We start from the raw sequence: 72,089 nt of genomic DNA on the forward strand, positions 1-72,089 counted from the left end.
AGAAAGCAGGATGCACGCCAGTCGACAGAACTTTCTTTTGTGGTGAGTTTGACCATTTCCCCGGAAAATGATCTTCCTTAACCCTATGTACATGATCTAGGCCGGAGCATATTGGGATATCATATGGCCCGGATGGGAACTTGGAGCCCCCCCCCAAAAAAAAAAAAATGGCACACAGGTTGTGTGTGACATAATGTACAAAAGGAATAATAATTTATTTCATCCAAATTGCTATTACTGATTATGCTAATTTATGCAAAATTAGTGTGCAAAGTCGTACTTTTTCTCCATAAATAAAGCTCAAAATGATGTAGCTGTTGGTATAGAATACTCTGTGTCGTTCTTAGCGATTATATGTGGACAAAAATTGATGTAGATCAATTTCGTATGTATTATATGCTTTTTTGCAATTTTTCATGTATTTGTTTGTTGTTGTAATTTTTTCAATGAGCTTTGTCGAGGACTAATTAGAGATCGTAAACAACATTATTAAATCAATTTACACCATCGTTCGTGTTTACTTCTTTTCTGACTTTATTTCGACACCCTTGATTCTAATTTGCTTACAAATTTGTAATGAAAATCATAAATCAGACTTATAAGTCTGATTTATGATTTTCATCAGAGATCAAGCATACCGATCTGAAACAAATAGGAGTAATGTCGAAAATTTGTAAATAAATTATAATTTCCTCCTATTAGAACCTCTTCATTTGCTATCGTTGATTCTGTAATTTAGGAGATCGGGATTTCAATTTTTATTCTAATCGCATTGATTTGTATCTCCAGTACCTGATCAACCCATATCAAATCAGGAGTTACAATACTTTACCTCAAAGCTGACTCGCAGGCATTGTCAAATTTTGGCAAGTGCTCTTGAACTTACCCATGAGAAGATCGACACCATCAGCGATGAAAACAATGAACACATATTTGACACTCAGTCTATGATCGGTGATTGGCTGAGACATGAGGAAACCGAGCAGGAGAGGAGTAAAGAAGATTTAACTGAAGAAACGAGTAGTCTGGAAACTAGCCATCATATTAGCAGGAGATGTCAACTCGATCACGCAGTCATTACTATCGGACGCTCTGACCTAAAAGGTATATTACATTGAGGTTTTAATAATAATAATAATAATCCGCTTTCATATAGCGCTTAATACATCGGAACGACATATCTAAGCGCTTTTCAAGAGCTTGGCTTGATAATTGATACACATCAGCTACACACATGCTACTTAATTTGTATGAAATACAGTAAAATACAAATATACAATAATGTACTGATTTTGTGCTTCTTTATTCTGTAGGTTATTTAGTCGGATATAGCCCTTACTTAATGCCGGAGCGCGAGGAAGAAATTAAACAGGCATGCGATAGTGAAAGTACCAAAGGTATGTATTCAATTTTGTAAGAAATTCATTTGTTTATCTGCAGTTGTCGAAAAACGAAGATTCAGATGATTTACATGAGCATTTGATATTTTCATTTTTGTAATATTATTTCAAAATTTATAATTCGCAATTATACTGAAAGCACAATCTACAACTCACAATACAATCCATTAGTTTTGTCCAACTCCTTACATTCGCCTACATGCATTATGTACAGCTTATGATTTTTTTTCATTTGGTTTTTCTTAGTATTGCATTCCATACTAATTCTTTACAGATGCCCTGCCTGCTGACAGTATTAGTGATGGCGAAATACAAAGTATCACGAAGTATCTTGATCGAGAAGAAATGACAAAATTATTCTGCGATCTTGACGGACAAGACTGTTTCTCTGCAATCAAAATTTGGATGGAGAAAGAACGAGCTACAGATCGACAAGCAAATTGCAGAGAAAGGCTTCGAGTAAAGTTGAAACCAATTGGAAAGGAAGGTAAGGCAAAGACAAGTTAAAATGTAACATCATATTGGCTGGGAACATGGACCTGGCCACCGAGGATTATCTATTGTTTTTCTCGGGGTGTTGTGACAATGCTCAGCACCCCCAGTAACAATATACTATTAAATTCTTTGTGGATACGTCCCTGGCTGGGAAAAGAGAAAATTATGGAGGTCTTTCAACAAAGTCTCATACTTAAATTTATATGAAACAAATACATTTAAATGGTTCAATTTATTCTTTATAAATCATTACACGTATTCATAACACTTTTAATGCATCGTAATTCCATCATGGAAAGTCGGGGTTGACTTTGAATTTTTTTAATTGTTTGGGTATTATTTTTATCTTTTATGTCTTGTAGGTCTTGTCCCATCGGAAAATAAGGAAGATTTATATTTTGCTGAAGTGGCTGATATAGCATTTCGTCTCTTGATGACAGACGTGTATCCACTAGCTAGTGCCATCGGTATATCCGAAGATAAACTAAGATCATACAAAAAACTATATCTGACTCCTTCTAACATGTCAAAAGGAACAGTAGGAGTCATGAGAAATATGTGTGCAAATAGAAAGATGAGCAGAAGACTGTTGTGTGATATTCTCAAACAAAACTTCCCTGAAATTGGTCATCTTCTGAAATACGGTAATAATTTTTTGTCATTTGTTTTAGGTAACCGGACACATTTTATTCCATGAAACGATAAAGACTCCAACTTCGCAGCTTTATAAGAGAACTACCAGCATCCTCAGTGCCATATGCCACTGAGCAAAGCACACATATCCTGCACCCACTATACCCCGTGCATCAATCATCTTTTCAAAAACTGTATCTTACAATATTTATGTTTATGAGAAATAAGACATTTCAAACTAAGTTATTTGTACATGTATGCATATATTGACCAATAATATAATCTTGAATCTATTTCTCGAAAAAGATTGAAAGTCTTCAGATCTTTAAATTCAATACAAAGCATTATTTCTTGAAACTTGAAAATGCACTTCGATTGCATTTTTGGAAAGTAGTCGGAAATTCATAACACACACCCTAAAATTATGAAAATCTATAATTCCTCTATGCAAGAGGACGTTGAACATAAAGCGTGAATGTGGCAAGCTCTCAAAATGTAGTGCACATCAGATATGGTAACCTTATGAAAGTATCAGCTGGTATTAGTTTTGTAGCATGCATATAAAAAATATGTGACTAGCCAACCCAAAACCAATAAGTCGCCCAAACTGAATTTTGATATTTTTATTGAGTTTGAAAAAGCACATCCTAAGCTTTAGAAAAATATACAGTGCGTATCAAAAAAAAAAGTTTACACTTTGAAAAAGCCCTGGGATTTAAAAAATATACATCAAGTGGGTAATTTTTTCACATATAATCTTGGGTTTGGGTCTGATCTATCCAATGAAAGTAAAGGTTTTGTCAGAATGTTACACTTGAGTGAGCACTGTCCATTTTTGTAAAGCTCGCAGAAATCTGTTTGCGCAGAAATGCTAGTTTTCACGCTGTGTTAAGGGGAAACGGCGAAATCAAACTTACCCTGCGAAACATTTTTCATACATTACCCTTGCACTTTTAGTCAGTTGAAATAAGACGGATATATTCAAGCATTTTGTAACAATTTTGCCACCCAAATTGAAATTTTAACACTTAGTAAGCACAACCTTTTCCCTTTTTGGACCAGCTGGATCTGAGGACATAAATGAATCTGAGCAAAAGTTTATATCAGACATCTCCAGCATTATTTCACTAAGTTTTTTTATCATTGAAAGTAGGTTTACATTTCATTTTCCATTTAATACTTGTTTCTCCACACTTTTCCCAAGCTTGGCAATGATTAACAAAATGAAAATCAAGCTTAAGCCATTCCATGTAAATCGCAGCTCAGTGTAAAGTCAATATCGTCACGGTAGCCTCGGTGTGTGGGGGAGAGGGGTGGAGTGAAATGCTCTCTTCGAAGTGTTTTGGGCAAGGAAACAAGTCAGAAAAGGTAAAAGATATCTTCGAATCAATTTTAACTGCTAAATTCTACGTGTTCTTCATGATTAAGGTCTACTTTTATTCGCATAACTATTTCAAAGTTCTGCGCAAATCATTTTTCACTAAGTTTTCAAAAGTAAGTGGTGCTCACTCAAGCGGAAATATTTTTCGACAGTTATATCGTCATTTGATCTAATGGATCTGTACCAATGTTAAAATGTGGAAAAATCTTCAGGATATTACAAATCTATAATTCTACAGGATTTTTTCAAAGTGTAAACTTTTTTTTGATACGCACTGTATATCATTTGACAAATTTGATCAACATTAACTCACTCAAATACTTTATTGAATGCGAAGAAAAAAAGTGTCAGCTTCAGAATGCAAGGAGAAAACAACATTTGAAGTTCACTCAGGCATAAGATGTGCACACTGTGTAGTTTTAAAGAAACTTCCAAGCAGTCCGCAAAAAAACTTGTGTCAAAAAGTCAAAGAAACTCTAGTATCTATATTCTATTTGATTTTACAACTCGATTTTTACAGTATAAAGATGAAGAATTATTCCCTTCAGACAGTTTTGAATTTTGAGAAAGTTTACTATTTTGGATATTAACAGAGAACCTTCCCTGGCGACTTATTGGTGGTTTGGGGGTAGTTGGTCACATATTCCTCATCTACTTTATGGTCAAAAGGTAATTTTCCTTTATTCGAAGGGGAACTTCTTTGTATAATATATTATATACCGTGCGAGTAAAGAAATGACACCTCAAATATCCCCAATTTAAGGAATGAATATGTCATGAACACATAAATGTTCTGTATGGCTGTAATCTTCACTCATATTATTTTATACCATATTAATGTGGTATGTCTTTACGCTTGGATATTTCGTAGATATTCTTTGCAGTGGTGTAAGTTTGGGATTTTCGCCAAAGTAAGGCACGACTGCAACAGTGGTGTCATAATCCTATATGGGTTGCATTGAAATGCATTTGAAATCACTTTTATAGTAATTTACATTAAAACTGTTTAATAAACACTCTTTAGAATCAACTATCATGTTAATTTTATTGAAAGGAGTTGTAAATAATACATTTACTAACTCATGTAGGACTGTGATATCATTGGCATCTGAATTCATTTATTGCAGCCATACCCTACTTTGACGCAAATCAAAATTTTCATCACTACAGAGAATACATCCTGATTATCCAAGTGTTGTACGTACCACATAAAATACGGCATTTAATTATTTGGGAGAGGATTCTCTTTTCAATCATAAATAATGATTTTGCTTTCATGCCATACATTTTTCTTAAATTAGGGATTTGTGAAGTGTCATTTTCTTATAACTCAAACGTTATGTGTGCGCGTGGGGTTGTGTGTGTCTGAGGTGCGTGTGTCTGTGTGTAATATTATTTTGTATTACCATATTTACATGACATGAAAGTCTTTGAACCCCACCTTTACCATGTTTACGTAAAACTGATTTCTGAGTTCCCATTTGTGGACTGTGGTCTATTTCGCATAACATAATAAAGCCTGTAAGTGGCAATGTAAGCATTTAGCTCTTGTGCTCTAGCGCGTTCTCCAAGCCTGTAATCATGCTGATGTTGTCTTAATGCGCTTACTCCATCCCCCTATTCATTAAAGGAATATTTCATTTGAAAAAATCTTTCAGATTATATAAACTTGAAATTTTGGAATAGTCATGAAATGTTAAGATATCGGAGGGGGGGGGGCTTTGATAAAGACTGGTGCCTTTCTTGCAGTATATTATATGGCTGTACCTGAACTTTAGGCTCCCATTTGTAGCTTCCAAAAAAGATTCACCACTCGTAAGTAAAACAATGTATAGCATACAATCTGATTTTGAAACGACCCCATGCTATATGCATATGTTTGTTTTATATATATATATTTTCCTGTTTGTACTTGTTTTAGGATACGAAGTCTCACACGCTGATATGTGTGACGTCAGCTATGGAGAAGGTTCTAAAGAGGCGAACCGCATCAAAATTCATAAGAATCTGGGAATAATCAGCGAAGTAACAGACACCATGAACATGCTCAAGTATTGGAGGTCCTTGGTGAAGTGCCCAACATACAATTGGAGAAAAGCCTTGGCTGAAGCTGTCTATCCAGTTCTAGGGAATGAAAAGGCACTTAGCATTCTTGCAGGTGATATTTCCCATTTTTAACCAAAACAGAATTATTATCATTTTCTTTGGCATTGTCCAGATTAACTTCACTTCAGCAGCCAGCTTCAAGGCTGAGGTGCAAAAAATCCAATTGTGCTAAGACTGCACTGATTCTTTTAACCGCACGTAGAATAGATCTTCCACAGCACTGTACCATGGAGGTACCTTCATGACTGTACGAAAATCAACAAGTACGATGATACACGGCCCGCGGAACGGTTTTCAAAGTGGGTTGGGGGGCTGAGCCAAAAGTGGGGTGCTGACCGTGCAAAAAAATCACATTCATACTGTCGTTTGTACGTTTTTGTACACGCCGGTGTACACAGTTTTTGAGAAGAAAAAAAAACAGTTTCCGCGGCCCCTGTGATACACCAACCAGGTGGACTGTACTTTCACAGATGATAACGATTAGAAGAATTAGGAAAGCTATCGACCGATCTTAATTTAACAAACAATTAACGCTGATCTCGCACTTTGAAACAAAATTTTCGCCTTCTTAGGGCCTTTTCACACGTGAATCTTGAATCATCATTGTTATGGTGATTGCAGGCGTTCGTGATTTTAATCAAGTCCTAGTTTGGTTTCAAACGTGCTCAAAACTCGTCATTAGCCTTATTTTTGACTGGAATCATCATTTAAATTATGATTTTCTACACTCTAAAAAATGAAGTTGAACTAGACAAATCAGCACTCCGAAGTGCAGTCACTATACACGCTCTTTAAGAGCTGAATTAGCACTTCATTTTTTAGAGTGTACAGTGTGAAATGGCGGCTAGACTGTTAGAAATTTTATGATAATTGTCATTGTTTATTTTATAGGCAAATTTGATCGTGATCTTCTTTATATTAATTTCTAAAAGAGAATCTTAGATATCAAATATATCTCTCTATATCACTCTAAAAAATGAAGTGCTAATTCAGCTCTTAAAGAGAGTGTATAGTGACTGCACTTCGGAGTGCTGCTTTTTCTCGTTCAAATTTGAACTAGACAAATCAGCACTCCGAAGTGCAGTCACTATACACGCTTTTTAAGAGCTAAATTAGCACTTCATTTAGAGTATATATATTTATATATATACATATATATATATATGTGTGTGTGTGTGTGTGTGTGTATATATATATACGATACAAACACACACACACACACATACATATATATATATATATATATATATATATATATATATATATATATATATATATATATATATAATATATATATATATATATATATATGTGTGTGTGTGTGTGTGTTTGTATTGTATATATACACATATATATATATATACATACATACATACGTACACACATACACACATACATACATACATACATACATATCATCTTCAGGTGACATTCGTCGCAGTGGAATGCAGTCTGGTAATGTCATCAAATATCTTGAAGACAATACTATGCCTCGACAAGCACTGAGCATTGCCCACATTCTTGGGGTCGGGAACGTCGGGCAATTGACTTACAGGCATGTCATCAACGCCTTTATGGGATCCCTGAAAAGCCAAGCAATGGACGAGATGCAACGTCAGCACTTGCGCAAACGTCTCGAAGATGAAGGATTCAGGGCCTTTCCGGAAAAACTGATCAAGATCGGTGGTATATATAAAACATAATTATGTATTCAACATTATAAAAGACTTAAAATGTATTCGATAGTAAGGGTATATGTAATAAGTTTATGTATAATTCCCGATTAAATGCAATGATGTAACTTACAGACACTTTTTTTTTGCTTTAGAGCCTAGTGATATTTACAATTCTTACAATACTTACGATATGGGAATTCATAATTGTGATATCGATTCTCATAGATTATTGTAGTGTACGAAATGCCACGATTAATAATTTCTGATCGTTAACTAAAGAATTCCAATTCTTAACGTAGTAATTTGTAGAAGCGTTGAACATGAGTTGTAGCCCTGTACTTAACGTAGATCTTCTTCTCTTACATGGCTTAGCCGGGTAGTCACCGTAATGGAAAGGGAACTACATGAAGTAGACAGTGACAGTATAGTTGTGTTATTGTTTGTTGTCGTTATTTTTCTTAGATTCGGACACATTGTCCATTCTTGCTACATCATTGTGTTTACCAGTGGACCGTATTTCCCATGTTGCTATTTAAATGACATCTTGACATAAATTAGATGAATAATTTTTATCCTCCTGAACCTATAGACTTTGACAATAAAAGTATCGCCCCTGAGGACATCGAAAAGGAAATAAGGAAAGATGTTACCACTAAGTTATCTGAGACCCTAAAGGTTCGAGTCAAGTTTTCCGAAGCAACGTCTAATCTGAAGCAAGTCCTGGAAGAGTGGATTGACCCACCAAGGCGTAAAGCATTACAGCAGCAGGAACGCATTCACATCAGCGATCGACTTCTGAAAGAGGGTTTCATTGATTTCTCACTTGAAGTTATGTTGGGTGAGCTACTTTTACATACTTAATTTAATATAGTATAATTTCCCAGCTGTTCCGAAACGATGGAATCTCGATGTACCATCAGCATTATGGGTTTGCTTTCCACATATCCACGAAACTGTTATATCAGTGAAACTTACTCCAAGTATGATAATACATAAGAAAAAAAAAAGAAATAGAATGATAACATGCAAGATTTATATAGCTCTTTAGAAATGTCTCCAAGCATTGCATACTATATTACCCGGGTGCGGGGGAGGACTTCGTCCTTTGTTCCGTCTTACAAAGAGTTACGATCGATCCAACAAATCTCATCTGTATGGAAATTCATCCGTACCATTTTTTTCTAGAAATTTGCACATAAACCTTGAATCACACTGAACTCTAGAGAGAACGATGAATCTATAATGATACATTATATCTAGAAAATATTTTGAACAAATTTGCATAGTAGATGTTGGTGTTGCTGGCCACCCATATTTGTGGTTCATCGGATCAATCGTAGTTACCATGCCTGGTTAAGGCTATTGTAAACGGAACAATCAACCGGAATGCCGTGGCCAGGATCCTCTACTCAACAATACGTGTAATGCTGTTACCAATAACAATCAATTGGTCAGTTTGGAGTCGGAGTTTCGTTGATGTGACTGTAGTATGATCACATGCAGCAATAAAAATCCAGAATCTGCCGAACAGTCATTAAAGGAAAGTTAAATGAGGATATATGGTCATAATATATATTAAGGGATTCAGTGTTTCAGGGTCATATGCGTTTACAAATCTATTACATTTTTCTCATTACAAATTTCCTTGCAGGTCTTAAGCCAAGGGAGCCCCTCAATGCTACGCAGATTAACTCAAAATCTTCCACTCCTGGTTTCAGTCAAGGTTCTTCAAAAATCGAAAGATTCATGCAAGGTCAGGAGATGATAGGTCCTAGAGGAGATGAATCATTCATTTGATTTCTACAAGCAATTAGTAGAAATCAAATGATAAGATGGTAAATCCCAAGGTGTGTGACATAATATCAAGATAGACTGATTAACGAGTATGGATTTTCAATATCACGTGGGTCACGGCATTGTGGGGGCACCAGCAAATTTTTTTAATCACTGAGTGAGCGCGCGAAGCGCGAGCTGATTTTTATAGTCACACCTAAAAAGGGACCATATAATCAAATTTATGTAATCATGATAGGTACCTGTATTGCTAAACAATGCGAACGCGAAGCGCGAGCTGAAATTTTCGTATATTTTGACCACAAACAGCGAGATTTTAAGGAATATACTGTATTTAAGGAATCCATTAAGAGTATGCATATCTCACCATAGTCATCTAATGCGAGTGCCAAGCTCTTGCTGATTTTATTAGAATTACATCTGAACACATGAAACACTCTTTGTATTCATTGCAATCATGATTATCATACGCATCTCACCAATCAAATATTGCGAGCGCGAAGCGCGAGCTGAAAATTTAGATAATTCAGACCTGAAGTGGGGCATTCTAAGGTTTCTTTTTAGGAATTAACTAGGACCATATAGGTATTTCATTAACCAAATGATGCGAGCGCGAAGCGAGAGCTGAAAATTTTTCATATTCAGATCAGAAGAAGGGACATTTTAAGAACAATGCTCTATCAGTCCCAATTTATCTTCTTTACGCTCATCTACACAAGACGATTTGATGTCGGAAGTTACAACGACTACTGACCGAAGGTTTGACATTTCGAATGATATATTTGCTACTAAACTTCCCAAATCATCGTCTGTAAAGAAGTCTGGAATTAGTATTGCCCATCTTAATGTCAGGACTCTATATCCAAACTTAGATCAAGTGAAAATTTTAGTAAATGAACATAACTTCGATGTCTTAGGACTGAATGAGACCCGGTTGTGTGACACGATTGAAAACAGACAAATACATATTAATGATTATGTGGTATATAGAAAAGACAGAAATAGGCAGGGTGGAGGCGTACTTTTATATATAAATGAAAAACGCCTCGAACATACATTAAGATCTGATTTAATGTCAGAAGAACTTGAAATGATTGCTGTTGAAGTGAGACAACCAAAGTCTGCTGCGATGATTATACTAGCCTGGTATCGCCCACCTGGCTCCAGCATGAATTTGTTTGATGTTATTGAAAATGTGTTATCCAAGTTGGATGATGAATCTAAGGATATTATCTTAATAGGAGACTTAAATTGTGATCATTAGCTCTCCCTCCCAGCTGCTATTCAAAGAGACTAATTGAATTGTCGAATTGTTATTCCTTACGTCAAATAATTGACACACCAACCAGAGTTGATCAAAAGTCTCAAACTCTCTTTGATGTTATTTATACTTCCAATACTTCTAAAATAGAAGAGAGTGGCGTTATACACACCGGGATTAGTGACCATTCACTTGTTTTTGCCTTATTTGGTAAAAGGCGGTTTGATAAATGTCATCATGCGTACAAGGTGTACATAAATTATAAAAGATTCAATGGCGACGCATTTCGTGAAGAAGTAGGTAATACTAATTACAACGATGTGTACACTTCTTCAACGGTTGATGAGTCTGCCAATGCTTTTATAAATTCTTTTTCATTATCATGTGATAAATTTGCCCCATTAAGAAAAAAGAAGATAAAAAAGGACAGCCTTCCATGGATTGATGCAGATATTCTGGCAATGATTCGTAAAAGAGACATCATGAAAAGAAAAGCAGTTAAAGATAATCAGGATGAAGATTGGAAAGCATATAAGAAAATAAGGAATTTTGTAACAACAAAATTGAAGTACAAGAAAAAGATTTACTTTCAAACAAAAATCGAGTCTTCGAAAGGCAATGTAAAAGAAACATGGCAAAATCTGAATATGATATTGAATAGAAACAATAAATCAAATGAAATACCGTTTATAAAATGTGATGATATTGATATTTATGATCCTATTCTGATTGCCGAAAAATTAAACGAATATTTTGTTAATATAGGACCCCAGTTAGCAAATTCAATTATAGAGCCCACAGTTAATTCCGATCTTACGTATTCTTTCGATTATTTGCCTCAAAATACACAGTTTCATTTCACACTAGTAAATGAAAGAGAGGTGTATAGGCATATCTTGAATTTACCAAATGATAAGGCTATGGGGTGCGATTTGTTACCCGCTAAATTGATCAAATTCGTTGCCGAATATATCACTCAGCCCTTAACACACATAATAAACTTGTCTCTTATATTCGGTGAAGTTCCTGAAAAGTGAAAAAATGCCATCGTGACTGCATTACACAAAGGAGGCTCTAATGAACTTAATAATTTCAGACCGATTTCTATTTTACCGATCTTATCAAAGATCTTAGAAAGAATAGTTTTTAACCAATTGTACAATTACTTTAATTCTAATCATCTCTTTAATGCTTCCCAATCATGCTTTAGGCCCCTTCATTCAACCATGACAACACTGCTTTCAATCACCGATGATTGGTTTAATGAATTTGATAACGGGAATATTGTATGTGCTGTAATGCTTGATCTGCGTAAAGCGTTTGACACTGTAAATCACAAATTGTTAATCGATAAATTATGTCAGTATGGTATGGATAGAGTGTCAATAAACTGGTTCACGAGTTATTTAAAAGGAAGAGGGCAGGTTACTAGGGTCAGTGGCCATATATCACAAAATCGCCCTATCCTGGGTGGCATTCCCCAAGGGTCAATATTGGGACCCCTACTTTTCATCATATTTGTTAATGATCTACCATCCATTTTAAAACATTGTAGAGGTAGCTTGTATGCAGATGATACGATGATTTACTGCTCAGGCAAAAGCCCCACTGAAATATGATGTAAGATTAATGAAGACCTAGAAAACATAAGAAAATGGCTGATTAAAAATAAACTACATTTAAATATCGATAAAACCGAGTACAAACAAAGGCTTTGCAAAAATTGAAAATGCTATGTTACAGATACATATTGATAATACTCCATTACGTAAGGTAGATGAATGTAAATATTTAGGTGTTATTCTTGATTCTAATTTAACATGGCAAAACCATATTAATTATATTCAGAAGAAAGTAAATGGTGGTTTATTCATGTTAAAGTCTATAAAGAACTTCGTCGACGAAAATGAACTGATTATTGTTTATAATTCCCTGATAATGTCACATTTTAACTATTGTGATGGTGTATGGGGTAACTGCGGGTTGATTAATCAGAAAGTTCTTCAAAAGCTAAAAAATAGGGCTGCCCGAATAATAAATCGATCTCCATGGTATACATCTTCCAAAGAAAATCTAAATAAATTAAAATGGGTAACGCTGCAAGAAAACAGAAGTGACAACATTGCTGTAATGATGTTTAAGATAATGACAGGACAGGCACCGATATATTTAATTGAAAGATTTTCATTTTATACACATACATATAATACACGGTCAGGTCCACTAACTTTAAATATCCACCAAGCAAAAACCGAATCTGGTAAGAAAACATTTTCGTTCAGGGGGGCTCAATGCTGGAACTCACTACCAATTCAAATGCAACAATCTAATACCATTTCCAGTTTCAAAAAGGCTTTAGCTAGTTCAAGGAAATGAATCACAAAGGGATGGGTTGTTGGGGGTGGGGTATGTCGTCTTTTTTATGTTTTGCATGATGTTTACCCACTTTGCCTGTATGCATTATATCATATGGATGAAACTTAATGATGACTGGTGTTTGGAAGGGTGTATGGTGTGTATCTGTTTGTGAGTATGTGTGAGTGTGTAGTGTTGTTAGAGTTTTTTTCTCAATAATTCAAATTAACCCATTTATAATCATGTATCTGAGTAATATTTCACCCTATAATAATTTTGTTCTGTATTATGTATTCATATTGAAGATATTTCTGTATATCACCAACTTATCATTTGATTACAATTCGTTATTATTTTCATAAACTTAACTTTTTTGTATTATCACCTGGTAATAATTAGGATTATCATGTTTTATGTATTTATTCATGTAAGTTTGAGTGCCTTTTACTTTGTACATTTTATCAATGGCACGGCCCCAATGTAAATCAGACTTTGTATCTGTTTGGGTTTTTTACCGTGTGAAAATAAAATTTATCTATCTATCTAAGGACTGATTTTAGGAATTCACGAAGAGCAGACATATCTCACTAATCTACTAATGCGAACGTAATCACGGACAGGAATTTTTTATATACGGAGACCTAAACATGGGGCAATCACTTTTTGAGTCATGTAAAAGAAGCATATGTCAATATATGATAACTCAAGTGCTAGAAAATATATTTTGTTTATCATGTTTATATTGACTTGAAAACGTGATGTTTTAGTACAACAGGATTATATATCTTGTTAAACAGACGATGCGAGCACCAAAAACAATGAAGAAGTAGGCCCTGGGCAAATTATGTTTCATAAAGTTATTTTTAAAATGTTTCTTATGTTATGTAACATAAATAATTATAAAATAACATTATAATGAATTATATTTTCTTCTTTCGCACTACGTTTCTCTTCCTTTCTCCCTCATTTCTCCTTTCCCCGTTTTTTTTTTGGTGGGGGGTGGTCAGCCGATAGGGGGGCATTTGCCCCCATGCCCCCCCTCCTCCCCGGTAGTTACGCCACTGTATGTCCATATGGCAAATACCCCTCCGATATTGTTATCTTTTTTACCCCATGATGATTTAATGGTTTTATTAAAGATTACATTCAATTTTTTTTTACATTCCATCTTAATCCCCCCCCCAAAAAAAACCAACAATGATGAATTGGAAGAAACGGGGGTTTCTCTTCAATGTTATAATAAGGACAAAAGTATTTCGTTTGCAAATGGTGAACTGGCTCTTTATTTGCACTTTATGATCCAATGATATTGTTTTATTTGTTAAGCGGTATTTTAGGAAGAATTTTCACCAACAAAACAATTATCTCTTGTGATTTTTTTTTCATTTCTTCCGTAAAAAGTGGGGGGATGTTTGTACAGGCCATCCCCCCTCCTCGAAAAGTGGGGGGATATATCCCCCATCCCCCCCCCCCCCGGGATTAACGCCAGTGGTCATATTTAAGTCGTCTTTCCCTCCCTCTATCAATATGATTTATACTGGTGCCAGTCCCATTTTCACTCGTGATAAAAGTGGGCTAAACATCCTACTCAGGGTGACCAGACGTCCCATATTTCCCGGGATCGTCCCGTATTTTGCTCCTTTGTCCCGGCTTCCCGACAAACCTTCTCGGGACGCCTATTTGTCCCGTATTTCAGAATATTGAACAAAATACAGTCAATACATTTACGTGACAAATTTGCATCAAATAACCAACATAATTATGACGAAGCAGAGACTACAATAAAATCGAGAACTGTAAACTTTTGGGAAGTTCTGCGGTAATTTTTTTGTTAACCCAATGCAGGGGGTGGACAAACTAGAAAGAGAGAGAGAGGGGGGGAAGGGAGGAAGTGCGTGGAAGATGGGGTGGAAAAAAGCGGAATACGGTGTGCCAAATGCACGTTTGTGCGTATTATACTTTGTCAGCACATTGTGCGAAAATCATTTTATACTTATATGTTTTATCATACCAATAAGAGGCAATGAACACTTGAACTTGATACCCACGCCGTAGCACGTGATAGGCGTAAATGATTGACAATATTAGGAGACTAACGCGTTGTTGAAAATACGAACATCGTAAACTGTATGATATCATTTTGACAAATGAACTAATATTCATGACTCATGTGAGAGTCAATGTTTACATACATCATAATAATAATTTAAATGTACGGATTGATTTCATCATAGCATATTTATGTTTTTTTTTTGTTCTTTTCTTTTGTTTATATCTCTTATATTATTATTTTTATAATTCTTCTCCTTTATTCCCGTTCATATAGTTATCAACTCTAATATCATCGATCTTATAATTCTCATTACTATTAACATTATTATCATCATCATTATTTGTATGATTATTACATACATATCTACAGAAAGACTCCAGGGCCGGTATTCAATTTAAAGTATTTATTTTGTAAGATGTTTTAACTCATAATCAGATTACACTTTATGAAACCAAATTTAAACACAATACTTACTGATAACCATTGGACGTCATTAAGCAATATTATGCGGATGTAGGCCTATGGTATATATCCAAGTGTGCGCAGTATGTAACCTTACGACTGTTTGCGATCCGATTTTGAAACAGATCGCATTTTGCTCATTTTCTGAAAATGTGAATGGAACATAGAACATATCATTTTATTTGAGGTTAAAACTAATTGAACGAATATAAATATAACCATTTTGCAAGATTGTAAGCCTTTATTTCGGAGTAAAGCCCAAATTAGTTTTAAATCGTAGCCGATCGTACGACTGCTATAAAATCATTACGACTAGATATTAAATTTGCTTTTATTCTAGGAAGGATGATAGCATAGTCACAGATTTAAACAAAGGCATTCGGACGATGACTTTGAACATTACACAGTAAGATATTCCAAGTCTCAATAATAGCATCAAAATCTACTTCGTTTTATTCCAAAATTGAGTCGCAGACCAATCGTAAGGTGTGCGGTCGCCTTAAGACTGCGTTTACATACATGTGTAGGTTAAGAACTGTGAGCAAGCTATTCTGGCTTACGTGTACGTATCAAATTGAATACCTGCATGGTTTCTTACTTAATGGATGACAGTTCAAAATATTTACATGGCTTATGCAACAAAATAACTAGAAATTGTAGTAGTACATGTATAACTACCTGGAATATCACAAAAGCTGAAGGTTAGCCGTTTTTAACATCACACTAAAACAATTTCCATCAATATTTTCTAAATAATGAGAGGATTTGAACAGTATATGCTGAATGTTACACTTGTCTAGTTCCTTCCATATTTTATCACCTTATTTCGATCACAATATTAAAAACGAAATAAATTTACTGTTAACTACACAGATATACAAAACATAACAGATATAAGTAAGTCTATTATGGTAACTTTGCCATTCAATGGTAACTATCATGGTTACATGACCCATCAGCCAACCAAAATCAAGGATTCCATTGTTTTTTTTTATTGTTTATTGTTTATTCAACAAGGGGTAGCCCATTCAACATCAGTTGATCTCCCATGGGGCCCCTACACATAAGAATGTAAAAAAAATTACAGATAAAAACTTTCAAAATAACATAATATATGCAAAAAAAAAATGCAATACAAGCAGAATTGCGAATACATCAATAATGAACATTGTAAAATTAGAGAGATTATTTCAAACATTCAAATACATAGATTTTACAAAGTAGCGGGTGCCATCGAAAACCTTAATTATCAATCGACCTGAGATGCTTTTTAAGATTGTATTTAAATGAATGTAAAGATGACGATTCACGTATGATGACCGGCAGGATATTCCACAATTTTGGACAGGCGTAAAATAAGGAATGTTTGCAATAATCAGATCGACACCTTGGAATAATAAGATCGTGTCTGACGGACTGCCTCGTATTATTCGAATGGGTTTTGTTAAGATCCTGAAAATGATTTGAGTAGTATTCAGGTGCAAATCCATGAACACATTTATAAACAAATATATATCGACAATACATGATTCTACACTTGAAGGCCGTCCAATCAAGTTTTGAAAACATTTCTTTAGATGGGGTATATATGTGACATCTAAGGATCAAACGGGCTGCTCTTTTTTGGAGCTTGGTAATTCGATCCACATGAAATTGAAAACGATTTCCCCATATCTCACAACAATAATTCCATGCAAGATACTATTGCATGGCAAAGTTACCATGATGTTTACTTGTATGGAACGGGGCCCTTGTCGTGAATTACTACTATCATTCCTGGGCAGTAGTATAAATGTATAGTTCTGATGGAATCCCATTTCGACCCGGCAACCTTCAATCTACACTCTGCAACTATCCACCCAAGTTATAACCCCAATAATAAATCTCCACCGTGAAATTTTGACCTCGCCGATCGCTTACTTATCACTTTAAAAGTCTCGCGCAACTTTTGAGACCAAATTTGCAACACCCGGTATGCGGTACCAAAATTACGCAACATTTCGTAAGTGGACACCCGAAATTGCTCAAAACGAGAATTTGTGAACAAAATATGATTATGATTCTTTGCATGGTGAGCCCCACTCATTTCAAAACCGTTCTGCCGTCCCTGCAAAAACAAAAGGGGAGGAGGACGAAAGCGAATCCACCTCACTTCCTTCACCCATGTGAAAAAAGAAAAAACAAGTATCAGAACTTAAAAGAAGAGAGAAAATATCACCACTTAATAACTGCAAACCAAATCTACGGATTCACCAACAATATTTACATGAACACCCATATCCAAAAACAATCTAAAAATCTAAAATTGTCACAAACAGGCATTTCACACTTGCTACAAGACAAACTTCACAATAAATACTGAAGAGCGAGACAATTCTTTTTTACTTTGATTAGTTCAATTCTTCTTCCAACTGTAAAGACATTCATAAACATTTTAATACGACTATCATTTAATATTGTTAAGAATGATATTGCCATATTGCATTATTTCAATTTTGGGGAGTCTAAGCCTCCAACATAAAATGATCTACTTCAAGAAAATTGAAAAAAAGGCGTAATAACACTACTGTTTCGATTTCATATACATGTAGGTCTAGATCAAAGCTTGGAATAAAAAAAATAGATAAGAGTGTAGATCTCGTTTCTAGTTCTGTACATGATAAACATATATATAAGCAAAATTGCATCGAAAAAAAGGTATTTGACATTGTAAATACTGAGGTGATATGCATATACATGTTCTCATCTCTTAACAACATTGTTTATACTGTTAGGCTACCCTAGCAATTTTATGATTTTTGAAGAAGAGCATAAAAATAGATTCGTAAATATTGTTCCCTGAGACTAGCATTTTAAAGCTCATAGGAAGATCTAAATTATGTAACAAAGTCCTATCAAATCAGTTAATCTGTAATTCTTGAGTTATGAAAATAGAAATCACCACATTTATAAGGCGTATGAATACAAGATGAAATAAGTCATGAGTCACATTATTCATCGACTCAATTAAGATATCTAGATCTAGACCTATACAAAATAATCAAAGTTTGCACTGTTTCACTTTTGCAGAGAATGAAATGGAAAAAGATCGCTGTCACAAAGATCATCATCTTCAAAATAAAATCATCCTCTGAATCTTTTTTCACCTTCGATCGCTTGATTGCTGATGATACGAACGATGTTTGACCTGGCTCTGGGCAAGATGTAACGTTAGTTTGATCCATTCGGATCTTGCTGGTCGGGCTGGGCTCCCGGGGCGCGAAATTATTTTTCACACCGCAGTTCTGGAACAAAATATGAATATTCATGACTTGCGTCTTCGGAATAGGAGTACGCATACGGGTGGACTTCATCATTACAAAATTAATTCACTCATGTGTGATCGACCGTAAACTAGCGTTCACGTTAACACGAATGAATCAGCACATTCAAATTACCGGTACCCTTACATTAGTTACATAGTCTTAGATCTATCAAATAGTAATTTCATGTAGAAATTCCATGAATGGTCAATTTGACCTGGGGTCTCTCAGCTTCAATGCTTGTAATAAACAAATGTCTTCATTTGTGAAGGATTTTGACTGACATCAGGCAAGGAAGATTGGGAAGGTTTTGTCATGGTGTGTGTTTGTTTGTTTGCTTGAAATTTATTTCTGCGTTCCACATGTTCAACATAATACAACATAATCAATTATTACATAGATTTTACATATATATACATTTTAGACACACGTATCATTTACAATCTCTTTCTGAATATAAAAAAATTATATGAAAAATATTAGTTAACTAAATTTCAGAACGCAGGAGACCGTCGTCATGAGCGTGTGTAACATCGAAAGGCTTCCTTGCTTCGAGACCTGCAAGCAAATTTGAATAAGAACAAAAATAAATGTTACACTTTTGTTCACGCATGTGACCCCGACTTTTTTAATTCAGTGATCATACAAAATCATTTTTAGCTTTCTATTGTGGCTCAGTGGATAAGTCTCCAGACTTTGAACAATGACCGGGGTTTGAATTCCACAGTGGTACTCGCGTCCTTTGCAAGGAATTCATCTGCATTTGCCACTCTCCAACCAAGTGGCTGTTTCATAAAGCTGTTTGTAAGATACGAATGACTTTGCGCACGACTTGTGATCCTTTTTTGGGTTATGTGACATCCCTGTATAATTGATATGTGACCTAAGAACATGTTCCAGTTGTGCGTAACTTTAAGAACAGCTTTATGAAACACCCACCGGGTGTATTACAACTCTATCATGTCGGTAGGAAGGAATTCCTTGATATTTATTATTAATATCATGATGCTGCCTATCTGGGGTAGGTTTCACTGATGTGACAGCATCATGAGTCTGCGGAAGCAAAGAGAGAAAATACAGATGTATCGAGGTTCCATCTTTTCTGAACTTAAAAAAAATATTTACATTAAGACCGTCTCACACTACGCGATCCGCTGGGACGCAATTGTTTTTAAGAAAACGCATTTTGCATATTTTGCATATTTTGCATATGAAAGTTCCAAGAAGAAAAATAATTTTATTCAAAGTTTGTCATATTGGTAGGATAACTAAAACCATATTTTTTTGCAGCAAGCCTATGATAGGAATAAAATCTAAATCGGCTTCAAGTCGCAGCCGATGATGACGTCTTTACGATTTGGAATTGAATTTGACTTTATATTTCAGGGAGGATCAAACATGACTGAATTTCGATTTCAGTAGTCTTACAATTTTCCTCAACTATGATACGTAATATTTTATTTGTCGGAATATCCATATAAAATTTTATTACAATTAATTTGAATTTCGGATCGCAACGAATCGCATTGTGGGAGACTGGATTTAAGCACAATAAGCTCACCCTTCATGACGGTACCTAACATGACTTCAAGTGAGAAATCAACGAAACCTTCATTCAAAAGTCGATCACTGAGAAGAATGCGGTTCTGCGACTGTAATGGCTTACGGCTTAGTGTACCAACCCACTCCTCCAAGACTTGCTTGAGATACGATGCTGCTTCGGAGAGTTTGACATCAACTTCTAGGATTTCAGATAACTTAGTGGCAACATCTTTCTTTATCGCTATTTCAATTTCTTTAGGAATGCCCTTTCTTTTAGAGTATGCATGTTCTGGATGATGAAAATTAAAGAATTGAGATAATTTACATAATTATAGACATCATGTTGTCATTTCGATGAGCAAATGAAATCTCAAGTTGCTACCTTTCTAAGTTGCTCTGATAAAGCAACAGAGTGCAACAGGATAAGCATCAGAGAGCCCTATAGTAAACACAGTGAACTAGCAAGCACTACAAATTCCTGAAAAAATACATGTTTATCGTGCATAAAATGATGTCATGAAATTAATGAACACATAAATATCATAATAAGAAACAAACCGCAACTTCCATTCCTACATGGCCATGTTCTACATCACTCCGAGAGGAAGACTTCGTGTACTACAGAACATTACTGTCAAATGATCAATACATAAATTGCACCCCTACGAATATTTCAATGATTAACTAAAATTAATGACAAAATATTGTAATCCCCCAAAAAGTTTTGTAAATTTTAGTAAAAGATCTACACACTTGAAGACCCCCACCCCAGTTTCAACATGTATACGCACAAAACATTGCATGTTATCTGAAATTATATATAAACTTATTTCCTGACTGTCGTGTGTAATATTATTTCTTTTGTGACGTTGAATGCATAATCTGTGTACCATCGAAATGGGTCAGTTCAGCCGAAAAGTTCCGGAATCCTTCGTCATGGAGGCGTTTGCGCAAGAATAGACGCTGTTTCTCATTCGGTGGTTGGCTTTTCAGTGATTCATTTAACACGTTGAGAACATCCCCGTAAGTCAATTTGTCCGAAGAGATGTTCTCAACCCCAAGAATAATGGCGATATTTAGTGCTTGTAGATGTATGAAGGTGTCTTGAAGATATTTTTTGACATTTCCACCCTGCTTTCCACTGCGACGAATGTCACCTGAAGATGAAATATAAAACCGGATTAAAAAAATATATATATATTTCGAAAGATATTAGCGTTGTGCATAGTTCAGGTAGGTCTTTAACTTTTCCTAATTTTTCAAATGTGGCCAATTCCAAAGATTAATATCAATGATGCAGGTGTGTTTTGATTAAAGAATAATAATGATAATAGCTAGTTTTTTTTATACAGCGCTTTTCCCAAAATGGCTCAAAGCGTTTTACAGTACATTATTACCCCGGTTATGGAATAAATTTCAATCCCGCACGAAAGGGGCACAATTTCTACTCCCTGGGGTGCATTTCCCCGCAGTCATCAGAGCCTCATAATGGCGCTGGCAAATTCAAACATACAATAACCTTTGCATCCTACCGGGTACCGATTTAGCACCTAGATCGAGAGTGACAAAGTGTGGATTAACACCTTGCTAGATGACGCCACCGCGGTGGGATTCGAACACACGACCCTCTGTTTATTTATTATTTCGTTTTGTTTACCCGGGGTAACCCCATCAGTGGACTAAGCACTTTTTTTCTTTGGGGCCCTGCATACAAGTAACAAATACAATAAATACAAACAATGAGAAGTATTAAACAAGGAAGAAAATATGTTCAAAGAAACAAGCAACCTGCAGGACATACACACAGACATATTGAGGTATATTGAAATATTGACTTTTGTTCTACATTTACACATGTATTTCAATATGTTTATTGATTAATTTTGTGTTTACTTGATTGCTCGTCTCTGGAACCAGTCAGATAGGGGTTGTTATTTTGAATTAAAAGGTTAGAGATATATACACCACGGCTTTTCCAGAAAGGGAAATATCACCTGTAAGAATGCCAAGAGCCACTTCTTTCTCTAGAACAGGATAAACCGCCTCGGCCAGGGCTTTTCTCCAGTTGTATGTTGGACATTTCACTAAAGACCTCCAATACTTCAGCATATCCATGGTGTTTGTTACTTTGCTGTTTATTTCCAACTTCTCACGAATTTTGGTGCGGTTCGCCTCCTTGGACCCTTCTCCAAAGCTGACGTCATACAAATCAGCCTGAGACAATTCATATCCTATAAAGAATAAACAGAAATGACATAATTATCATACTGCCACACACATTTTATACGGCCAGTTTGTAAGTCACAGAATTTAATATGATGAAACTTCTATGTGAACCTGGGCTCCAGAATTAACTACAGCATGTACAGGAAGAATCCACAATCATGACAATTGATCGGAAAATCAAGTTAACTTACGGCAGCTCTATGAAACGGCCCGTGATATATCTTCATAATATTCACGATTCTTAACAAAAATATCAAAATAACACATTAAAAAACGATTGGTGATAAAAAACGTTATTTTATTGGCTTGATAAAAAAGGGGGGGAATGACACGAGTTTCTGAAGATTGATGAAACCCTAAACAAAACATAATTCCTCCGAAAAAAAATCAGATATGAAAAAGTTCAAGTTCATAAGACCAATATGAACAAAATAAAACAATTACAAAATATAACAATCAATAACATGGTTTGGGCCAAAGTGAAGATGATGCTTGTGAAGATTACCCCTTTAAATGAAATTGATAACACAATGCATATAAAACAATGAAAATAAAGAATTATACACAACTAATATATAAGGGAAAACATAAACAAACATAAAAAAATTCCACATACGCACACGTAGAAATATACAAAATATATATATATATAAAAAGAAAATCACCGATATCTGATCTGCAAAACGACATTTTTCGATAGTTACCTGCATGATTCATGTTTTTTTCTACCATCCTCATGCATAGACGAATTGTGGAATTTGTATTTTTAGGATGTGTGTTATGACTTAATTGTTAATAATGATTCAAATGAGCAAATGACTCGAAATGAAGAAAAAAAAAGAATTGTTTGCATCTAATTTGGAAGTTGTTAATGTATTTTTTTCTCTTGAAGCATATTCAAAAAGAAGGAAATAAGTTTTTAAATAATTATATTAAAAGGGCAAGTACAACCTCTCAAAATAAAGAAAAGTCAAACAAGCATAACACTGAAAATTTCATCGAAATCGGAGATAAAATAAGTAATGACTAAGTAATAAGTAAAAAATTTCGCTTGTTTTCTACAAAACAGTATTATGCACAACTCAGTGACAGGCAAACGAGACACTCGATGATGCCCCTCAACCACTGTTTCTTTCGCTTTTAAATGTTTTAATCACATCTTAATTCCCCTTTTCCAATAGGGCCAGGACAGCGTCAGGACAAGGCGCGGAATGTAATAATTACAATGCGCGACCCTTCCGCAACCTATCCGGACATTCCTGGGAGTATCCGCACGCTGTCCTAAACCCTTCCTGCTGTTCGGGAAATCAAAATTTGTCCGCATCCAAATTTTGGTCGAGACCAAAATTTGGACGCGGATATTGAGTTCCTGACACCTTCGGGACCCTGTCCTGACGATGTCCTGGTGATGTCCTGCCCTTCCTAAACCCTTCCGCGTCTTCCGGAAACCATCCGCAATCAGGTCAGCTTCAAGAAGGTAAGAAGAACCCATGCGGAATGTTTCAGGAACATGCGAATTGGAATAAGAAGGAAAGCGGACAGTTTCAGGAACGTGCGGACAGGAATAAGAAGGCAAGCGGACTGTTTCAAGAACGTTCGGACTGGAATAGGAAGGCAAGCGGAGTGATTCAGGAATGTGTGGATCCAATGCTAATATGTATGGAACGAGCACACAAGTAGCAAAAGCCATTTGTGGTCAGTGGAGTAGATGGGGCAACGGGGTAATACAAGACAACAAAAAAGTAAAGAAGTACGGGGTCAAGGGGCCTAATTAGTATATCACTAAAAAAAATTGGCAACCTAATATTTCAAGCAGTGTTTTAAACATATGACGCGAGCGCGAAGCACGAGTTGATTTTTTTTTTGAGGGGGGGGGTTACAGACTTGAAGGAGGAATATTTCAAGCATTTCCTACTGATCTGAAAAGTGGACTTTTCAAATATTTCTTGGAATAATTAAGCTGGCAATGATGCGAGCAGATTATTTTGTTCTGTACTGAACATAAAAAAGATGTTTCATGCAACGTTTGATTATGAACTAGATTATTTTAATGTACTCGACTGAAAAAGGGACCGTACAGGCAGCGCTTGACTTTACAAATATGACAAATATCATAACAAAATTAATAATACAGGTGTAGATTTCAAACTGAAATTCAAGTTTACATTCCTATTACATTTTAAGCACTTTGTTTGTTCATGAATGAGGTGTCATTAATAAGAAATAATAATAAATGAGAGCAAGTTTATAAACATCGCTTTTCTCAGAACGACTCAAAACGATATACAGCAGGAGCAAAACGATTTACCCCAGGATTCATTTCAATCCCGCATGAAAAGTGCACAATTTCCACACCCTGGGAAGCATTCCTTGCATTCATCCTAGCCTCATAATGGCGCTTGCAAATTCAAGCATACAATAACTTTCGCTTCCAACCGGGTACCCATTTAGCAACTAGGTGGCGAGTGGCAAGGTATGCAATACGTCTTGCCAAAGGACGGTTTAGACCGCGGTGAGAATTGAACACATGACTCTCCGTTTACAAGGCGGGAGTCAGAACCACTACCCAAGACTCTTTACAAAAAATAGGCCTTCCTGAAAAAAGTCGTGCAAAGAGCATGTTTCTCATAAACACAGAATATGAGCATCAAGGACGAAAAAGAAAAGACGAAAAGATTTAATCTGCCTAAGTATTTTCGTAAAAAAAGTGAACAGCGTGCACAATCTTCTTATGATTAAACTTTTGAAAGTATGAAGCGCGAAATGGACCATAATTTTTTTACAAATTGACCTAGCTGAAACGCTGATATTCTCCCTGTCTGCAGGTCTGTCAATTTTTTCTCTCTTCTTTTTCCCCCTCTTCTTTGGTTACTCCATTTTTCCTATTTTTACGCAATCAATAGCGATTGCATTCGGCCTCCTGGAATTGCCCATTTACATTTTCTTCCTTAGTCTATTTCAATTGGTACAAGAGGAGGCAAAGGCGATTAGACACTGGATTCACATTTTCGTCCCAAAAAATAAAACTGATATTTCTAATCTTACACATTCACAATCTCGACCAATTATTTTCTGCTCATTATCGCGATTTTTTTTTCCTCCTTGATTCTATTTCACCTCATTTCATTCATTTCCTTTGTTTATTCCTATTTCTTTTGTGCTGTTTGTATATCTCTTTAATACTGGGATGGGTAAGCCAGCAGCAGAGAGAGGAGGACCGTATCAGCACGGCACACCCTTTTTCTTTTCCACCTTATAACTTTTTAAGTTTCCCTTTCCATTCCACTTATTTTTCTTCTGTTTGTACTTTTTTAAGGAGGGGGGGGACCACCTCACCAATTTATTCGCATGTGCCTGTCGAATGCAATTTGCATCCTAACTTCTTGTTTTCTTCCTCTTTTGTAATATAATTATGTATTAATTTGTAGAAAAATGATTAAAAAAAAGGTAATGTTATAAAGAGAGCCCCGACTTTGCTATGAACATATGCAGTCTTTTAAAAGTTACCTTGGTTAAATAAAAATCAAGATCCGAGATAATTCATTGTTATGTATTAAAATGCACAAAATCTGCTTTCAAAGAGGGAATATTACATTACACCGCTAACATACTTTCCTTTATTCTACATATTTGAACTATCAAATTATCAAAATTTACATTCCGACCTAAATACTGGGCATTCTAAGCACCTTTTAAAAGCATGAACAGGAAAGGGGTATGACTATACACTTGATGTGAGCGCGAAGCGCGAGCCGAAACGAAATTCGACATCTCACGTTTCGTAAATCTGGAAAAGGATGGATAATTCGATAGATGGGTAATATTCTTACATTAATAATAATATTTGGTAATCTGATCTGAAACTGGCACAACATTGGAATCTAAATAAACATGCGTGCGTGTGTTTAGATCTAGACCTAGAATCTGGACATTCTAATTACATTCTTTATTATGATATCAATAATAAGAGCGCGATGAGCGAGCTAAAGATATTTAATTTTCCGATCTAAAAAAAAATTTAAGCGCAGTTACGAATTGGATATAGATCGCGCTTAATAAATGATGCGAGTGCGAAGCTCAAGTTTATATTTTTATCATTACATATATTTTGAGTTGCGACCGGGACATTATGACTATGATGACTATCTTCCTAAGCGAGAGATGAAACTTGTCGTTATTCCATTCTGACAAAAAAACGGACAATGATTATTAGGAAGTCATGAAAATATTATTATATTACTTATTACTCTAATAAGGGTGCGAAATTGATATTAAGGTCAGATAACTGGACATTTTGTAATCATGAATAGGAAGCATGGGTTGATATTATTTTTATTTATACAAGCGTTTGTTATATAATTATGCTAAGTTAAAAATTATTTTGTATTCGTACTTTGATTTGTATTTGCATTCGATTTATATTTGTTTTGGAAATGAAATAAACCTCTTGAATCTTGAATCTTGAATCTAAAACAAAAATAATGAGAGCTAAAATTGCGAGCCGAAAATTTTTATAAACTGTCATGAAAGAGGAATTTAAAATAATTTGTTACAATTATTGATACAGGTATACATAACTCCCCAATCAAAATGCAAGCGAGCAGCTTTAGCTGATACTATTCACAATCAGACCATCCTAAAAAGGGATATTTTTCAAAAAAATATGGAATACACGAAGAGAGTAGTTATTTGACAAATCAAATAATGCTAGCGCTAGCAGAAAATGTTCATATTTAGACCATAAAATATAGTTATTTTACAGAAAACTATAAAATCTATTCGTAAATCAAACAAATCGAAAACTTTATGTCCGAGAAATGTTTTGTATATTTTCTTCAAAACTTGATATTTTAAGCTCAATATAAGTCTATTGAGCAAGTTATGTCATAGATTAGGCAATGCGAGCACAAAGCGTGAGCGAAAATTTAACATAGTGACATGAAATCCCCCCCCCCTCATCTTATTTAATTCACTCGTCTTTCTCCTCTTGTTTTTCCTCTTCATTTTCTCTTCTCTTTTCCCTTCTGGTTCTTTTCCCTCTCTTTCCATTTTTTTTTCTTTCTCGCTCGTTCCAAATATTGGGAGGGGGCATGTGATATCAAATGTCCCCCTTTCCAAAGAGTGAGTGGACGCGTCGCCTCTGTCCCCCTGGGATGTCCACCAATGTATGCAATTTGATTTGAAATTAAAAATAAATCCTATAAAGTCTTTGTAGTCGAAGAAAACCCAAATAACACCCCTAAATTCATTTCAAAAGATATATGAACGATAATTTTCATGGAGTATTCGCAAGTAGTCCTTGAATTTACCACTCGTGACGTTGTCCTAAATGTCTCCGATTCTGTCCTAATACAATCTGCATGCTGTCCGCACCGAACGCCGACAAATTTATTTAGATAATCTTGTCCTAGGACAGTCCCAGGATTGTCCTACGACAATACGCAGACAGTCCTGGTTGTGTCCTAGGACAAGATCATTTGCATAATCTTTTACGGGATTTGGTTGCGGACAGCATGCCGAAATGACAAAAGTAGCTTCCGCAACCCTTCCTGTTCTTGTCCGCGCCCTAGTGGAAAACCGCCTTAAAGGGGGAATGAATTGTGTGTGGTATCTCATAGACCGTGTGTTATCAATACATAGTCTTAAAATATACGTTTTCAGGTATCTACTGATACTACAGATAATAAACGACCTATTATTGTATTTGAATAGAGAAACTAAAATGTTTTGAGAGGAAAAGTAATTGTTACGCTACTTGGTGACACAATTATATTGAGTAGTTAAATAGCATGTCATCAGTCAAGTGGGTCTATATTGCTAGACTACGCTAGCATTATGGTGTGAAATAGTGTCTGTGACCGGTGTGTTGGGTCAGTTGGTAGAGTGTGCGTCTCACAACCGGGAGGTCGGGGTTCAAACCCCGGCCGCGTCAGACCAAAAGACGTCAAAAAGATGAGAGTTGCTGCTACCCTGTTTGGCGTTCAACGATTAAAGGGATAGAGCCTCGTCGATCTGGCGCTGCACATCGGCTGCCTAGCCCACAATCAATTGGGCAAAGCATATTTTCGGAGCATTTCATTTTATGTGTATTCGAACAATAAATTATGGTGTTTTTTACCGGTTAGGTATATGAGTAGTTGAGGACTCGAGATGGCGCTATTGGTTCTTATCTGCTTTTTTAATTTCACATTTTACAGATTTATCACTTCGTAGTGAGGAGGAAATTAGAACATTTCATAAAGGAAAACAAAAGAAACAACGAGTGGATGATGCCATCAGCCCCGTCAAGTTCCTTTCGTTTGATTGAATTGAATCTGCACGGTATAAGAAAAAGAAAGGCTAAGTTGATTACCGTACTTCAGCAGGAGACTTATTTCTGGAAACCCGTGTTTGAGAATATCACACAGTTCACGTCTCATGCTTCTGGTCGTCTCGTCGTTTCTACACATATTTTTCAAGACTCCTATTGTTCCTCTGGACATGTTAGAAGGAGTCAGATATAGTCTTCTGTATGATCTTAGTTTAACTTCGGATATACCGAGGGCCGTAGCTAGAGGATACACGTCTGTCATCAAGAGACGAAAGGCTATATCAACCAGTTCAACGTGATACAAACCTTCCTTGCTTTCCAAAGGGACGAGACCTGCAGGACATAAAATTGAAATAAAACCCAGACAATTCGAAAATTTTAACATCAACTCCCAGGCATATTCATGATGGCATACACTAAAATATAATAAATACATGTAATGATTTATAGATAAGAAAGTAATTCTAAACATTAATCTACTAGCTTAAGTGTATTTGTTTTACATTAATCTTAGTTTGAGACTTTGTGGAAAGACCTTGATCGTTTTTCTCTCTTCCCAGCCAGTATGATCATAATGGTATATTTTACCCTGCCTTGCCTTACCTTCCTTTCCAATATGTTTCAGCTTTACCCGAAGGTTTTCTCGACAGTTTGCCTGTCGATCTGCCGATTGTTCCTTCTCCATCCAAGTTTTGATTGCAGAGATGCAGTCTTCTCCTTTAAGATCACCGAATAACGTAGTTCGTTCGTCTGGTTCAAGAAACTTTGTGATACTTTGTATTTCGCCATCACTCACTTTGTTCGCGGGAAAGACATCTGTAACAATTTCAGTAATGAATCACAGAAAATAAATAAAGAATCAATTACTTATTCTCCAAATATATGCTTTAAAGAATATAAATAGAGGCAGAATATAAGAAATTGGACAAAATAATAAATATTGTGAGATGATAGATTGTGCTTTTGATATAATTATTAATACCCCAGTCACATCTGCTCTACGGTGGCCATGCAGTCATGCAGTCGAAAACAACCGTTTATTTACTTTTATTAAAACCACCTATATGTAGCTATTAAGAAAACAATGTTGAAACGGCTGTTTTTTGACTCGTCGTACGGCTGCCGTAGAGCAAATGTGACTGAGGCATAACAGGGATGAAAAGTGTCGAATGCTTGTGTAAATTTTATCTGAATCTCCTTGTGGATACCTGCAGATAAACAAATGAATTTCGTACAATGGTATGCATACCTTGAGCATGTTTAGTATTATGTGTCTGTTTATTTTCTTCCTCGCGTTCCAGTATTAAGTAACTGCTATATCCGACCAAATAACCTACAGAATAAAGAAGCACAAAATCAGTTCATTATTGTATAAATACATTTGTTATTTACTGTATTTGATACAATTTAAGTAGTATGAGTGTAGCTGATCAACAGCCAAGTTCTTAATCTTCAATGTAATATACCTTTTAGATCAGAGCGTCCGATACTAATTGCTGCGTGATCTAGTTCACATCTCCTACTAATGTGTTGGCTAGTTTCCAGACAACTCGTTTCTTCAGTTATATCTTCTTCCTTCCTCTCCTGCTCGGTTTCCTTTTGCCTCAACCAATCACCGATCATAGACTGAGTATCAAATACGTGTTCATTGTTTTCATCGCTGATGGTGGCGATCTTCTCATTGGTCAGTTCAAGAGCACTTGGTAAAATGTGACAATGCCTGCCAGTTAGTTTCATGATAAACGATTGTAGCTCCTCAGGTGATACTGGCTCATCAGGTACTACAAATTACAAGAAATGTGATGAAACGAAAAAAAAACGAGTAGCATAAGTTTGATCGATTGAATGAAAACATAATTGTACCAATAGATTTTTTTTAAATAGAAGTGATTTTGTAAGATCTCGAACGGTTAATTTGAATAAATGAATTAAACTGAATCGAAATGAATTACAGAAGGTCATCTTCTGGGGGGAAAAGGTCAAACTCACCACAGAAGAAAGTTTTGTCCACTGGTGTACATTGTGCTTTCTCGAGAGCGAGACTCAGCAAAGTAACCGGGTTTTCATCAAAACTGGTTTTGCTCCACCTCTCCAATTCTTCCAGTGGTTTGAGAATCAGCTCCGATATCTTGTCAGTGGCATTAAGACCCGTTGAATGGCGACCAGTAATAAGTTCGGAGAGAAAGGCATCGATTTTCACTGGTTTTCCTATGTGCCACAAAACATGCTGTAGCATCGTTTCGGCAACCACAACCGTCAAGTTCCTCCTCGTATCTATCACAAAATGACATGACATATTGAGATGGGTATGTAAACGACTAACATAATATATACTTTTAATTGTAATTTACTCTTCAAGCCCTTCAATATATACATATAAAAAGTCTCTTTAGTAATGTGAAGTCACTATAAACTATGGATCAATCATGTTATCAAATGGATTTGCACTTCATATATTTTCAATTGTATTTTTTCTCAAAACATCTAGAACAAAAATGATTCACATGAAGGAATAAAAAAATGATAAAGTATGTTCATATTACATGAGGTGAGGTACTTTCTCATCATATGCTTAAACGATTATAGGAAAGTGCCGTGTCAATAAAAATCTCTTAAACAATAAGTATTGTCGTATGTGTGTGTGTGTGTGTGTGTGTAGATAGAGGTAGACAGAGAGAGAGATAGAGCACGAGGGAGAGGGAGACTGTGGAGAGAGAAGTAAGGCACAAATATCACACACAAGAAATATTATAAATCGAATTGTAAAATATATGTGTATATTAACATGTTATGAGATTAATAATTTCTTTAATCAGTTAATAGTTGAATGCCCCAAATAAGGGACAAATAAGAACACACTTGGTGTGACATATCAGTATATTGAATGAAATGGGGGGTCTTTCACATCAATTGAAAACTGCTATTTTTGTATTTACCTAGTAGTTATTATGTCTATTTCATAATGCAGTAATTACCATAAATTTCCTTCCATGCATCAGTGTATCTAGCTTTTTCTAAAGCTGTCTTCAATTTCTGTGCTTGGTCGTATTCATCGTCGTGTGCCTTGTCAGCTTTCCACTGACAAAAATGTTTGTAGGCTTCCGGAAGTGTGAACACATCTTTCAATCTCCCGATACCTAGTTCTTCACAGGTGTCATTCAATTTCTCCATGTCAGATATGCTTACTTTAGACAACATCATCCAGAGTTCGTAAAAGGACAGTTTTCCTGAGAGAGTGAATTATATTAATAAAATAAGTTTGAGTTTCAAGTCAAAACCATGATCAATTCCAATATCCACGGTCGTAAATATATGACGGGATACTATTTAGTGGGGGGATGCTAGTGGCAATATTTCATGATTGGAAGAGATGAATTTGCTCTTGGAAACCTTATAACTCCCATCTACTCAGTGCCAAGAAGATTTATGCAAGTCAACTGACGAGATAGTTGTTATTTCATGACCAATAACTCCCGAACTCAAATCAGGTCCCTTAATCGATGGAAAACTTACAATTATTTAGAAATATGGTTGACCCCATTTGTCAACGGCAAAGAATACACTATCAAATGGGTGAAGGAATTGTGTAATCATCCTCTTAAATCCTTAATATTGACTGTGATGTTACCTTTAGTTTTCGTGGTTTCCAAAAGAGGCAAACCTTCCTCTGTGTCAACGTTACCAGGCCCTGTTACGGGGAAAATATAGAGACATTTGAAAAAAAGAAAGAAAAAGAAATGTTTATATCAAATGCAGTTCTAAATTAGAGCAAATCATTATTTTATTCCAATAATACCAATTTCCCGAAAGCATTATTAGCCATGAACCTAGCACCTACTGAAACGGCACACAAGGAAAAGCTTTTATAAGTACACGTTTGTACCTTCCACTGTTCCAGATAGATAATCACATAATTACATCTAAAACATGACAACGGTCTTGCAAGAGCGACAAGGTGCATATGAAGATGCTTGCAGTATTGGTAGCAATTTTGAAAAATCAAAACAGATTTTGTAGATCCTGCATCCATTCTGTTCATTCTTGAATCTTGAATAAGTACTCCCTTATGCATCTCATACTGGAAGCTAAACTGAGATGGGTGCATGTGCAGTCAATGGCTGACAGTGACGTTAGAGGTTATTTACAATAAAAGGTGCAAGTAAAAATATGGCCATTCGGGTCACAATAACCGAAGTCCAAATTTTTCCATAAAATAAAAGAAGTTCATGTTGCAGTCTCGAGAACCGCATACATTCGTAATTCCGAAGCTTCGTAATTCCGAAGGTTCGTAATTCCGAACGTTCGTAATTCCGAAGCTTCGTAATTCCGAAGGTTCGTCAATCCGAAAATGAAATAAGATTCGTAATTCCGACGGTTCGTCAATCCGAAAACGAAATAAGGTTCGTAATTCCGAAGGTTCGTTAATCCGAAAACGAAATAAGGTTCGTAATTCCGAAGGTTCGTTAATCCGAAAATGAAATACGGCTCGTAATTCCGAAGGTTCGTTAATCCGAAAACAAAATAAGGTTCGTAATTCCGAAGGTTCGTTAATCCGAAAACGAAATAATGTTCGTTAATCCAAAAATTGAATAAGGTTCGTATTTCCGAAAATGAAAATTATTCATTTTGGTAACAAACACGGATAATTATAATAATAGCTGGGAGAACAGTTTTCAGAATTGAAGTGACTTTCCCTGGGTAAATAATATCATTTTATAATTTTAGGCTTACATGAAATTTCCAAAAGTTTGAGCACGTGATCCGCTGGCAACATCTCACAAGGATGCCCTTTTAAAAGTAATTGACCAAATAAGCGAATTTTACATTTCCCCCCAAACCGCTTGCTAGCTACGCTCGCAGAAATGAAACGTAAATATATAACTTATCAATCAGAGATCACTTATTTTTTTTCTCAACTTAATTACTACAAAACACACAACCTCTTTACACAGATGATAATCTTATGGCGAAAATATCCGTTTGCACCAAAATGCCCCTATTGGCCCCTTTTTTGGCTCCCCCAAAGGAAAATACGTTCCGCCGCCACTGGTTGAAACACGCATCGTCTTCATGGCTAACTGCAAAAAGTTCTTAAAATGTCCCCTTTAGATCAGGTCAGAGCCCCGTCAGAGCTTATATTTAAAATTTCTGTTCGCGCTTCTTGCTCGCAGGTATTATCTAGTTACAATAGGCATCTCGTTTTGAAGATCACAAACATATTGCCCATCATTTAAAAAAATATAGCTATATATATATATTATATATAAAGCTAATTATTGACTGTTAGGACTACCCTTTCAAAATACAAACAAAAATCAACTTTAAGCTGCCGATCGAGGAAAATATGGCTGAAAAAAAAATTGCCCCCCACCCATTTGACAAAACTTGGATCCGCCGGGAGGGAGGCAGGGCGCACTTGCACCCCAAAAATGAAATAATAAACAGGGAAATGCATATTTTTCCAAAAATGGGAAAGATCCTTTTTCAAAAATAAATATGCTGTTTTTCATGTTTTCGAAATAAAATACTTTTTTTAAAGTAAAGTTTTCAGGCTGGAATATTGCAAATTTTCAGCTTGCGCTTCGCACTCTCAGTTATTCGATTGGTGAAATATGTATCCTAAAGAGGTCACTAAATTCTTTCTTTAAGATTCCTTTTCTGGTCAGTATGTTTAAGCTCGCGTTTTGCGCTCGTGTTAATTCTTTAGTTAAATGTACATCTTTTTAGTGACAGCAGAAATCTGCTCGGATTTTTAAAAACTTATTTCCATTTTGATTGAAATTCCCTAAAGTTTTAACTTGTGATTCACGCTCGCAACACCTCGCAATAATGCCATTTAAAGAATAATTGACCCCAAAACGAGTTTTATAACTTCACCTTTGATTTTTTTCACCAAGCCGCTCGCTCATTATACTCTCTCCTGAAAAATAAAGGCTAAATACACATTTTGCCATAATAAGAAGTCATTTCAAAAAAGTTTTTTTGATAATCTTAAGGTGAAAATATCACCAAAGTGCCCATTTTGACGTATGAGTTTCATTTTTTGGCTTTACCCCCAAACGAAAATTCGTTTGGTCGCCCTTGCCTTCCCATCCTCATAACAATTGAACGGCAAGTGTCCACCCCCCCCCCTTGCCTCTGCTTTCCCGGTTTTCATTTTTCGGATTAACGAACCTTATTTCGTTTTCGGATTATCGAACCTTCGGAATAACGAACGGTCGGAATAACGCCACAAATGTTCGGATTAACGAACCCTTTTTCGTTTTTGGATTAACGAACATCGAGGTATAGGCAATTTACGTGTTTCAGAATTACGAACCTTCGGAATAAAGAACCTTCGGAATTACGAAGCTTCGGAATTACGAAGTGTAACCTTCACACCTGTAATCTTACCAGATCATGTTAACTTACAGGAAATTGGTATTTGGTGTATGGAACCTTACAAATGTCAAGGTGTGTCAGCCACACATGTCCAGTAATAATTTCATTTGAAATATTCTAATCATGTGTATTTACATGAAAATCACACACACACCCACACAATTTATTCAAGATTTAGTTACAAACACACACACCCACACCTACTTATATTTATTTCAGAGTTACTTACCTTTATTGTCTTTACGACGATGCCTTCGTGACCAGATCATGAATATGGAGGCACCAATTACTGTCACGAGTCCTAAACTTGCTAAAGGTATTACTGTTAGAGGAATAAAAAAAATAACATCACATTCTTCATTCAGTCAAAATTTACAATATTGTAAAAAGAATAAATCGATAGTATTACATTCTTTTGAAATGCCTGTCAAAATGCTGTTCGTTCATTGGTTCTGTCTCGTATTGATTGTTGCAATGGGCTTCTTTCTACAATTCCCTCAAATCAATTATTCTTTGTTCAACGACTACAAAATTGGGCAGCACGATTAATTTTACAGGTTTCCCGGGATCATCCTTCCCAACCACTCTGTAATTCTCTTCACTGGCTTCCTTTTAAACAGAGAATTACGTTCAAGTTACTCTTGATTGTCTACAAAACACTGAATAAACAGGCTCCACGATATTTAAGTAACTGCTTGGATCTGTATACACCAACTAGAGCTCTTAGACATGTTAGATCGGCCAGTGATCATCTTCGCCTCACATATTCATTAACTCGTACATTAGCTGGTAACAGAACTTTTACGGTGTCGGCTTCAAAATCCTGGAACGACCTGCCACTAATAATTAGACAGTCTCCATCATTAGCAATCTTCAAAAAGTCATTAAACACTCATCTCTTTCATACTTTGTAGTTTTTAAAATATTACATCTTATCAATTCATTGTAAGCGCTTTGGGCCTTATGGGAAAAGCGCAGTACAAATAATAAGTAATAATAATAATGCAATTAGGGGTTCTTAATTTTATTCAGTGTATATTCACATCGATCATAGACACCAGTGCATATAGGACTATATTTCATAAAGAGAAAGAGCAATCGACGTCGGAATAGGCGGATGATAAATATTACGCTTAACCCAATTCAAAGCTCAAAGTTTGCACAAACAATTGTAACAATACATAACGTTTTAGTCTGATAAAAACGGAAAATAAGCGATATAATGGTTTCTGTTAACTGCTTATCAATTCCACAATCACACGGGAATACAAAGCTTAATTTATGAAAACATATCAAAACAATTGCCATCTTGTTCATAGGTTATACAATTGCAGATGAAACTAAAAGGAAAATTCTTGATATCTCTGTGTCCATTATTTTGTTGCAGAAGAAAAAAATGAAGGTGAGAACAAACAAAATAATTATGATGATTTTAATGATATCATGCCATCAACCATCAGCATCCTTACCAATAACCATAAGAATTGTTGTCATGGTTGTTGATTCTACGGGGGTAGAAGTTTGGTCTTCCGGAAGCCGAACAAATGCTGTCACTGCACGTTCCTTGTGTTGTCCAGGTAGATCTGATGCAACACACACGTATGGCCTTTCACTTGGAGCTGCAATAATTAAAACCGACTTGTTTCTGGTTTCATCGTCATTGGTCCATTCTTTCGTCTCGGACAAAGCAATTTTCTCAGTCCCGTGCAAAAAGAACAGGCTCAGTTTGGGGTAAAAGCCAGAAGCATAGCAGGTGAGGTTTACAGTGGTAAGTGTGGTAATGGTACAACTGAAGTCTTGAATAAACGACGATGAGTTATTGCATTCCTTAATGGCCGGGTAAGGTTCTCTAGGTGGCTCTTTGAAAAAGAATAGACCAGTTACATATATATATATATACACCATTACAATGCATCATATGAAATCATTGCAGGCATAACCCCTACCCGAAAGAAAATCACATTTTTTTTCTTTATATTTTGTCCGTTCATAACGGTTACCCAAGGACAGATATTGTTTACTAATATGAGAAGCAGGTACTACTGCAAGACCAAAACCCAATTTATGATAAATAGACGGGAAATTGCTTATGCCCCCACAACATAAAAACATCACTCAACTTTGCGAGATAAAGTATCGATTTCTATCTTACCTACTACACTCAGGTCAGTAAAATCGTGGATTAGAAAGCCCCGGTAGTTTGAAACTCGACATATGTAGCGGCCCTCATCTTTTATCTGTGCTTCTTTGATGATCAGGGAATAGTTATTTGCTATCTCACAGGAGTTATCTTCAGCACAAAGACCCGGCCATATCTTATTATCCATCCATGTCACCAATAGCGTTGCTTGCGCTGGGTCGTGTCCTTTCTTCCAGTAAACTGCTAAAGGTTCTCCGTAGAATTCGCAGTTCAAGACGGCAGTGCTTCCTCTGGGTATTGTTTTTAAGACATCTGTGTAGACGACCCCATCCTTGACATCTCCCATGATTCCTGCAATAGCCGAACACAAACAATGTACTATTTCAAGAAGCACCTTTTAGGTCATTTTACAAAATATGGTCTAGGCCAGCCAAGTATTACTATTTCAGGATCATAAATTTATATTAGGCCTATATTCCTGAAAACCCTTCATAAAAATGCTTCGCAAAGTATATGTACTGCCAGGTGTTCTGCTGCAAACCAAGGCCATGAAACCTGTTAACCATGCAACCCCATGCTAAATGTTTGCGCTAAAAAATGTTACTTTCGAATTGGTGATTAACTGCTTGTATTACAATTATCACTGGCGTATCAAGCATCAACAATGGCAACAAAATGTAAGCGCCATACACATGCATATATTAGAGACACCCTTGTCCACAGACAATTGGGCCCATGGAATGTTTTGTAAGATCTGATGCTGGATACGCGCCTGGTTATTGTTACAAAACTGTGATAACTGTCATTTTCTTAGTCAAGAAATGACTATATTTCTGCCACTGCTTTTGGACTTTAAAAATAAAAAGATTATATAATTTCCTCCTTTTTTTCATGTACTATTTTACTGTATTTTCTTTTTATTTTTCCTTTTCTTAATAAAAAAAGAGCCTTGCTAATATGGCAAGGTTGAGAAAATAGCAAAGAGCAAATAATTTTGCGCTTTAAAAAGTAAAATTACAAATTTCTCGTTGATTGGCATATAACTGATGTCATAATCACGTCATAATGTGGTCAAATGAAAACGAAAATTTCCTCGTCGTTGATTGGTAAATAACTGACGTCATAATCCCGTCATAATGTGGTCATATAAAAATGCAAATTTGCTTGTCGTAGATTGGTCAGTAAATGACGTCATAATCACGTCATATTCTGGCATACAAAATTGCAAAATAAAGTTGTCGTTAAAAGTCGTCAAAATGACGTCGTAACGACGTCGTACAAACGAGTTATGACGAGAATTACCAGTTTCTGACCAGTGTATGACGTCATTACGACCGTGTCTGCTATCAGGGTATGATTCACCTATTTTTTAACTGAAAATGGTGTTTCAACAAGTTCCTTGTTGTAAGGTCCTCTGAGAAAAAAAAATATGATAGAGGTAGAAGTGACATGAAGAAGCGAGAAAGTGGAGTTTGAAAGGTAGAGTTGCTTTCAGAAATGAGTGTAGTCCTCTATTAAAAAAATACGGTATACCAGAAGGAGTGGATAGTTTGAGTAGTAGGTAGGATGAAATGACTGAGTAAGGCCCGTTGAGTTGGAGAGGTCAGAGCAGCTTGAGTAGGTGCGAGAATGCTGACTTGAGTCGGTGAGTGGAGTTGTTGAGCAGGAGCTGGAGAGAAGACCCCAGCTTCTCTGTATCGTAAACCACTTCAGTCGACGTCCATTTCTTCTTTTCACTTCTATCCACTTTTATTTCCGGACCTTGTAAATGGTGTATCGTAAACCACTTCCAAGAATGTTCATACCACTTTAAACATCATCTAAGTTCCTTGTTAGGAAATAAACGCACACGCACACTCTCACCCACCTATCGTCTCCCACACATAAACACACACACACAACTTCAAACACACACACGCCCTCACAACCTAACACCCAAAACGTATCCCATCGTGTATGTGAGGGTGTGCGTGCGCGCGCATGTGTGTATCTACTTGTGCAATTTAGTTGTGGTTCAAAAAGTGTTTGACGCTCGGACAGAAGAGGTATGAAAATGTATGTTTTTATTTCATTGAATCTTGCTGTGAAAAAGGTCGATGACACCAAGTTGGACATTTTTCGTACCCTTCACCTTCGAAAGACTTCAACTAAGTGATCCGTGGCAATGGTGATGCAAGCATGGTGTCAAATAAAAACTGATGTATGACTAAACATTTTGCAAAAATCTGATTTTCACAGCACTGGCAATTAAATCTCGGTAACCTCTTATAACAACACACATCCCATTGACATTATTTGTCTTTTCTAAATTCCAAATTGGGGGAAAAACAAAAATGCAATAAAAAATAGCTGTTTACACTTCCGTAAAGTCACGAAAAATATATTAACATCTGTCATTAAAAAAAGGCTATTTTATCATTAGCCCGACTCTGTTATATCAACCACATTCCCAACAGAATTGTCCAGAAGAAAAAGACCCTAGACATTCCCCAAGAACAATCAATAGTTTGGGTAATTATGATTAACTCTTATCATGAATGCAGTTCAATAGCATAATGATTGTTACACCAGGCCAAACAATAATTCGAGCCTCCATGTTGCTATTGCTAATAAAGTCTAAATCTTTTTTTATACACGAGTTGACTCACATAGCTAGATTATCAGACTTTATGTTATGACTCCTTTCATAGTTCAGGGTCGGTATTCCAATTTTGTAAAAATTTGTGTGGCTACCTTTTGCTCAAATGTGTGATTATTATATACTTATATGTTTTATCATTCCAATAAGAGGCAATGAATACTTGAACTTGATACCCACGCCTTAGCACGTAATAAGCGTAAATGATTAACAAAATTAGGAGTCTAACGTACCTAAACAAATGCACGTTGTTGAAAATATGTACGAACAATCTAAACTGTATGATATCATTTTGATATTAAAATCAATTAACATTCATGACTCATGTGATTGTCAGTGTTTACATACATCATGCATGTCATGTGCACATAATAGTTTTAAATATACTGATTGATTCCATCATAACCCTTATCTGGTTGTTCTCCTTTTTTCGCTTATCTCTCTTCTTCTTATATTAATTATTCTCCTTTATTTCCTTTCCTATAGTTATCAACTCTAATATCATCGATCCTATCATTCTCATTATTATTATTATCATTATAATTATTAATATTATGATGATTATTATTAAATACATTATGTACAAAGAGAGACCAGGACGGGTATTCAATTTAAAGTATTTATATTGTAAGATTTTTACTTAGCACTCAACTTGGCTACGCAAACTGTTTTAATTCAGAGTCAGATTACACTTCATGAAGTCAAATTTAAGCAGAATACCACCAATAACCATTGTGACGTCATTAAGCAACATTATGCGGATGTATTGTATGTATACAAGTGTGCGCAGTATGTACGACTGCGTGTACGTACTGTTAAGTACTGCAAGCAAGCTAGACTTACTTATAATGTCTGTTGTTTTGCATATCTGTGTTCTTAACAGTGGCTTACGTGTAAGTATCAAATTGAACACCTGCCTCGTTTCATACTTAATGGATGACAGTTCAAAACATCTACATGGCTTATGCAACAAAATAATTCGAAATTGTTGTAGTATCACATAGTAATATAAAACTACCTGCAATATCACAAAAGCTGAAGGTTAGCCGTTATTAACATCACACTGAAACAATTTAAATCAATATTTTCTCAATAATGAGAGGATTAGATCAGTATATGCTGAATGTTACACTTGTCTAGTTCCTTCCATATTTTATCACCTTATTTCGATCACAATATTAAAAATGAAATAAATTTACTGTTAACTACACAGATATACCAAAACATAACAGATATAAGTAAGTCTATTATGGTAACTTTGCCATTCAATGGTAACTACCATTGTAACAATGCTCATCAGCCAACCAAAATCAAGGATTCCATGCAAGATACTATGCATGGCAAAGTTACCATAATGGTTACTTTTATGCAACGGGGCCCTTGTCATGAATTATTACCGTCGATGCAGGGCAGTAATATAATGATACAGGTATAGTTCTGATGGAATCCTATTTCGACCCAACAACCTTCAATCTACATTCTGCTACCCAAGTTATAACCCTTATAATAATTCGGCACCGTGGGTGTTTGACCTCACCATTCGCTTACTTATTACCTAAAAAGTCTCGCACAACTTTTGAGACCAAATTTGCTATACCCGGCATGCGGTACCAAAATTACGCAACATTCCGTAAGTTCACACCCAAAAATTGCTCAAAACGAGAATTTGTGTACAAATATAATGCCAATTGTATTTTTTAAAACCGAAATTCATAAGTGTATTATTATTTCTACCTTTACTCTTAAACTAAATTAATTTCATCTTGTTTATAGTCAGAATAATGTTGCTTTTAGACAAAAACAAAGAAATATACAAGAAGATATAAAATGAATTAGTATTCAACATTCTTTTATTGATAAATGTATGCATACAAAAAAATCGGTTTCCTATGTTTTTAACAATAAGTATACACTAAAAATGAAAAAAAAATAGTATATCATAACAATATTAAAAGCTGTACATAGACAGACTAAATAATTTCAATAACTCTCTGAAATTACTTTAATATCACCAAAACCCCATAATGAATGTTTATGATAATAAAAAGGTCTGTAGGCTGCTATAGTACCTCCATGCTAGTATACGCAAAATATAATCATTAAATTTCAAAACATTAAATGTAGAAGAAATAGTAGATACAATATAAAACTTGAAGAAAACAATGGTGGAAATAAGTTGGAGCGAACTAGATGAAACAGAGGGAGAGAAACGATAAGTAAAAACTGCAGAAAATGGAGAGGAGGAAGAAGAAGACGATAAAACACGAGAGAAGAAAGAGGACTCGGAAAAAAAGGAGAAGAATAAAGGAAAACAAGAAGACAACTTGTTACATAAATTATCATCATGGAGCTATTAAACACTGTAATAGCTCTATGATCAAATATGTATAGAATTCGGAACAAAGGAGTTCCGATAATGTGAAAGACGTACGAGCGCGGGGAGGACACAGCCGTATCCTATGGACCTTGTCTTGTCTTTCCTTTAATACCCACAATCATTATATTGATTATTTTGGCATATGATCGTCGAGATTGACTTGACATGTATTTTGCCGGGATCAGCAGGTGCAATACACCGGGTGAACACCCTACTCTTTTACGAATAGTGTATTGGTTTTAACGTGCATCGGGTGTGACTCTCCTAGACACGAGACCAACATTCGCGTCCTCTCCAATAGACGGAGTGTTTTACAACTGCATTCACACCTACACTGAATACAGTGGTGAGGCACGCTCACACACAACGCTATAGCCTCAAATTTGTGTTAGACGCGTTTCGGCGTGAGCGGGAGTCGAACCTCTCCCGTTATCCGCAACTCTAACCGACTGAGCTAATCTGCCTCCTCATGGACCTACCATGCTACCTTTCGTTTTTACCCATGACAAATTGCCAAAAATACATATCATGTTTGAAAATAACTATTTTTTTAAACAATTAGTGCACAACTCCTTACCAATAATATAATGTATTAAACATTCCATTTATTTAAAGCAGGATAAAAAAGCATTGTTGATTAAATGCCTTGCTCATGGATATAGGTGCCGCGGCCGGGGATCGAACCCATGATTTTTCATGTATAGCCAGGCGCCGTAGACCACTCCGCCACGGCACCTTCGGTACTATATTTGATGATCGACTGAAAGAACATTTTCAAGAGTTTTTCGCGCGAAAACATCCTTTGATTCGTTTTCTTTTTAATTGAGAGTTCTTTTGATACCAAGAGAGCTTATCAATTTTGATCAGAGTCCGGGGGGGGGCACTTACATTGACGAGCGGATACCATGCCCGACCAAAAAAAACCGTTAAAAAGATGGGGCAAGTTACGCACGTAATGTAATAAGGGTGTCAAAAACAATAAAATAATGAAAAAAGGGTATTTATTTCGCTAGGAAAGCTACGTGTTTAGGGTCAAATTTGCGAGGGTATAAAAAGGGTATAAACGATTAAACTAAAATGTTTTATAAAGGATGTATTTTTTGCCCAAACAGTCAACACTATACGTGTTTAATAAGAGTACCTGGGCATGCTGCAGTACTATGCAAGATACCTGTCAAACTTGTCATCAGTAATTCACCCACTCATTAAATTGTTATCAAGCAAGACACCATGGAAATGGACTCAAAAATAAGAGAAAAGCATTCCAAGGCTTCTTTCGATGAGTAAGTCTCTTCTCACGTTATCGCACATTAAGAAGCGAATCTTCCTCTAGGCCTTGCTTGTAATTCCTCCCCATTATGGCGTTCGCGCGGGCCGCGCGTTTCCGTTTTACACCCTGGCGAAGGCATTTTCCGGAAAAGTAGCCAAAAAGCGACTAGTGAAGAGTCTACACACGTCGCTGGTTGCATGCAGCGTGCGACACAGGCGAGTCCACCACCGCATGCAATTTGCACAGTTACTGATCATGCTGATCAGAGCACAGAGTTCCTCGGCACTTCATGTACAGAGAGAGCGGCAGTCAGGAGTGAAATCCGAACATGCTTTTGCAGTCGCGTTGTTTATATTTTTTCTAAAAATAAATTATTAACTAAATGAATAGAATGACAGACAAAATCAAAATAAACAGATACTTATAATGGAAAGACAAATTGAAGTTTGATGGATTGATACACTTAGAAGCTGCCGAAAGATAGATAGAAGACTGATCGATAAATAGATATAGATAGATAGATATATAGATAGATAGATAGATAGAAATAGAGAGGGAGAGAGAAAGGTGGATAGATAGATAGATAGATAGAAAGAGAGAGAAAGAGGGAGAGATGGATGGATAGATAGATAAATAGAGAGAGGGGGGAGAGACAGAGAGGTCGATATATAGAGGGAGAGGGGGAGAGAGAGAAAGAGAGAGAAGGATAGATAGAGAGAGAGAGAGATGTTATAGATAGAAATATGGACGGACAAAGAGAGAGAGACAAAAGACAGACAGATGCTAGAGAAGGTGAGAGATGGAGAATTTGAGAGACAGATAGATAGATGTTAGATAGATAGAAAGATAAAGAATGAGAGAGACAGAGAAGATAGACAAATTAACAGATAGATAGATATATAGATAGAGGGACATAGAGAGAGAAAGACAGACAGATGGATAGATATAGATAGATGAGAGATAGATGTTAGATAGATCATGGACCTATGGATAGATAAAGAGGGAGAGAGACAGAGAAGATTATTAACAAATTAACAGATAGATAGATACTCTAGTTAAAAAATAGATAAATAGATAGAGAAAAATAGAGAAATACAGACAGATGGATAGAGAGATAGATAGAGAATTTGAGAGATAGATAGATGTCAGATAGATCAAGAATGAGAGAGAAGAGCGACAAATTAACAGATAGATACTGTAGTTACATAGGTAGGTAGAGAGAGAGAAATAGAGAAAGACAGACAGATGGATGGATAGATAGAGAGAGATAGAGAATTTGAGATAGATAGATGTTAGATAAAGAATGAGAGAGACAGAGAAGATTATTAGATAGATAGATAGATAGATACTGCAGTTACATAGATAGAGATAGAATTTGAGAGATAGATATATATAGACAGATAGAGAGAAAGACATCAACAAATCTGCAAGGCAAATGATCAAGGCAAACATTCGTATTGATCTTTGCAAGTATAAGCTCAGCTGCATTTGCAAGTAATGTTCTGCGGATAACTTCGGTGCGGACTTTGGATCGCGCGCCCAGCTGATAATGTAAACAAACGTAGACGTAGACTCTTCACTAGTCGCTTTTTGGCTACTTTTCCGGAAAATGCCTTCGCCAGGGTGTAAAACGGAAACGCGCGTTCGGCGCAAATGGAGAAGAGCGACCAGTTGCATTCGCTTCACGCACTCTAACAAGCAGTGAGGGAAATTACGCAAAGCTACAGAAGGAAGCTTTGGCCCTGATCCTTAGATTAAAAAAGTTTCACCCTTACATCTATGGAGTATTTGTTCTTAATTATAATCAGCAAAGAGATGGTGGAGGAGTGTTAAGTACGATTAAAGTAACTTTGAATAGAAATGCCAGCTGTAATGTACAAGAACCATGCTCTCCAGTAATCTACATAAGGATCTCTAAGGATGTTCATTGCATATTGAGAACATTCCAGAATGCCTCAGTTAAGCTTTGTTAAATGAGGATGAGTAATGTGTGGTATTTCTGAAATGTATAATGGCATACAAGTTCAAGTTCAAGTTTATTTTCCATTTCCATTATCAACATTACAAGCAAATACAAATCAAACATACATTATAAATATAGACAAAAACAAATGAAATGTGATAACAATGATTACAAATCAATTACAAGTTACAAAATATTTGTAAAATAGTTTTAACAGAATCTGATATGGAAATGAGGGGATCCACTAAAAAGCATTGCTTGTAGAGCGTGGATCCCCTAAGAAAGTATATCAAACATTTGAGAAATGGGACTCATTCGCAGGAGTAAATACAATAAGTTAAAATAGAATATTGGAAATAATAACAAGATGGTGAGTGATAGCGAGAAATGATAAAAAGATGACAGAGATACAGGACGATACTAAAAACTAAAAAGAAAACAGACATGATAAAGAATAGAGGGAAGAGACAAGGAATAAAGTACTGAAAGGGAGCGAGAGGGAGAGAGAAAGGGCAAAGATAAGTAGGGAGGGGGAGGGAGAGAGATGGATGCACATACACACACACAGACAGACAGGCAGACAGACACAGATAATATGGAGAGAGAGGGTCAGAAAAAGAGAGAGATAAAGGGGGGGGGGCAAGACCGAGAGTACAAACGTGGATCAACGAGAGTGTGACTCAATAGATGTAATTGCAGAATGATGTAATTGCAGAAGTAAACAATAAAATAAAAAAATCAAAAATAGCGTGCTTAGATAGTACTAAAAATATACAACTAATTAATTACTTTGGTAAGACAGTAAAAGAATTATTTTTAGTTTTCTCTTAAAGGAGTGGATAGAGGGGGCCTGTTGAACATCTTTATGGAGTGAATTCCAAAATTTGGGGGCGGTGAAAATAAAAGTATTTTGCGCAAAACGAGTTCTTAAGATAGGCAGATGAAAGTTATCGGCTTGTCTGGTAGGATACCTATGAAAATTGTTATTTTGAGAAAACAAATGATTAAATGCAAAAGGAACCATACTATTTTTATACATAAACATAAACTGCCTTAGCTGAAATTGGTATAAGTCTTGAACCTTTAAAATTTTGTAATCAAGGAAAAGCGGATCAGTGTGAGAACGGGGGTGCGAGAATGAAATAATACGAAGGGCTTTTTTTGTAATAATAATATTTTGTTAAGTAAACTTTGATGGGTATTGCCCCAAACAAGGATCCCATAGTTGATGTATGGTAGTATAAGAGAAGAATATAATGTAAGTAGAGAAGTAACAGGAATAAACGTTTTCAACCTATTTATGATGCCTATATTTCGGGATATTGTTTTGCAAATATTATCAATATGGCATTTCCAGGAGAGTTTGTTATCTACATGAACTCCCAAAAATTTAATTGAGGTAACACTTTCCAATCGGAAATCTTCAATAAAAATGTCAAAAGGTAAGGAATCTATGGTATTACTGAATAAAATATATTTAGTTTTTTGAAGGTTAATTGATAATTTGTTAGCTCTGATCCAATTCAAAATATTAGTTAATTCGGAGTTTATTATGTTAACAAGTGTAAGCGGATCATTGTGAGACAAGAATAGATTTGTGTCATCAGCAAAGATAATGAAAGATAAAATGTCAGATGCTCTGCAAAAATCATTTATGTATAAAATAAACAAGAGGGGTCCCAGAATACTTCCTTGTGGCACACCACAATTAATATTACACAAATTGGAGGAATGGTCATTAAGAAAAACAAATTGTTTTCTGTTAGAGAGGTAATTCATGAACCACTCCAAGGCCTTCCCATACAATGGAGACTGCTGGCAGTGGAAAAGGACAATGGGTGATTTCAAGTCCGGTGTTGGATACTCGTGTAAAAATTGACATAACACCAACACCAAAGGTCAACACTGAACTTGAAATCACCCAATATGATTAGCTATGTTGCTTACATACGTGCTTGCATGCTCTAGAAAGAAGGATAATGTTCTTTTTAAAGACAATACTAGAAGTTTCCAGAATAGTGGAAATTTATCAATATAAGCTGGCAGTTTCAAGGACATCATCATATTAGATAAAAACTCAGAGTTTCACACAAGAATTTATGTCAGAGCATAGTTTATTTTAAACTGTAATAAAGCATTTATCTTCTGTTGAATTAAATTGCACACCATCGATTAACTGTTTACAGTTTTTTGAGAGAGAAATTTTAATTTCTCATCAATATCATCAACCTCTTCTAAAGAACATTTTTCGACCCATGGATTGCTTAAATCGAATGTGTATCAACATCAACTTCGTCCTGTGTTGACAGAAATTTCAACTCTCTATACAGTGACTCTAATCATCCATCGTGTTTTAAACACCAATTCATCATCGCCAGCATTGTGAAATTCAATTTAAAGAATCTTCGCCAGACAACCTAGACATTATTGGATTTAATACTGTAATATACATTTTTGGACTAACCAGATATGATTCTTTAATATGTGTAAAATAACTTGGTGTTTGTTTTAATATTTTGTCATTTGTTCTAAATAAATAAGAGAGGAGATACTTTAACTCTTTGTAATTCGAAGTCTCCACTGGTATAGTGATTATCAACTTTTACAACATTAGAAAAATAATATTTTTCTTGTTATTTGTCTGATACTGTTCAAACTTCCACCTTTCAAACTGTCTTATTTTCTTTTGTGTTAGAGACCCCTTTTAATGATTACCCAGTAGGAATGTTAAGCCCACTTTTATCATGAGTGAAAATAGGACTGGCACCAGTATAAATTATATTGATAGAGGGTGGGAAAGACGACTTTAATATGACGTCAGATTTTATATCAATATATGCTTGATATCAGAATGTGCAGGTGACCAAAATTGCGAGGTGATTTGTCCCTCTTTTTCAGAGTTGGAATAACATGAATATAGAACCACTGATATGGTATTCTATTTAACAGCACGTAACGTGATATTGAAAATCCATACTCGTAAATCAGTCTATCTTGATATTATATCACACACCTTACTTCTTCTCGATGATCTACACATTAACTAATCGCTTATAGAAATCAAATGAATGATTCATCTCCTCTAGGACCCATTATCTCCTGACCTTGCATGAATCTTTCGATTTTTGAAGAACCTTGACTGAAACCAGGAGTGGAAGATTGCGAAGATTTTGAGTTAATCTGTGTAGCATTGAGGGGCTCCCTTGGCTTAAGACCTGCAAGGAAATTTGTAATGAGAAAAATGTAATAGATTTGTAAACGCATATGACCCTGAAACACTGAATCCCTTAATATATATTATGACCATATATCCTCATTTAACTTTCCTTTAATGACTGTTCGGCAGATTCTGGATTTTTATTGCTGCATGTGATCATACTACAGTCACATCAACGAAACTCCAAACTGACCAATTGATTGTTATTGGTAACAGCATTACACGTATTGTTGAGTAGAGGACCCTGGCCACGGCATTCCGGTTGATTATTCCGTTTACAATAGCCTTAACCAGGCATGGTAACTACGATTGATCCGATGAACCACAAATATGGGTGGCCAGCAACACCAACATCTACTATGCAAATTTGTTCAAAATATTTTTTAGATATAATGTATCATTATAGATTCATCGTTTTCTCTAGAGTTCAGTGTGATTCAAGGTTTATGTGCAAATTTCTAGAAAAAAAAATGGTACGGATGAATTTCCATACAGATGAGATTTGTTGGATCGATCGTAACTCTTTGTAAGACGGAACAAAGGACGAAGTCCTCCCCCGCACCCGGTAATATAGTATGCAATGCTTGGAGACATTTCTAAAGAGCTATATAAATCTTGCATGTTATCATTCTATTTCTTTTTTTTTCTTATGTATTATCATACTTGGAGTATGTTTCACTGATATAACAGTTTCATGAATATGTGGAAAGCAAACCCAGAATGCTGATGGTACATCGAGATTCCATCGTTTCGGAACAGCTGGGAAATTATACTTTATTAAATTAAGTATGTAAAAGTAGCTCACCCAACATGACTTCAAGTGAGAAATCAATTAAACCCTCTTTCAGAAGTCGATCGCTGATGTGAATGCGTTCCTGCTGCTGTAATGCTTTACGCCTTGGTGGGTCAATCCACTCTTCCAGGACTTGCTTCAGATTAGACGTTGCTTCGGAAAACTTGACTCGAACATTTAGGGTCTCAGATAACTTAGTGGTAACATCTTTCCTTATTTCCTTTTCGATGTCCTCAGGGGCGATACTTTTGTTGTCAAAGTCTATAGGTTCTGGAGGATAAAAATTACAAATTATTCATGTAATTTATGTCAAGATGTCATTTAAATAGCAACATGGGAAATATGGTCCACTAGTAAACACAATGATGTAGCAAGAATGGACAATGTGTCCGAATCTAAGAAAAATAACGACAACAAACAATAACACAACTATACTGTCACTGTCTACTTCATGTAGTTCCCTTTCCATTACGGTGACTACCCGGCTAAGCCATGTAAGAGAAGAAGATCTACGTTAAGTACAGGGCTACAACTCATGTTCAACGCTTCTACAAATTACTACGTTAAGAATTGGAATTCTTTAGTTAACGATCAGAAATTATTAATCGTGGCATTTCGTACACTACAATAATCTATGAGAATCGATATCACAATTATGCATTCCCATATTGTAAGTATTGTAAGAATTGTAAATATCACTAGGCTCTAAAGTAAAAAAAAAAAGTGTCTGTAAGTTACATCATTGCATTTAATCGGGAATTATACATAAACTTATGTCATATACCCTTACTGTCGAATATATTTTAAGTCTTTTATAATGTTGAATACATAATTATGTTTTATATATACCTACGATCTTGATCAGTTTTTCCGGAAAGGCCCTGAATCCTTCATCTTCGAGACGTTTGCGCAAGTGCTGACGTTGCATCTCGTCCATTGCTTGGCTTTTCGGGGATCCCATAAAGGCGTTGATGACATGCCTGTAAGTCAATTGCCCGACGTTCCCGACCCCAAGAATGTGGGCAATGCTCAGTGCTTGTCGAGGCATAGTATTGTCTTCAAGATATTTGATGACATTACCAGACTGCATTCCACTGCGACGAATGTCACCTGAAGATGATATGTATGTATGTATGTATGTATGTATGTATGTATGTATGTGTGTAAGTATGTATGTATACATATATATATATATATATATATATATATATATATGTGTGTGTGTGTGTGTGTGTGTGTGTGTGTGTGTGTGTGTATATATACAATACAAACACACACACACACACACATATATATATAATTTATTATATATATATATATTTATATATATATATATATATATATATATATAAATATACTCTAAATTAAGTGCTAATTTAGCTCTTAAAGAGCGTGTATAGTGACTGCACTTCGGAGTGCTTATTTGTCTAGTTCAAATTTGAGCGAGAAAAAGCAGCACTCCGAAGTGCAGTCACTATACACTCTCTTTAAGAGCTGAATTAGCACTTCATTTTTTAGAGTGATATAGAGAGATATATTTGATATCTAAGATTCTCTTTTAGAAATTAATATAAAGAAGATCACGATTGAATTTCCCTATAAAATAAACAATGACAATTATCATAAAATTTCTAACAGTCTAGCCGCCCTTTCACACTGTACACTCTAAAAAATGAAGTGCTAATTCAGCTCTTAAAGAGCGTGTATAGCGACTGCACTTCGGAGTGCTGATTTGTCTAGTTCAACTTCATTTTTTAGAGTGTAGAAAATCATAATTTAAATGATGATTCCAGTCAAAAATAAGGCTAATGACGAGTTTTGAGCACGTTTGAAACCAAACTAGGACTTGATTAAAATCACGAACGCCTGCAATCACCATAACAATGATGATTCAAGATTCACGTGTGAAAAGGCCCTAAGAAGGCGAAAATTTTGTTTCAAAGTGCGAGATCAGCGTTAATTGTTTGTTAAATTAAGATCGGTCGATAGCTTTCCTAATTCTTCTAATCGTTATCATCTGTGAAAGTACAGTCCACCTGGTTGGTGTATCACAGGGGCCGCGGAAACTGTTTTTTTTTCTTCTCAAAAACTGTGTACACCGGCGTGTACAAAAACGTACAAACGACAGTATGAATGTGATTTTTTGCACGGTCAGCACCCCACTTTTGGTTCAGCCCCCAACCCACTTTGAAAACCGTTCTGCGGGCCGTGTATCATCGTACTTGTTGATTTTCGTACAGTCATGGAGGTACCTCCATGGTACAGTGCTGTGGAAGATCTATTCTACGTGCGGTTAAAAGAATCAGTGCAGTCTTAGCGCAATTGGATTTTTTGCACCTCAGCCTTGAAGCTGGCTGCTGATGTTAAGTTAATCTGGACAATGCCAAAGAAAATGATAATAATTCTGTTTTGGTTAAAAATGGGAAATATCACCTGCAAGAATGCTAAGTGCCTTTTCATTCCCTAGAACTGGATAGACAGCTTCAGCCAAGGCTTTTCTCCAATTGTATGTTGGGCACTTCACCAAGGACCTCCAATACTTGAGCATGTTCATGGTGTCTGTTACTTCGCTGATTATTCCCAGATTCTTATGAATTTTGATGCGGTTCGCCTCTTTAGAACCTTCTCCATAGCTGACGTCACACAAATCAGCGTGTGAGACTTCGTATCCTAAAACAAGTACAAACAGGAAAATATATATATAAAACAAACATATGCATATAGCATGGGGTCGTTTCGAAATCAGATTGTATGCTATACATTGTTTTACTTACGAGTGGTGAATCTTTTTTGGAAGCTACAAATGGGAGCCTAAAGTTCAGGTACAGCCATATAATATACTGCAAGAAAGGCACCAGTCTTTATCAAAGCCCCCCCCCCCCCCCCTCCGATATCTTAACATTTCATGACTATTCCAAAATTTCAAGTTTATATAATCTGAAAGATTTTTTCAAATGAAATATTCCTTTAATGAATAGGGGGATGGAGTAAGCGCATTAAGACAACATCAGCATGATTACAGGCTTGGAGAACGCGCTAGAGCACAAGAGCTAAATGCTTACATTGCCACTTACAGGCTTTATTATGTTATGCGAAATAGACCACAGTCCACAAATGGGAACTCAGAAATCAGTTTTACGTAAACATGGTAAAGGTGGGGTTCAAAGACTTTCATGTCATGTAAATATGGTAATACAAAATAATATTACACACAGACACACGCACCTCAGACACACACAACCCCACGCGCACACATAGCGTTTGAGTTATAAGAAAATGACACTTCACAAATCCCTTATTTAAGAAAAATGTATGGCATGAAAGCAAAATCATTATTTATGGTTGAAAAGAGAATCCTCTCCCAAATAATTAAATGCCGTATTTTATGTAATACGTACAACACTTGGATAATCAGGATGTATTCTCTGTAGTGATGAAAATTTTGATTTGCGTCAAAGTAGGGTATGGCTGCAATAAATGAATTCAGATGCCAATGATATCACAGTCCTACATGAGTTAGTAAATGTATTATTTACAACTCCTTTCAATAAAATTAACGTGATAGTTGATTCTAAAGAGTGTTTATTAAACAGTTATAATGTAAATTACTATAAAAGTGATTTCAAATGCATTTCAATGCAACCCATATAGGATTATGACACCACTGTTGCAGTCGTGCCTTACTTTGGCGAAAATCCCAAACTTACACCACTGCAAAGAATATCTACGAAATATCCAAGCGTAAAGACATACCACATTAATATGGTATAAAATAATATGAGTGAAGATTACAGCCATACAGAACACTTATGTGTTCATGACATATTCATTCCTTAAATTGGGGATATTTGAGGTGTCATTTCTTTACTCGCACGGTATATAATACAAAGAAGTTCCCCTTCGAATAAAGGAAAATTACCTTTTGACCATAAAGTAGATGAGGAATATGTGACCAACTACCCCCAAACCACCAATAAGTCGCCAGGGAAGGTTCTCTGTTAATATCCAAAATAGTAAACTTTCTCAAAATTCAAAACTAAGCCTGTCTGAAGGGAATAATTCTTCATCTTTATACTGTAAAAATCGAGTTGTAAAATCAAATAGAATATAGATACTAGAGTTTCTTTGACTTTTTGACACAAGTTTTTTTGCGGACTGCTTGGAAGTTTCTTTAAAACTACACAGTGTGCACATCTTATGCCTGAGTGAACTTCAAATGTTGTTTTCTCCTTGCATTCTGAAGCTGACACTTTTTTTCTTCGCATTCAATAAAGTATTTGAGTGAGTTAATGTTGATCAAATTTGACAAATGATATACAGTGCGTATCAAAAAAAAGTTTACACTTTGAAAAAATCCTGTAGAATTATAGATTTGTAATATCCTGAAGATTTTTCCACATTTTAACATTGGTACAGATCCATTAGATCAAATGACAATATAACTGTCGAAAAATATTTCCGCTTGAGTGAGCACCACTTACTTTTGAAAACTTAGTGAAAAATGATTTGCGCAGAACTTTGAAATAGTTATGCGAATAAAAGTAGACCTTAATCATGAAGAACACGTAGAATTTAGCAGTTAAAATTGATTCGAAGATATCTTTTACCTTTTCTGACTTGTTTCCTTGCCCAAAACACTTCGAAGAGAGCATTTCACTCCACCCCTCTCCCCCACACACCGAGGCTACCGTGACGATACTGATATTGACTTTACACTGAGCTGCGATTTACATGGAATGGCTTAAGCTTGATTTTCATTTTGTTAATCATTGCCAAGCTTGGGAAAAGTGTGGAGAAACAAGTATTAAATGGAAAATGAAATGTAAACCTACTTTCAATGATAACAAAAACTTAGTGAAATAATGCTGGAGATGTCTGATATAAACTTTTGCTCAGATTCATTTATGTCCTCAGATCCAGCTGGACCAAAAAGGGAAAAGGTTGTGCTTACTAAGTGTTAAAATTTCAATTTGGGTGGCAAAATTGTTACAAAATGCTTGAATATATCCGTCTTATTTCAACTGACTAAAAGTGCAAGGGTAATGTATGAAAAATGTTTCGCAGGGTAAGTTTGATTTCGCCGTTTCCCCTTAACACAGCGTGAAAACTAGCATTTCTGCGCAAACAGATTTCTGCGAGCTTTACAAAAATGGACAGTGCTCACTCAAGTGTAACATTCTGACAAAACCTTTACTTTCATTGGATAGATCAGACCCAAACCCAAGATTATATGTGAAAAAATTACCCACTTGATGTATATTTTTTAAATCCCAGGGCTTTTTCAAAGTGTAAACTTTTTTTTGATACGCACTGTATATTTTTCTAAAGCTTAGGATGTGCTGTTTCAAACTCAATAAAAATATCAAAATTCAGTTTGGGCGACTTATTGGTTTTGGGTTGGCTAGTCACATATTTTTTATATGCATGCTACAAATCTAATACCAGCTGATACTTTCATAAGGTTACCATATCTGATGTGCACTACATTTTGAGAGCTTGCCACATTCACGCTTTATGTTCAACGTCCTCTTGCATAGAGGAATTATAGATTTTCATAATTTTAGGGTGTGTGTTATGAATTTCCGACTACTTTCCAAAAATGCAATCGAAGTGCATTTTCAAGTTTCAAGAAATAATGCTTTGTATTGAATTTAAAGATCTGAAGACTTTCAATCTTTTTCGAGAAATAGATTCAAGATTATATTATTGGTCAATATATGCATACATGTACAAATAACTTAGTTTGAAATGTCTTATTTCTCATAAACATAAATATTGTAAGATACAGTTTTTGAAAAGATGATTGATGCACGGGGTATAGTGGGTGCAGGATATGTGTGCTTTGCTCAGTGGCATATGGCACTGAGGATGCTGGTAGTATAAAGCTGCGAAGTTGGAGTCTTTATCGTTTCATGGAATAAAATGTGTCCGGTTACCTAAAACAAATGACAAAAAAATTATTACCGTATTTCAGAAGATGACCAATTTCAGGGAAGTTTTGTTTGAGAATATCACACAACAGTCTTCTGCTCATCTTTCTATTTGCACACATATTTCTCATGACTCCTACTGTTCCTTTTGACATGTTAGAAGGAGTCAGATATAGTTTTTTGTATGATCTTAGTTTATCTTCGGATATACCGATGGCACTAGCTAGTGGATACACGTCTGTCATCAAGAGACGAAATGCTATATCAGCCACTTCAGCAAGATATAAATCTTCCTTAATTTCCGATGGGACAAGACCTACAAGACATAACAGATAAACATAATACCCAAACGATTAAAAAATTTCAAAGTCAACCCCGACTTTCCATGATGGAATTACGATGCATTAAAAGTATTATGAATACGTGTAATGATTTATAAAGAATAAATTGAACCATTCAAATGTATTTGTTTCATACAAATTTAAGTATGAGACTTTGTTGAAAGACCTCCATAATTTTCTCTTTTCCCAGCCAGGGACGTATCCACAGAGATTTTAATAGTATATTGTTACTGGGGGTGCTGAGCATTGTCACAACACCCCGAGAAAAACAATAGATAATCCTCGGTGGCCAGGTCCATGTTCCCAGCCAATATGATGTTACATTTTAACTTGTCTTTGCCTTACCTTCCTTTCCAATTGGTTTCAACTTTACTCGAAGCCTTTCTCTGCAATTTGCTTGTCGATCTGTAGCTTGTTCTTTCTCCATCCAAATTTTGATTGCAGAGAAACAGTCTTGTCCGTCAAGATCGCAGAATAATTTTGTCATTTCTTCTCGATCAAGATACTTCGTGATACTTTGTATTTCGCCATCACTAATACTGTCAGCAGGCAGGGCATCTGTAAAGAATTAGTATGGAATGCAATGCTAAGAAAAACCAAATGAAAAAAAAAAACATAAGCTGTACATAATGCATGTAGGCGAATGTAAGGAGTTGGACAAAACTAATGGATTGTATTGTGAGTTGTAGATTGTGCTTTCAATATAATTGCGAATTATAAATTTTGAAATAATATTATAAGGATAAAAATGTCAAATGCTCATGTAAATCATCTGAATCTTCGTTTTTCGACAACTGCAGATAAACAAATGAATTTCTTACAAAATTGAATACATACCTTTGGTACTTTCACTATCGCATGCCTGTTTAATTTCTTCCTCGCGCTCCGACATTAAGTAAGGGCTATATCCGACTAAATAACCTACAGAGTAAAGAAGCACAAAATTAGTACATTATCGTATATTTGTATTTTACTGTATTTCATACAAATTAAGTAGCATGTGTGTAGCTGATGTGTATCAATTATCAAGCCAAGCTCTTGAAAAGCGCTTAGATATGTCGTTCCGATGTATTAAGCGCTATATGAAAGCGGATTATTATTATTATTATTAAAACCTCAATGTAATATACCTTTTAGGTCAGAGCGTCCGATAGTAATGACTGCGTGATCGAGTTGACATCTCCTGCTAATATGATGGCTAGTTTCCAGACTACTCGTTTCTTCAGTTAAATCTTCTTTACTCCTCTCCTGCTCGGTTTCCTCATGACTCAGCCAATCACCGATCATAGACTCAGTGTCAAATACGTGTTCATTGTTTTCATCGCTGATGGTGGCGATGTTCTCATGGGTAAGTTCAAGAGCACTTGCCAAAATTTGACAATGCCTGCGAGTCAGCTTTGAGGTAAAGTATTGTAACTCCTGATTTGATATGGGTTGATCAGGTACTGGAGATACAAATCAATGCGATTAGAATAAAAATTGAAATCCCGATCTCCTAAATTACAGAATCAACGATAGCAAATGAAGAGGTTCTAATAGGAGGAAATTATAATTTATTTACAAATTTTCGACATTACTCCTATTTGTTTCAGATCGGTATGCTTGATCTCTGATGAAAATCATAAATCAGACTTATAAGTCTGATTTATGATTTTCATTACAAATTTGTAAGCAAATTAGAATCAAGGGTGTCGAAATAAAGTCAGAAAAGAAGAAAACACGAACGATGGTGTAAATTGATTTAATGTTGTTTACGATCTCTAATTAGTCCTCGACAAAGCTCATTGAAAAAATTACAACAACAAACAAATACATGAAAAATTGCAAAAAAACATATAATACATACGAAATTGATCTACATCAATTTTTGTCCACATATAATCGCTAAGAACGACACAGAGTATTCTATACCAACAGCTACATCATTTTGTGCTTTATTTATGGAGAAAAAGTACGACTTTGCACACTAATTTTGCATAAATTAGCATAACCAGTGGTAGCAATTTCGATGAAATGAATTATTATTCCTTTTGTACATTATGTCACACACAACCTGTGTGCCATTTTTTTTTTTGGGGGGGGGCTCCAAGTCCCCATCCGGGCCATATGATATCCCAATATGCTCCGGCCTAGATCATGTACATAGGGTTAAGGAAGATCATTTTCCGGGGAAATGGTCAAACTCACCACAAAAGAAAGTTCTGTCGACTGGCGTGCATCCTGCTTTCTCGAGAGCTAAACTCAGTAATGAAACTGGGTTTTCATCAAAATGTGTACGGGCCCACTTCTTCAATTCTTCCAATGGTTTCGGTATCAGCTCCGATATCTTTTCATTGTCTTCACGGTCCGTTGGATGGCGATAATGGATGAGGTCCGAGAGAAAGGCATTGATTTTCACTTGTTCTTCAATGTGCCACAAAATATGCTTGAGCATTATTTCGGAAACCATGATCGTCGAATTTGTCCGTACATCTAGAAAAGGCAGAAACTCTATATCAGAAAAAGGGAGGTAGGTACTAAAAAGATATACTTCTACGTAAAGACAGACTGCCAACCTCTCCGGAACGTCGCAGTTTCTCTCCTGTTTCTGATGCCTTAAACTACTTAATACCTTTAAGTTTTCTGGTTTACATCCCTTTTAATGACTACTCACATTTTCCGTAAATGATACTTTACTTTTTCCACTTCTTCATCTCTCCATTTCACTTCCACCGTCAATCCCTCCCACAATCCTCCATACAACTATGCAAACCTTAAAACATCAACCAAATAGATTTGTTTTTAATGTGGGAGGGGGGTTATTAATTCATTATGTAATACTTACCATGAATTTCATTCCACGCGTCAGGGTATTTAGCTTTGTCTAAAGCTGTACTCAATTTCTGCGCTAGGTCGTATTTATCATCGTGTTCATTGCCCGCCTTCCAATGACACAAATGCTTGTAAGCTTCCGGGAGTGTGAACCCATCTTTCAGTTTCCCGATACCTAGCTGTTCAAAGGTATCATTCAATTTCCCTTTATCAGACACGGTTACTTTAGACACCATCATCCAGAGCTCGTAAAAAGACAGTTTTCCTAAAAGAATGAATGTGGGAATAAATAAAAAAAGTTAGTTGCAAGTCTGTAACTTAGACAAAAAAAACCCCATGCAACTCTATAATAATCATGATCAATTCCATTATTGTTAGATGCCGTCACCAGGACGAGTCACCCTAACTGGTTTTTAAATACAATTGACGAAATGAGGCCAAGTTCTCGAAGTGATCCTTTCGTCTTTTTATCTCTTCCTTAAATTAATTTTGACATTCATTAAAACACTTTATCAGTACATTTTTTACAGCATTTATGACCCTCTTTTTTTTGTGATCATAGCTTCACATGCATGATATACACTATTTACATGATAATGCTAGTTCCACTTTATAACTCTGATAGGATGTGTAAATTGTTTTTGACCTTTAACTTTCTTAATCATTTGCTCTTGACCTATTGTTTTTAAAGGAAAGATTGTAAAAAGGGAATCAGTATCATGCACGCTATATCTCTCCATAGCGTCATCAGTTCCTCATTTGCATACCAACCAAATTGTGCATAATTATAACTATTTCGTGAAATGAAACTTCAAAATTTTCTTATTTTACATCCGATTTTGATGAAATTTGCAGTGTTATGCTTGCTGTTTTTTCTCTTTTTATTCAAATCAAGTTTTGTTGGGGGTGACCTGTCCTTTAAAATAATGCCACCATTTCAATAGGGCTATTGAGTTTGTCCATTAATCGATTAAAAGATCGCTAAAGGTATGAATCAAATATTCCAAGGAATACAACCTTTAAAAACAGGCTGGTCCCATTTTTTAATTGCAAAGAATGCACTTATCAAAAGGGTAAGGGACGTGTGTAATCATACCCTTATTAATCCTTAAACCTGGCTGAGATAATACCTTTCATTTTCTTAGTTTCCATAAGAGGCAAACCTTCCTCTATGTCATCGTTACCAGACCCTGCACGGGGAATATACAGATATATTTGAAACAAAATATGAATATTTATATCAAATGCAGTTCTGAATTACAGCAAATCATTGTTTAATCCTAATTATGCTTTTCCAGTTTCCCGAAAGCATTATAAACCATGTACCACGCACCTTTCGAAAGAGCACACAAGGAAAGGCTTTCATAAGTACACCTGTGTAACCTCCAATGTTCCACACAGAATTACATCTAAGACATGACAACGGTCTTGCAGGAGCCACAAGGTGCATATAAAGGTGCTTGCAGTATTGGTAGCAACATTTAAGAATGCAAACAAGAAGATTTTTTTTCAACGTTTTGTAGAGCCTACATCCATTCTATTCATTCTACAAATGTCCGTGGTAATATTCTAATCATGTGTATTTACATGAAAATCACACTCACAGACACCCTCACACACACGATTTATTCAATATTCTATATATTAAAAATTTATTTACACATACACACACCCCATTTATATTCTTATATTCATTTCTGAGTTACTTACCTTTCCTGTCTTTTTGATGATGCATTCGTAACCAGATCATGAATGCGGAGGCACAAATTACTGCCACGAGTGCTAAAGGTATTACTGTAAAAGGTTAAGTGCTAAAGGTATATTACTGTTATAGGAATAAGATATTTTTTTCATTCTTCATTCAACCGTAAATCGATAGTAATGTAAATAGAATGAAACGATAGCATTACATTCTTTTGATCTGAAATTAGGAAGTCTTAATTCTATTCAGTGTATATTCACAAAATAAAAAGTTCGTTCGATCACGGACATCACTGTATGTAAGACACTATTTCATAAAGAGAAAGAACAGTCTACATCGGAATAGGCAGATGGTAAATATTACGCTTAACAACAAATCTGGGCTGAAAGTTTGCATAAACCATGTTAAAAATACTAAATGTCTCAATTTCATCTAGAACCCGGGAAATGAATGATGTAGGCCGTACTGGTTTCGGTTGATAGATGACCGATTCCACAATCACACGGAAATACAAATCTTAATTTATAGAAAATATATTTAAATCTTTAATGTATGTCATCATGTTCATAGATAATTTTCTTAGCTTCATAAGAGGGAGACCCGTGGACCTGGATACGGGGGATTATAAACCCCTCAAAAAAAGTTCTGCAACTCAGTTTTGGGGGATGATATCTGTTTGGTTAATGAAGTATAAAAGATAAGGCCTGTTTCATTAGAAAGCTGAATTATTCCTCTTTACAATGACATGCCATTTGCTGTGATTATGAAATCATGGAATATGCAGTCAACATGAACATTGAGAAAAGTCAGAAGTGAAATGTTGCAAAGTGCATTGATTTCTAACAAGAGTCTCCATTTCTATAAAATTTACACCATGCAGGCCGGCCGGTGACAGTGAATGCACTCGGTCCATCCTCGAAACAATTGGAAATTCGCTATTGGAAACGACGCATTTTGCAACATTTCATTTCTAACATTGCTGCGTATTATCATGTCTGTGTATTTCATGATAACACTAGCATTTTTTTTATTTATTCATTTTTCAACACATGGGCTGGATAGCCCTCTTCAGCCTAGCGGCTGTTCTTCTGAGGGGTCCAGCATTACAAATGACACATGATTGTAAAGGAGAATAATCATGCTTTCTAAAGATATCACTTTTACACATGATGATGGCACATTATAAGAAATGTATTGGCACTTAAACTTGCAGTTTGAGTTGCAGAACTCAAACATGAAATGGCAACGAATTTTGCAACATTTCATTTTTTACATTGCTGCATATTTATTATGTCCGTGTATTTCATGATAACACTAGCATTACAAATGACACATGATTGTAAAGAGGAATAATCATACTTTCCAAAGGTACATTTTTTTACATATGATGATGGCTCACGAAGAAATTTATTAGCACTCAAACTTGGGTTGCAGAACTTTTTGAGGGGTTTATAATATTACTAAGAATGCTGTGACAGTGCTCAGACCAAAAGCTTCAGTCTCTGTATTTGGTTGTTCCGCTGAACTACGTTGGCCCCACTCACCATACATAGACTGAAGAGGTAGGGGCCCGTGGGCTACAGACAACGTATAGTGAACTAGCGTTATAGATCGCGATTTAAAACTGTTTTTTGAGCGAAATTTCTAGTTTCATTATCAGGGAAATATAAATAACTTAAATAATTGCATACCTTGGACCGGAGTTATTGAAAAAAATCCACTGGATGATTGAGAAATCTGTCATCTTAGACATTTTCTCCTGACCTGACGGTTTTTCTTGCAAGTTGCCATCTTGAATGACGTCATTATCGTTAATGTCTCGATATATCGCGATTATAACTATTATCGTTTGTCTTCGTGTAGTGTATCGTATCGTTGTTGGTTGGTTGAGTTTAGTGTAGAGGTGGCGCTATCCATCGATATCCGATGATTTCCGCCAGGCTAAACGAGAGGGATTTCACCCTCCCCTGTACAGCTCTCGACATTCGATTTTGTTATATTGCACTGTTTGTGAGATATAGATTCACCGAGGAAAGGCGTTGTGTAGTATTCAAATCTTATGAGTATTTTGTTTAAACATCGTTTGTTAGATTTAACAGTTAGTACTCGTGCTTGTGTTTTCCTTTCATGGATGTGGGTGTTAGTTTATTGGTTTTAATAAAGTGTCTTTCGAAAGCATTTATAAGCGCTGTACTGCCGTACCTTTGGTTTATTAAAAATCCGAGAGAAACAGAAGAAAGAAAATGGTATCTATATGGAATTCCCAATATAATATCCGGATATATTGTGTTTTGTTGTCTTTTTTTAATTCTCTTTTTTTTCACCTCCTCTCTATTTACATATATACATTTGTACATTATTATGCGACATACTACTTTCAGACTTTAAAGTCAGCCTAAAAAATAAGCCTGAATATATACACACAACAAAATAATAAACAGCCTCATATATAGGTATTCACATGTATTAGTACATGTACATATATGTATGTTTATATATTCTCTAGAGTTGGTTGTATTTTCCGCTGCCTTTTATAAAGGCTAAAATGGCCGGGAATTTTTCTTCTTTGGCGAATAACGTCGTTAGGTTCGGGTTAGTAACTTTCAATTTGCGATAAAGTCGATCCCTTTGTCTGGCATATAGTATAGTAGTATTATTGCCTTGTAGGTGTGCTGGTGGAATGCAATATCGATATTGTTGACGCCCTCTCCGTTCGTTTGTAAATATTTCATAGTTTGGCTGCCTTAATTTGGATCGATTTAGCTGTGCTTTTCCCAACTAAACATCGGTAAAGTATAATTTTCATGCATTTTCATCTATGTCGTTTAAACTACTCTTATGTTAAAAAGTTCTATATTTTTAATTTGCAGTTTATATAGCCTTAGATTGTAACCTCGATGTGTTATATAGCCCCAAACTTTGGACTCTGGTCTGACAAAAGTGCTGGTGTTATAACAAATGGGAGCCCACACGGACACTTTACCGTCGGTGAATGAGGATTGTATTAAAATGTCAGAAATGTTGAATAAATCCCCAGAAACGACGGTTATTCCTGTCTAGACAGTGCTCATCACCCCCAGTAACAATGGTCACTTCTTAAACAGTCCCTTCTCTTTTAATAGAGCCATGCTCTCTTATTCAGTGAAGCTTTACAATTAAGTCATCGTAAAGCTGACTCCTAATTTAGAGAACTCGTTTCCAAAGGATTTTTTTATTTCCTCAATGCTTTCCTCATCTCTATCATTTCCGATTCTTCATCACAACTCATAATATAAATAATCATATTACTTTGTCCTATTTTAAGAAGTTAATCCTATTATCCAAACCATTTCTTCTCTTTAAACATATTCAGCATGTTGTGCCATTCGCATCGTATGTTAGGAATTGATTGGAATAAATTGGAACCTTACCAATTTTCGCAGCTTGGTTACCAGTGTTTCTTTCCTCCAATGTCTCCATTTTTGCTGATTCCACATCGGTCCACGATTCGACCACGATCGTCGTAGCTTTCCGTTCTCTTGAACCAGGAATATTTGATGCAACGCAGGTATATGGAATTTCGCTTACTCGGGCTTCGATGGAAATTGATTTGTTTTTAGTCGAGTCATCATTAGCCAATTCCACTGAATTTATGGTATTCATCTGCCTAGAACCATGCAGGAAGAAAAGTTCTACATGGGGGTAGTAATTCGTCACTGAACAGGTAACGACGATGGCTATATTGGTCAGTACATGACAAGACTGAGAATTGTTGCTAGAAGCTCCCATATTGAAGCACCGATCGATGACTGGATAGGGTTCTTTCGGAGGAGCTAAAAGTTGAAAAAGACATGCGAAATCTAGATTGAATTTAACTTTGTATCATATTCACTTGTGCATCACGTAATTTTGTTTTTATTTCAACGATCTAATTTAATATATCAAACACCACTCCTTTTTTTTATAGCGGTTTGCCCAATTCAGACGGTTGCAGAAAAGCGAAATCGTGAGAAACTCGTAGCAGTATAAAGTATTCGATGCTATTTAACAACGTAGTTAATTAAATGCCAAGCCCCTCTTAGTTCTCAATTAATAAAATACAAACCTATTATTAATTTCACATCATAGATCTTGCTTCGGGAAAATGAACAGGGAAACAAATCCTTCTCTCTCATAGCATTTTGGGGTTGGGGAGAGGTTATCGGCCCACAGATGTACCGTGTAAGTAAAAAAAAACATTGACACTAAGAAAGCTCGCATTTTTAATTCCAATTCAATTATCGACACAATATCTGTATACATATTTCAAAGAACATTTCACCTCGCATCATTTGGTACCATTGTGGTGTGATCTACCTTAGATAATCAAAATGCATCGTTTGTGAGAGTGTAAAAATGACATTTCGCCAAATAACTGCTTATGTTTGAACTAAACGTTTTAATGGGAATTAATTTTTTTCCAGATACAAATAATGATTAAATCTTCCGAAACAAACTTCAACATGACACATATGAAAAACAAATGCGCTCACCTATGCCCTACACATACTCACGCACATCCACACACGCAGCACACACTTTAGGAAAATGAAAGAAGGCAACACACACACATTTCAAATTTCACATGTTTACAGACTTATCTCGCAAACGCAATGCACAAACAAGTCGGTGTGTGCACGCTCGCGTGTGTGAGTGTGCGTATGTGCGTGATTGAGATTGTAGTTCTGTGTTTGAATATGTGTAGCATTTTGAAATTTGTTTGGGACAGTTTAAGCATTACTTGTATATTCAAAGATCAAATTAATGTAAATGAAACGTTTTGATCAACTTTGTTTAGTGCAAGTCGAATTGTTACACTCTCACAGACTGGACGATGCCTCTTGATCATCCAACACAGACAGCTCTGAAATGGAAGGCATACTGATTGATGCGATGCGGGATGAAATGTTTATTTCCGATTCGACTAATGCCAGTTCGTCCAATTACCAACTCGTCTACTATTGGTCTGCCATCAACTCGTCCACTCACAACATAGTCTACTTTCATTTACTCTAATGCTATTTCGTCTAATGGCAAGTTGGTCCAATAGCGAAGTGATGATTGGACCGAATGGTTATTGGACCAAATGGTTGTTAGACGAAATGTTGATGGACGGAATGGCATTAGGCTAACTGAAGGTAGACCATGTGGTGAGAGGACGAGTTGGTAGTGGACAAATTGGCAATTTTCTGGATGAAATGTTATTTTAAAATATGCATAAAAATTTTGCGTTGGCAATTTTGTTTGAGGCTTAGATCTTTTTATTCTGTGACAATGATTCTCTGGTAAAAATATCAACAGGTGTTTCTTCTACACATTGAGAAATAGGGGGGGGGACACTTGGAATTCAATGAACTCCGTTACTTCTTTTGAAATAATACTTACAAAATAACTTGATATCTGTAAAGTTGTGTATTAGGTACCCCTTGTAGTTCGAAACTACGCAGATATATCGACCTTGTTCGGCCATACTGACTTCTTTGATGACCAAGGAACGATTCTCATTCATCTCCATAATCTCACATGGTCTTTGACCTTCACATTTACCAGTGAGGTCATCAATCCATGATACAAGGTTTGGTGCGCTACTCGGATCATCACCTTTCTTCCACCAGACAGCAAACGGTGAACCTCGAAACTGACATGTCAAGACTGCACTGTCTCCTATTCTAACATCTTTGTGTAACTCGGTGTAGACAGTATCATCAGGAACATTACCATGATTACCATGTATTCCTAAATGTTACAGAAAACGTTATGTTAAAAACCCAAAATTAATTATCGTGTGTTTTATTTGTTACACACTATCAATAAAGCCATGAGTGGATAAAGCTTGACTACTGTGCAGTTAAACACATGTTAGTATATTAAAGAATGAATTTAAAGCCGGTTCTTGAGACATATACTTTACTGCTTTTATGGTTAATATATACATGTACAACTTGATGACACAAAGATAGGGGGCTACAAGCATCACCAAAATATGTCAGAATGCTACAGTCCCGGGGGGGGGGGTACTCAGTATGTAATGCATAGTGGGTATGTGCCGCGGAGGGGACCCCCATTTTTACACCCAAGTTTCCGTTCCAAGGCATAGCATTTTTGTCTTATTGAGAAAAAAAAACAAAGAAAGTCGCTCCAAGGCATAGCATTTTGTTCTTATCGAGAAAAAAGAAATCCGCTCCAAAGCTTCGCATATTTTTGGTTGAGACATTCGTCATGAGCGGACGTGTTCACTGAAGCGCTCTTACTGGCCGACGAGATCGTGAATTTTGTTCGAAATATCGTGCATGTTTGGTGTATAAACTGCTTCAAATCTACGTCTTTACCTATTTTAACTATCACCACCAACAATCTGTTGCTCGTCGACTTCTTTTTTTTTAATTATTTATGTGATTTACTATATTGAAAGGACATAATACCACTACCCCGCGATGACGACTCGTAGTTCGAAACTACAAGCCGAAGAACTCTCGAATAGTATTAAAGAGGAACTGAACAAAGCCCTGGGGAGTGATACTTTCATGAGAAAATTGGTGAGTGAACTTAAAACAACTTTGATTAATGAGATTACACCGTTGATTACTGAGAGAGTTACAGATAGTTTACGTGATTACATTGAATTTGAAATGGAGGCAAGAGACACTCGCATCAATGCCTTGGAATCAAAGATACAATCGTTGTTAGACCAACATGATGAGTCTGAACAGTACTCACGCAGGAATTGTCTAATTTTCAACGGAGTAAAGGAGAAAGAGAACGAAAGCACGGATGAAACCATCGTCAAACTCTGTGCAGATAAGCTTAATGTTGAGTTAAAAGCAAGATAAATAGATAGAAGCCACAGATTGGGTCAGAATAAAGAAAACAGAGAGAGGGGAATAATTGTGAAGTTCACGAACTATCATGTACGAGACAAAATCTACAAAAATAGGATGAGGCGATTTATATTCATGAGAGTCTCACAAGGAAACGGACTGATCTGTTCTGGAAGGTGAAAACCCATTACAAGGATTGTACGGAGGCGATATGGACCAAAGATACCCGAATACTTGCCATATCCAAGTACACGAAAAAGCGAGTCACCATTACAAAGGAGGGCGATCTGCAGAAATTGAGAAACCCTTGAATTTTTCACCATTGATTCGATATTTCTTATAAGAAACACCCAATCTTGTCCATAGAATTCCTCATTCTCAATTAATCTTATAAGAAAGACCAAGATTCATGTATTAACCCTAAGCTGAGACTTACAGTACTGCTCTATTGTGGAATCACGCCCCTCCTCTTGTGTTCGAGGAAAGCATTCCAATTGGCCCGAAGTACGCCAATAAATATATGAGCCACTCCCTGTCAAGACGTAATCCTTTTATTGACAGCTCAACCACTGATGCATGCAACAATGAAGGGGGAAAGCTCGACCTTTCGCTGATGAAGCAAGCACTACGTTAACAACAATAGAGACTTCCAACCTTTTATCACGGCTCTCTATTCATTTTTAAGCAGGATTAGCACTTGGACTGAAAGCCAGGACTCCTATTTTGTTCACACGGTTTATTTATCCAGCGTGCATTGCAAAATAATATAATTAGAGACACGGTCGTCCGTCGGCTGTACTTTTCCCCTGTTACTTCACTGACTACTTTTTTTTCGAACTATTTATTTTTTTTATTTTTAACCCCCATATTCATCTACTCGTCTTATATGATACTGTATCATAGGCTCCCCTAAATGGAGTTCAGTATCTACAAATACCCATGTGCCTGTTGTATGAAACTGGTTAAGAACAATCAGAAGGGACTTAAGTGTACTAAATGCAACCAATGGCTACATATCATTTGTGCTGGTATTCCTGAAGAGATCTACAATGACAAGTCAGAGAACTTTTTCGGTTGGCAATGCAACATTTAAAGACATGCCCTTCTATAATGAATCGGAAAATATTACCATCCCGGAATCAGATAATGTCAGTAGAAACACTACCAACCGAAACATTAATTGTATGCACGGTTTATACTACTAAGAATTACATGGTAATGGCCTTAAGATCGCCCATTTAAATGTTAATAGCCTACTGAGACACACTGAAGAAGTGAGAACAGTTGTTAAGACTAACAAGGTTCAGATATTCGCAGTTAATGAAACATAAATAGATAAATCTATTTATGATATGGAAATCATAATTGACGATTATAATTTGATTCGTAAAGACAGAGTTCGACAGGGTGGTGGAGTAGCCATTTATCTCCACAAATCATTACATTTTGAAAAAATAAGCCATGAATTTCTCGATGATTAAGAAGCACTTGTTATAAAAATTTATCTCAAGTTTTCAAAACCTCTTATCGTATCAACTTGGTATAGACCACCATCTTCAGATATTGGAATCTTTAATTTGTATAAAAGATTTCTTAGCGTTATTGACACAATGAATTGTGACATAGTTATAGCAGGTGAAGTAAACTAGCTAAACCCTTATTAAGTATGACGAAGAAATATGTTGATATAAATAATGTTTATTCTCTGTTTCAAATTGATACCAAAGAAGCAACAAGAATCACAAACGTTTCTGCTACACTGATAGATCACTTATTAACAAACAACACAAAAAACGTAGTCAATCATGGTGTAATTCATAACGGGATGAGTGACCATTCGATTAGCTTCCTGACCTGGAACTCTAAGACCTGTGCTCACCCCATTTTATCTCTTTCAGAAGTTGCAGCAAGCTCAATAGTGATGACTTTAGAAATGATATTCGTAACCAGAATTGGGAAAGTATAGATCAATGTAATTCAGTTGATGATGCTGTCGAATTATGGCAAAATATGTTTTTACATGTTGTTGACAAACACATGCCGAATCGTTCAAAAAGAATAAGTACAAAGGGTTCTCCTTGGATGAATGCAAATATTTGTAAACTCATGAAAAAAAACGTGACTACATTAAAAGAAAAGCTTGCAAACTGAAAGATGAAAAACCTATGTGCGAGTACAGAATATTACGAAATAAGGTAACAAATGAAGTAAGGATATCAAAGAAACGGTATTACTCTGATAAATTTACACATTTTAAGGTAAATCCAAAGCAGACTTGGAAAACCTTAAAGTCCATTATTCCGAATAAAAAACGTGAAATACCTACCGTTTCGTCTAGGATTGTAATACTGAAACTGCTAACCTATTCAACACTTACTTTGCAAACGTAGGGAGGCAATTAGCCAGTGAAATACCTGATATGAACCCCCATACAGAAAATGATAATCATACAAATGAGAATTTTGCATTTACTCAGGTGAACGAACATGATGTTTTGAAAATCATAAGAAATCTTAAAAACACTAAGTCTGTCGGTGTTGACAAGATGTCTGTCTTTGTTTTGAAGGCATGCTCTATGTAGATATCAATGAGCATTGCTATTTTGATTAATTTGTCTTTGTCAAGCGGTATATTTCCGCAACAATGGAAAAAGGCCAAGATTATCCCAATTCACAAAGGTGGCTATAAAAATTCTCCTTCGAACTGTAGGCCCATTTCAATTCTGCCCTGCGTATATAAAATACTGGAAATAGTTGTTCAACGGCAAGCTTTAGATTTTTTGCGAAAGAATGATATTTTGACACCTGCCCAATCCGGTTTTCGGCCACGGCACTCAACTATTACCACTCTCCTAAAGGTAACCGATGACTGGTTTCACTCGGTCGATCTGAAACATTACGTTGGGGCCGTCTTCGTCGATTTAAAAAAAGCATTCGACACCTTGAATTGTGATATTCTTATGAAAAAAATGAATAACCTAGGTATTTCTGGTACACCATCCTTACGGTTTCGAAGTTACATGTCAAACCGGGTTTGTAGGACTCTTATTAATTCGGAACTCTCTTATGAATCAGTTATTAACTGCGGTGTGCCCCAGGGATCACTCCTGGGGCCACTGCTCTTTATTTTATATGTCAACGATTTAGTGAAATGTATTAATACATGTCATATGCAATTGTATGCGGATGACACCGTTTTGTATTTTTCACACCCCTCCATTGATTGAATCAATGAGGCTCTCAACTCAGATTTAGAAAATATGTACCAATGGATGTGTCAGAACAAGTTAAGTGTTAACTGTCAAAAAACGGTCTGTATGCTCATTGGAAGCAAGAATATGATTTCTAAACAATACGCCCTTCATGTTTCTTTAAATAATACCCCATTAGAACAAGTTCATCATGTCAAATACCTAGGCATCATATTTGATGATTATTTGAATTATAATCTGCATATAGACAACATGTTGCAAAAAATAGGTGAATTAGTCGGCTTTCTGAGAAGATTGCGGCGATCCCTAAGTGAATCGATTCTGAAATAAATATATAGTTCATTGATCCCACCCTACTTTGATTATGGCGATGTCGTTTACGATGCATCCTTTAAGAAATACACAGACCGACTCCAAAAACTACAAAACAGAGCAGGTCGTATTATACTTCAGAGTAAACCCGAATCTCATATATCTACTTTTGAAATGCACAAAACACTAAATTGGCAATTGTTGGACAAAAGAAGAAGCGACCATTCCCTTATTCTCATGTATAAGATCATGAATAACCTATCTCCAAAATATTTAAGAAATGAATTTGAGTTAGTATCACATACGTATCCCTCCCGTTTCGGAACCAAATTTAAATTACCCAAACCAAGAACAAATAACCTCAAAAGATCCTTCAAGTATAAAAGCGCCATGGCTTATAATTCCCTTCCTCCTCACATTAAATCATCCCCTAGTATTAATATCTTCAAATCTAAGATTGTTGATCGGTAGCCACATGGACTCCGATATACCCCCCTCATCCCCTATTAGGTTTACACCTTTTTTTTTGCGGTGTTTTATCTAAATATGTTTACTGTTAATATTTGTATTTTTAACCATTTATGTTCGTCACTTTTTTCTTCTATCTCTTATTTTAATCTTGTTATACTGTGTCTATAACTTATATGTCAATGTTAAATGTTTTGGACCCCACGGAAGACCAGCGTCACTGTGCCAGTAACGCTGAATTTGGGCTATCCACCGTATTTTATTGTATATAATTGTGCTTTTAATACGGAAATAAATACTATTACTACTACTACATATTTTTCGTTACGCCGTTCCGGTCGCATTGATCTGCTGCAATTTTGGTGAAAAGCAGCCGCGCCGCCGAGCGCTGTCCGACCATCGTCTCTGCGCTAGCGCACCCGGCGGAGGCCGCGCTATAGCTGCATCATGCACGCATGCCCGTTCCATAGGGGTGCATACGCACGTACTCACACATTGGCGATCCGTTTCAAGGACCCCAGTTTTTACAAAATTGTAGTTCCAAAGCCCGTTCCAAGGACCCCCGTTTTTACAAAATTGTAGTTCCAAAGCCCGTTCCGGGACCCTCCTTTTTACAATAAGCCCGCTCCAGGGCCCCCGTTTTTTTGTCTCGCCCGCGGCACACCCCTACCACTTTTTTGGTCGAGTGCCCCCCCCCCCCGGG

At 35.9% G+C, this 72,089-nt stretch overlaps 4 protein-coding genes across 4 annotated transcripts in view; 2 read left to right on the forward strand and 2 right to left on the reverse strand.

Moving 5' to 3' along the window:
- LOC121419727 overlaps positions 1–2,839 on the forward strand; it is a 6,320-nt gene extending 3,481 nt beyond the window's left edge. Inside the window, exons 5-10 of the mRNA XM_041614184.1 lie at positions 1–42; positions 790–1,104; positions 1,314–1,397; positions 1,675–1,887; positions 2,258–2,362; positions 2,835–2,839. The exon at positions 1–42 is cut by the window's left edge and continues 243 nt beyond it. Coding sequence (XP_041470118.1) covers positions 1–42; positions 790–1,104; positions 1,314–1,397; positions 1,675–1,887; positions 2,258–2,362; positions 2,835–2,839 — 764 coding nt within the window. The remainder of the gene's footprint in view (positions 43–789; positions 1,105–1,313; positions 1,398–1,674; positions 1,888–2,257; positions 2,363–2,834) is intronic.
- A 4,774-nt stretch (positions 2,840–7,613) lies between these two features.
- Positions 7,614–9,664, forward strand: LOC121419728. Its single transcript, XM_041614185.1, has 3 exons — positions 7,614–7,701; positions 8,281–8,529; positions 9,343–9,664. The coding sequence occupies exons 1-3, from the start codon at positions 7,614–7,616 to the stop codon at positions 9,486–9,488; spliced, it is 483 nt and encodes a 160-aa protein (XP_041470119.1). The 3' UTR covers positions 9,489–9,664.
- A 9,734-nt stretch (positions 9,665–19,398) lies between these two features.
- Positions 19,399–31,263, reverse strand: LOC121419729. Its single transcript, XM_041614187.1, has 8 exons — positions 30,986–31,263; positions 30,463–30,777; positions 29,600–29,812; positions 29,039–29,329; positions 22,455–22,691; positions 21,351–21,617; positions 20,480–20,749; positions 19,399–19,476 (listed from the first exon to the last, which is right to left on the reverse strand). The coding sequence occupies exons 1-8, from the start codon at positions 31,230–31,232 to the stop codon at positions 19,406–19,408; spliced, it is 1,911 nt and encodes a 636-aa protein (XP_041470121.1). The 5' UTR covers positions 31,233–31,263; the 3' UTR covers positions 19,399–19,405.
- A 5,563-nt stretch (positions 31,264–36,826) lies between these two features.
- Positions 36,827–56,473, reverse strand: LOC121419730. Its single transcript, XM_041614188.1, has 8 exons — positions 56,392–56,473; positions 55,740–56,021; positions 52,209–52,445; positions 50,625–50,885; positions 49,788–50,045; positions 48,870–48,980; positions 37,530–37,868; positions 36,827–37,236 (listed from the first exon to the last, which is right to left on the reverse strand). Exons 1-8 carry the CDS (start codon positions 56,471–56,473, stop codon positions 36,827–36,829), a joined length of 1,980 nt encoding a protein of 659 aa, XP_041470122.1.
- Between the last annotated feature and the right edge of the window lie 15,616 nt (positions 56,474–72,089).

Source organism: Lytechinus variegatus, chromosome 8 (assembly GCF_018143015.1).
Source record: "Lytechinus variegatus isolate NC3 chromosome 8, Lvar_3.0, whole genome shotgun sequence".
Lineage (NCBI taxonomy): Eukaryota > Metazoa > Echinodermata > Echinoidea > Temnopleuroida > Toxopneustidae > Lytechinus > Lytechinus variegatus.

Coding starts and splice junctions, on each gene's coding strand:
- LOC121419728 (XM_041614185.1), top strand. CDS start 7,614: ATGGACGAGATGCAACGTCAGCACTTGCGCAAACGTCTCGAAGATGAA. Junction 7,702..8,280: donor AAAACTGATCAAGATCGGTG/GTATATATAAAA, acceptor CTGAACCTATAG/ACTTTGACAATAAAAGTATC. Junction 8,530..9,342: donor CTCACTTGAAGTTATGTTGG/GTGAGCTACTTT, acceptor ATTTCCTTGCAG/GTCTTAAGCCAAGGGAGCCC.
- LOC121419729 (XM_041614187.1), bottom strand. CDS start 31,232: ATGCTACAGCATGTTTTGTGGCACATAGGAAAACCAGTGAAAATCGAT. Junction 21,618..22,454: donor GGCTCTTGGCATTCTTACAG/GTGATATTTCCC, acceptor TTTCATCTTCAG/GTGACATTCGTCGCAGTGGA. Junction 20,750..21,350: donor TGAACTGACCCATTTCGATG/GTACACAGATTA, acceptor TTCATCATCCAG/AACATGCATACTCTAAAAGA.
- LOC121419730 (XM_041614188.1), bottom strand. CDS start 56,473: ATGGAGAAAGAACAAGCTACAGATCGACAAGCAAATTGCAGAGAAAGG. Junction 50,886..52,208: donor GGCACTTAGCATTCTTGCAG/GTGATATTTCCC, acceptor TATCATCTTCAG/GTGACATTCGTCGCAGTGGA. Junction 50,046..50,624: donor AAAACTGATCAAGATCGTAG/GTATATATAAAA, acceptor TTTATCCTCCAG/AACCTATAGACTTTGACAAC.